The sequence below is a fragment of the Rosa rugosa genome, chromosome 4 (assembly GCF_958449725.1).
Source record: "Rosa rugosa chromosome 4, drRosRugo1.1, whole genome shotgun sequence".
Lineage (NCBI taxonomy): Eukaryota > Viridiplantae > Streptophyta > Magnoliopsida > Rosales > Rosaceae > Rosa > Rosa rugosa.
The window spans coordinates 44166513-44236457 of record NC_084823.1 but is presented as its reverse complement, the minus strand read 5'-3'; the positions used below and the strand labels follow the sequence as shown (position 1 = coordinate 44236457).

Sequence of the window (69945 nt, the reverse complement as noted above, 5' to 3'; positions counted from 1 at the left end):
ACACTCCCGATACGAACAATGACGATCCGCCCCACGAGGCAGCGACCCGCAAGGTCCAGCGCACTCTCGAGTTCCAAAGCTCGAACACCGAGACTCGCTCAGTCATGACCATTGACCCAACCACAACACTAGAAATAGCGATGCGCGACCTCATGGAGACATGTGCACAGGCCGAGGCCGAACGCTCGGCAGCCATGGCGGCTCGCCGAGAGGTCGAAAATATGACAAACCAGAATCGTATTTTCCGAGAAGCACTCCAGCGGCGAGTTGCGAATAACGAGGCATTGGACAGGGCTCGTCAACAGGAGCAGTCCTTACCACCGACCCAGGCATGGGCCTCGCTGGCACATTTGTGCCACCAACCATAACCTCTGGCAGCCCCACGCCAAGCAGCACCAGCACTGGACCACAAGTCATCTACTTGAATCCCCCCTCCTCCCCAACCAACTTGGCACAGCGCCACCACCCCAGCTTGTCCCCGACATAGCGGGAACCTCTGGTGCAAACACCGCAGCAGCCGCCAACGCACCTCCACCTGGCCCCAACACTCGGTTGTTGCTCCAAATGAGTGAAGCCATTGCCTCCTTACGAGCACGGATCCAGAGCGCCGAAAGCAGGACCGGCTGGCAGCCGATCACGGTGGGCTTCCAGGGAAAGATGGGACCATTCACCTCCCGAATACAGGTTGAGAAGCGCCCACCGGAGGCCAAGCCCTTCAAGATTGAGAAATATAATGGCACCCGAGACCCGTACCGTCACTTGGATGTCTTTCAATCCCTCTTACATGGAACCCGATACACGGACACGATGGCATGCCACGCGTTCGAGGAAACCCTGACGGACGAGGCCCTGCGATGGTTTCTTAATCTTCCCCCCAACTCCATCGATAGCTTCCAGGAGCTCGGGGACAAATTCCTCTGCAGATTCATTCTGTGCGGCAGCGGCTATCGCACGACACCTGACTTATTCCGGCTCAAATAGCGGCCAAACGAGCGATTGCAAGACTTCGTCCGCCACTGGCAGAAACAAGCTACGTACACAGTGTTGTTCCCTTGACCCAGCCCTAGCGGCATTGGCATTCAAGCAGGCACTCCAGCCAGGATACTTTCTACTGCAAATCAACACTAATCCCCCTGCGACATATGACGACCTCCTCGACGCTGCTACCGCCTTTGCGCAAGACGAATACGATACATTTGGCCGCGATACCAACACCAATGCGCACCCAGTCACTGTACCTCAAGTGAACCCCATCGGGACGTCAGATAACAGGAACAAAGACACCAATCGAGACAAATCTGCCCAGTAAAATGATAGAACCCCACAAGAGCGGCAAGGTTACAACGATAGGAGGGACAAGCAGTACGGAAAGAGCCCCGAGAAACTGAAATACAATACGTCAGGTAGTCGGTATCGCGATGCACCATATAGCAGCACTCGACACAGGGACAACCACAGATTCGAAGCACCCTGATACGAGATCTACACCACGCTCACCGCTTCGTATGAAGAAATCTGGAACAACCACAAGGACATCATCCCGCACCCACCGAGGCGCAAGCTCGGTTAGACCAAACCGCAAGACAACGGCAAATATTGTACATACCATGAAGAATCCGGCCACCCCACCAATATCTGCTGGGCACTAAAGAACGCTATCGAGCACCTCATTTAAAGCGGCCAACTCATGCAGTATCGCACTCCCGCAACAGGAGCCAATGTCATCGAAGTCTATGGACAGATCCTAACGATACATGGAGGTGCCCCACGCACACCCGAGACTCACCATGCTCAGAAGCGCCAATGCCCTCGGGGCCAGGAGATATTGGGACTCAGCCATGGCTGCCATACCCTACAGGTAGAATGGAACTCGATAGCCTTTAATCGCAGTGAGGACACCATAAACACCATAACGACCCCTTCTTGATCACTATGATCATTGACCACTATCGATGCCATCGGGTCCTGGTCGATAGCGGCGCGGCGGTCAGTGTCATGTTCGGCAGCTGCTACGAAGGCCTCAACCGAGATAAGAGGAAACTGAGTCAAGACCACGAGCCCCTGATCAGCTTTGCAGGAGAAATGACGCAACCCTTGGGATCCGACAACCTGCTGATCACACTCGGAGGAGGCAACACTATTGCCAGGATGACAACACATTTTATCGTTGTCAACTGCCCCTCCTCCTACAACGTCATCCTAGGGCGAGACGCCATCTGGGGACTCCAATGCTTTGTGGCAGGGCACATGCTAATGATGAAGATACCCACCTCGGGCGGCATCCTCACCATCCGAGGCGATCAGGAGTTAGCGAGACAATGCAACTCCCTGACTCTCGCAAGGGGACATGGCAGGCAAGAGGTTCTTCTAACCACCGACATGCCTTCTCCCTCTGACAAGCCCGAAGATCCAAGGGAAGATCCCGAGACCCTAGCCACCCGCGATACTGCAAGCTCCAGCACCTGAGACCAGACACTTTGGAAGATCTGATATCGGTCTCCATATCCGATACACACCCAGTAAGAAAAATCAAGATCGGCTCCAAAACAGATCCACAGTTCCAGGCATAATTACTCGCCTTCCTCAAGACCCGACAAGAGGTGTTTGCATGGTCGTATGCCGAAATGCCCGGGATATCGCCTGACCTGCTGACCCACAAACTCACCATCTCACCGGATGTTCCCCCGATCAGGCAGAAAAGAAGGGCCTTCACTGAAGAAAAGTACAAAGCCATCCAGGCCAAAGTGAAGAAACTCCAAGACATCGGGTTTGTCAGGGAAGTCTCCTACCCGACATGGCTCTCCAATGTTGTGATGGTAAAGAAGCCCAATCGTAAATGGCGCATGTGTGTCGATTACACCAACTTGAACAAGGCTTGCCCAAAGGACAGTTTTCCCCTGCCACGAATCAATCAGCTAGTTGACTCCACTGCCGGCCACAAGCTCCTTAGCTTCATGGACGCCTTCTCGGGTTACAACCAGATCGCCATGGAACCTTCCGATCAAGATAATCAAACAGAACTTGAAAATGAGGCTGGACGATGCCAAGGGTTTATGGGCAGAAAAATTACCCGAAGTCCTGTGGACGATAAGGACGACCCCAACAGAGGCCAACGGCGAGTCCCCTTTCTGCTTATCCTTCGGGACCGAGGCCGTGATCCCTGTCAAGCAGGAGGTTCACAGCGAGAGGGTCGCATGCTTCGACCCACTCACCAATTCGGAAGGATTGAACCTCGACTCTGACCTCTTGGAGGACAGCCGCGAGTGAGCCCATCTCCGCAATGTCAACAACAAACAGCGTATCGCTCGCTGTTTGATGAAGGAGAAAATGCCAACCCCAACAGCGTATCGTCGGGGACTGGGTGATGAAAGAGAAAATGCCAACCCCAACAGGGCTCAAAGCCACCTGGGAAGGGCCATACGAAATCACTGAGGCCATGGGACCCGCAACCTTCTACTTGAGGGGGGCAGACGGCATCACTCTCCCACATCCATGGAATGCCCAGCACCTCCACTACTATCCTAAGTAGAGTGAGGCACCCAGGCTGCGGTCTTCACCCCGCCATTGCCTCTCCCCATGCTTGTAAGCACCGATACTATCTCCTTTTATCTTTTCTTGAATGTATTTTGCAACTGCCCTCGCGCAGTATTGAATGACATGATATTACCAATGAATGAAATGCTCCTACTCGCCATACCCACCAACTGCACTAAACGTGTATCGCCATCCAACCCATAAACGGTCAAACATTCTACTCTTATCATTATCGCCACGGGCCCTATGCTGGCCACAATAACAACCACAAGCAACAGGCAAGGGCACGCTGTACAGCAGTCCCAACTTATTGCCTACGCATTGTCACTAATATAAATGCGATATCGCTCACGGCCGGTTTCGCTGATACAGCACAACACTGTCCCTCGCAAACCCTTGCGTTGCCAATTGCGATCAAATGAATGAACGCTACGCGATCACGCAATTCTCCATGAATGAATGAATGAACGCCACGCGATTCTCCACGAATGAATGAATGAATGCCACGCGATTCTCCATGAATGAATGAATGAACGCTACACGATTCTCCATGAATGAATGAATGAACGCCACGCGATTCTCCACGAATGAATGAATGAACGCCACGCGATTCTCCATGAATGAATGAATGAACGCTACGCGATCATGCGATTCTCCATGAATGAATGAATGAATGCTACGCGATTCTCCATGAATGAATGAATGAACACCACACGATTCTCCATGAATGGATATGTGATACTTCACCATGAAACAAATGAATGATTGATATGCGATACATCGTAACGAATGAATGTCAACGCCACGCGACACATCGCGATTCATGAACACTCCTATCAACTACTGCCATGATATGCGATACGATCCAACAAAAGAAAACGCCGACGAGATGCCACGCCAAACGAAAGCGCTCAATGTCAAAAAGGTTTGCCACTGGCTCTCACCCCAAGTCCCGATATCATACTACACGGCTCCTTGCGCTAAATGCGGCGCCCACACTCGTACTCCGCCTCCATGCAAGACGATACACAATGAAAAGCAAGTACAGAAAGGCAATAGCATTATGAAAGGCGATACATTCCACAGAAAGGAAATTCATTACAAAGGGCTTTGCGGCCAATAGCGATACACCAATTGTTACTCCATACAAATGCGATATACAATGATAGCATGTTACATCTTAACACATACGATCTATTCCCTAGCGCATGAATGCGATACACATACACCTATTCTCGCCACCCCTCAGACCAAGTGATTCTTTGGAATATGAGGAGCCCCGGAAGAAGATCACTGAATTGGATGATTAATAGGTTGCCGAGCTCTGGTGGGAAAGACCGGGGGGGCAGTTCCACGACACCACTCTCTGCCATATCGCCACCCGATCTCCATCATTGTAGCCTGCCGCACCTCCAGTGAACATAGTCCTTGGGTATCTCACTTGGACGCAACCTTAGTTCCTCACGAGTGCAGATTGCTCCGTCCTCCAAAGGGCGATGAAGCCGAGCCCTTGTGAGATTAGGCTATAAAGCCTATAACTCAAGATGAGATTAAGCTATAAAGCCCAGAAATCTGGAAACGCACACCACCCAAAGGAAGAAAAGATTTCAGAAGCAGAAGCACAATGATAAACAAGCAAAACGCCATGTTGCAAAATATGCTCAACATACCTCTTCCCTTCTGCCTATTTATAGTGGAATGCCACCGCCATTAACCGCTCCTAGATAACCAATCGGCTCGCCATCTTAATGACCTGCAATAATGACAAGGCAACCAATCGACAAAGCAATAAATACGTTCAATGCATGAGGGACTATCGCCCAACAATGTCTATTCCCTATAAACTTTTCGTGTCCCAATGCAAAACGGACATTCCAAAAACCAGACCACTCGGTCAGCGTCTCAACAAAATCCAAAGCATTTAAAAAAAAAAGCAATCCTATAGCTAGCACAAAAAACAAAACAATGCAGAAGCTAAGTCTCGTCCTCGGCATTGCGTGCCTGCTCCCCCACTCCATCTAACTCTCCAACATTTTCACCTTGCAACTCGCCCTCGGCACCCAAGCGCGCCTCCCCTCGTTCACCAGTAGCATCCTCTGCCTCGCGATCGCCATCTTGACCCGCGACATGCTCCGATACAGTGGCCTACTCTCGGATCACAACCCCAGCACCTTGACCACCACTCGCGGCACTGGCTTGCGATCTCGCTGCCTTCTTGGCCTGTATATCCCACACCATCTTTTCCTGATCAATCCAACCAGCAGCAATACCATATCGAATCGAGTGCAGGGCCCCATCCGAGAAGGCCTTGTTCATCTTCTCTTGAAAATGGGCTGACCGGAGATAAAGATCCACCGCCTTGTCCGCGCCATCCCGCTTAGCCTTCTGAAGTTTGTTGAAATGTGTCTCGGCAGCGGCGCGCAAACGAATGCAGTCCTCGGCAAAGTTACTAGCCCGAGTCTGTTGCTCAACTAACTCCTTCCTCAGCCGCTCCATCTCTGCCTCCCTCTCGCCTGCCTGGAGCTCAACGACTCGCAAGCGGTCAACCTCCCCTTGTAGAATACCAACTTGTCCTTCCAACTCCACCACGCGATCGGGAAAAGAAACCAAACTCTCCAGAGCGGCACCGCGAAGCTCCAACTCGGCATCGCGCTCCCGGACTTGCCTTTCCAACTCTTGCAGGTGCTCTTCAGCCTCGCCAACCCTGGCCCTAACCTGATCCACAGCCTTCAGGCCATCCTCCGCCCGCTATAGCTTCCCGGTCAGATCCAAGTTGGACTCCCTCAGCGGGGCGACAGCATCCTCGGCCTCTTGACGACGAGCCCCCTCCACTGCCAGTGATCCCTTCGTCAATTGCTTGCCTCATATCCTCACACTCTACTTGGCCTTGGTCCAATGCACTTTGAAGCTCGCGTGCCCGCTCCCTCTCGGCATTCAACTCCCCCTGCAAAGTGGGCTACCAACTCGGCAGAGGCATGATAATTCATGTTCACAGGCTGCATCGCACACCAGTGTCAGCATACCTACGCGAAAGAAATGAGGAACTAATGAACATACAAACTCATAACGATACCTACCCTCATCAGCCTCTCATGAGCCTCCCGATACCCCAGGCGCGGATCTTCAGCATTCGCACGACTTCGATCGCGATGACAATTCCGCAGGTCGGCAACCATATGAAGGATGGCACCATTAGTGACTCCAATCTCGCCCAGGGTGCGTTCAAGACCCCCGGCAACTTCATCGCGCGAACCCCGCGAGGCCCCACTCGTTGATCTCGAGCGCGATACATTCTCAGTCTGAGACCTCTTACCCCCACAAGTATCGACACTAACACCGACTGGGGGACTCCCGAGCTGAAGCTGCGATACAGTCATTTTCTTCGACCTGACCCCGTCAGTGCGGGCGCACGTATTCGATACTCTGGTCTCATCTCCCTCGCCAACCTGGCCATGGGTCCCCGCCTCGGTAACCTGGACATTCCCAATCACACCTTCTCCAGACTCGGGTTGCACCTCAGGAACCTCAACAGTCAGACCTGTCTCACCAACGGCTTGGCTAGTCACCTCCGCCTCCCCACTGTCAACAGTAATAACATCGCCAAAGACAGCATCCACCTCCGCCTCGAGATTACCGATGTCATCGCCAAAGACAGCATCCAACTGTTCCAACACTGCATCTTTCACTAGGCGAGCCCGAGCGCTGGTATTGCTTTGGCGTCGCTCCACTTCTTCCAGCAACTCCTCGACGGAGATCTCCACCTCAACCACTAGCTCCGATGGCTGAGCCACACCACCACGCTCCACCCTTCCTGCTGAGACTCGGGGAGACTATCTCGCTACTTCCCGAATCTCGGGGGACTGGTGCTCGCCAACAAGTATTGGGGGACGCTCGCCCACTTCACCCACCTGTCTTCGCGGCCCCTGCGGATTTTGAGCCGATTCCCGAGCAACCTGAGCCTCATGCCCCTCGGCACCAGCCTCATCCTCGGCTCGCTGGTTGAGATACTCCAGCACAGCATCGAGAAACCTCAGATACATCTCGTCGGGTAACTGCATGTTCATCCGATGATCAGTCACAAGAACTTTGTCAGGAAGATCGACGTCAACCCGCCTTGCAGTCTCCGATTCTCGCAACAACTCCCTAATAATAAAATCTATATCCACCTCCTCGTAGGGCGCATCACTCTTGCTCGAAGCCTCGCTCGGCATGTCCGCTACAAAGCACACAAACAATTTTAGAACATAAACAAGGAACGGGTGAACGTCAAAAGCAATACACAGCCCCTCACCCGGACACCTCCCCAGATTAAACTTCTCATATATCGGGAGCCTACACAGGCGATAGAACCCTCTCGCTCCCCTGGGAAACGCACCCATCACCCTCGCCACACGCTTCTGCTCTAACGTGGTCAGGCCAACCTCCTGCCTCACTACGATACAAAGACACGCTATTAGCACACACCAAAGGCAAAATCCACCAAAAATACAATCACGATACTCACAGATGGGCTGGAAACTGGTCGGAACCCGATGCACCATGTCCGGGTTCTGCCAGCGGCCTCCAACCAGGCAAGGCCTCCCTCGCCAACGAGCATAAATGTTTGACGGAAGATCCTCAATAACTGCACGGCCACGCGCCCTAAAATTAATACACCCGCTATCGCCACCCTTGGACGATTACTGCATCTTGAATAGGGAATTAAACTCGCCGATACTGGGACATAGGATTTGCTGAGCTTCCACAGCAGCAATACCCCCATCAACTGCCTCAGTGCGTTTGGCGATAGCTGCCCTAACAATACATTCAGGCACGACAGCAGATACTGCAGCTCCTCTGGTATCGGGAACGTCAGCCCACACTTGAGCTGATATTCATAAAAGTCAGCCTACCCCATCTCGGGATGACTAAAACACTCGCCATCTCTTAGAGGACGCAGCAGGACGTCACCCGGAATGCCCCAAGTCAACCTCATATCGTTTATCTGCTCCTCGGTCATACTCGGCCCAGGCTGGTCAATGGGCATATCGCCAAGGAGCAATCGCCCACCTGGCGAATGAGCAATCTCCAACACCTCAACCTCTTCCACCTCAGAAACCTCGGGGCTCGCAACATGCCCAACCCTACTTGGGACCCCATGCAAGGATCCCTCACCACCTCGAGAAACACCCTCGCTGCCACCTCGGGAAGTGCCCATCGCACCGCTGCGAGAGACACCTTCACTACTACCCCGGGAAGCACCCACGACCCATCCGCAAGGAGCACCGTCACCACGCCTGCGAGAAGCACCCTCGCCACCGCCACGAGAAGCACCTTCACCACCCCCATGGGACGAACCCTCCCGCCTACCACGACTATGATGCTCCCGCGCCATTCTCTCGGATACCCAAAATCAGTCAACCGTCTCCTACCTATCACCTTCCAGGAACCGCCCTACGAAATTTCAAAATCCAATCTCCCCTGAAGCAGCAAATGAAACTCCTACTAAACCCAGATTTCGCCTCCCCCAGCGGCTAACCAAACCCACAACGACCCAACGCCTACACGCAAACCCTGCCCCTGGTATACGACTCACACTAACCCAAACGCCCTCAAGACAGAAACCCAGGAAAGTCAGAGAGACGGCGTACCTGTTCGCTTCTCCAACAGGAAAACAGGGACAACAACGCCAACAACCAGGAATTCCGACCACCAAACGAAATATTCTAGCTTTTTTCACGCCAAAGACTCCAACTTTGTTCACCTCTTATCTCAATCTCCGACGAAAACAGAGGAACAGTAACCACCACCATACCCCTCCTCTGTCCTTATATAGGGACTCGAGAATACAGGGACCGTTGGACGTGCAAGGACGACGACACCAGATCTCACCACGTGTCCGACATCCCTGAACGTTACAGAAGTCATGCGCCGTCGCCTCGACTCCTTACCACTACGCCATTATTGTTTCGGACTCCAGTACGCCAGGCTTCCCGCACACGAAAAATGAATGACATCACTACACGTGTCACCAGGGCACAGCATATGCGCCAAAAGACGCATGAAACCCTACCACCGATTGGCGATAGCGACACAACGCCAAGTACGATTATGATCTCCTCACCCCAGCCAAGACTCCTCTTAAGTGGGGACTTAGGGGACTGGGGGTAATGGTTGTACGGAAGCCACGTGGCATGAACTCGCCTTGAACTTCCGATACTTGTACCAAAGACAAACTCCCCACTCAAGAGAACTCTTGACCGGGGACTTAGGGGACTTGTTGGTATACACATACCTCCTAGGCACAAATATCGAAAGCACAAGACTCGTATCTTCAATACACAAGCAAGGAAAGCTCCCAGCCGAGGGTTCCGATACCCCTCGGGGAGATATCAGGAACCCCGAGCGTCCCACACCGAAAGAAACGGAACCAAGCTCCCACAAATATGCTACATTAAGGTCATCTCCAACAACCCAAAGAGGTAACTGTTTACTATCACTTTCCATTATCATTATCGTATAATGATACTGACTTAGGCATCGAAGCGTTGAAGGCCGGCACACCCGATCTTCCCTTTGACCTTCGTCTATTTTGCAGCTAAGCGAGACCGATAGCGATAGTAGCAGACTGATACACCCCGTGTTTAGCTGGATCAGACCCTTCCCAAGACAGCTGAAACAGAATGAGCACAAACCTCTTGTTCTAAACAAGATCTTATGGACAGAGGCGTGCAAGAGCACAGTGAGCCTAGTGGAATTAGCATACTCTAATAAGTCGGCACAGTGTGCCTATGCCCCTCAACATCAAAAATGGTTCCTCCAACTTTAATGGTAGCGTCATTTTGGAGGGAGCTTTTATCACTTTAACGACTGTTCGTGAACAACCATTTTGATGCAATAACTCTTGCAGGAGCAGCACCATTTCGGAGGAGTTTTGAGCATGAAACTTGGTTGTTCATGAACAACCACTTTTGTTTCAATGCTTGAGCATTTGAGGCAGCAACAACGTCATTTTGATAGGCATGGAAAGACTCTAATAGTTGTGGTCGTTCATGAACGGCCTATTAGAGTCTTGAAGGGCCATAAGACATACGAGGACTAATTGGAGGAGCATGTATCACAGAAAAGGCATATGTATACCTGCAGCTTTTCTCTTTCTTTCTCTAGTGGCTTTTTCTCTCGTGCATCTCCTCTTCTTTGTATTTCTTTTGTTCTGCTGTGTAGCGCGTTTTCTCCTCCTCTCCTCCCGTTGTAGCTAGAAGGAACACTATATATAGGCATTCAAGATCAGCTGGGATTACATCTTCAACTTTAAATTATTTAAATTTCAAATCCCCAATCTTGAGCAATCGTCTATAGATAACTTCTTATCTCTTTATCATTCCATCGTGGCTAAGTCTTGAGCAGCCACACTTCTCACCTTGCATGCATATATTTGAACTTGGATATTAATTTCAAGATGCAGGCTGGTCATGTTCTAGATAATCCAATCCCCATTTTCAAATATTTGAATGATTCAAACAAGTTTGAATTGCATGGTCAGCAAATATCCCATTTGACATTGGCAAATATGCAAGAAGAATCTTATCCAAGCTAGGGGTCTAATTTTCAACTAACCCGGCAATCTTCTTCTTTTCTTTAGAAGTTTTGTACTTCTGTGGATAAATGCCGAGCCTTGTACATCAAATATCTTGCAAGGGACTATTTTTCAAAAAAAAATTATTAATTTTTTTTTTGTTTCAACAAGATCTCAACCTCAAAGGATACAAATGAGTGAATAATTCACCGATACACTAATGGCATGGCTAGATATAATGCAACAGATGCAATAGTTGGACAATCGATTTGATTAGTTCACCCCCAATACCTCATATCAAAATAGTAACATGATGATGCAGTTGGTGAAATGAAATATCTTAAATATCCTTAGACTATATGTTAATTTAAAATAATTTTTAATATATGAAGGATATTATGGTAAATAACCAAATAGTAAATGAAACTAAAATTCAAAAAAAGAAGGAATCTGCAGATATAACTTCCCAATCCCACTATGCCTAAATATATCTTCTCAATCCCACTATCTCCATATATAACTTCCTACAATCTCCAGATATAATTTCCTACTATTTTTTTCTAAAAAGTAAAACTAAAAATAAAATGTTTCACACATGCATCGCATGTGTCAATTAATAAGACTAGTTATTTATAATAAGAGGTAAGTTCATGTGTTTCAGGCAAGGTTCTAAAAAACACTAGGCGCTAGTCGGGCGGTGACCCGGGGACTAGCGCCTAGGGGCCTAGGCGGGGACTAGGCGGTTTTTATTTTTTTAAATTTTAAATTATTTTTATGACCTATAATAATATAAATAAAAATATTTAAAGTCTAAAAATTAATTATAAATATAAAAATAGTCAAAATATAGAATAAATTAGGGTTTAGGGCCGCCCAGCACCGCCTAGTCTTCCCTAGAACAGCCTAGTCCCCGCCTAGCACCGCCTAGCCCGCCTAGTCCCTGTCTAGCCTGCCTAGGCGGACACCTAGTAGCCCAGAGCCTAAGGGCAACACCTAGGCCAAAATCCGATTGGTTCCTTACCGCCGAGGCCGTTTTTTAGAACATTGGTTTCAAGTGATTCCCATTGTTTCAGTGGTGGAAACGGGATGGTGGTGAGAGCTTCCATCTCCGAGATCCAGTACCTGTCAACAATGAACAGAGGTCAGAGGGAAGACCGGGCTAGCCGGCCTTCGACTCTCCGATGCCTAAGTCAGATACAAGTGGGAATGTAGACTAGGTAGGAGTTAGTGGAGAATGGTAGCTTACCTTGAATGAGTAGAGATAGAGACATGTATTTATAGTGTGGGGATGGGCTTGTCACCCCTTTGTTTCCAATGTGGGACTAGCTGTGGTCCACCCGATACCACAAGTGTATGGTATCGGCATCATGTCTGGGTTTTATTGGCGTTACTTTAAGTGGCTAATGAGCCTTGTGCTTCCGATACTTGTGCCTGAGAAGTATCTATACCAACAAGTCCCCCAAGTCCCCAGTCAAGAGTTCTCTTGGGTGGGGAGTTTGTCTTTGGTAGAAGTATCGGAAGTGAAAAGTGAGTATCCTTGCCACGTGGCTTCCGTACAACCATTAGCCCCAGTCCCCCAAGTCCCCAGCTAAGAGGAGTCTTGAATGGGGTGGTGATTTCATTTTCCAAGTAAAAACGGCGCAAGCATTCATTGGACATTTGGCAATAGTGTCTTCCTTGGGGTAACCAGTCCCCCGAGCCCTAGGTAAGAGGGTCTGGACTAGGGTTTGCTATCATATGGCATCAGGTGTGCTCGATACAAGGTGTACTTGTCAAGAGAACACGTGGCGATATCATGTCGTCTAATGGAGAGACGAGGCATGGCGATATTGTATGATGGAGAGAACACATGGCGATATCATGTCGTGTAATGGAGATATGAGACATGATGATATCATGTAATGGAGATAAAACATGGTAATATAGAATAGAGAGATAAAACATGGTGATACCACGTGTTGGAGAAAGATAACCCATGCCGATATCATATAATGGAGAGAACACATGGTGATATTGTATAATGGAAAGAAGACTTAGCAATATCGTATCGTATAATAGAGATAAAACATGGCGATACCGCGTACTGGAGAAAGATAACCCATGCCGATATCATATAATGGAGAGAACACATGGCGATATCAAATAAAGGAGAGCGTGTCGTAATTATGCCTATGGTGATATTGGATGTTTTCTAGGATAGTGCTAGGCTATGTTACCACAACCATGCTTGTAGTTATTTCATCTTGATCATGTGTTTAGCCATTTCAGCTTGATCGCATTTAGACATTTCACCTTGATCGTATTTCATTTAGCCATTTGATTTTGGTCGCATTTAGGCATTTCACCTTGATTGTATTTCATTTAGCCATTTGATTTTGGTCGCATTTAGGCATTTCACCTTGATCATATTTCATTTAGGCATTTCGCCTTGATCGCATTTAGCCATTTCATTTAGGCATTTCGCCTTGATCACCTTTCATTTCGGAGGTGGTGCCGCGAGTGTGGTGGTGATCTGGTGGTGATGATGCAGATGCGAGCTTCGGCTAAGGGATGGCACCAACTCCTTACCTGGGCTTTCTGGGCCTTGACATTTCATTTGGGCCCCATGTGGGCTTTTGCTATTAGTTTTTTTCTGCTTTATTGTTTTAGTTTATTTGTTGGTTCCAATAAGTCCTCATCAAAGTATGGTTGGCGATAGTGGGGTTTGTCTCGGTCTGCACACTCAGTGTGCCTTGCCTGACCTAGTGAGATGGCTATCTGTCTTAAAATGGGAGCAACCTCCTAGTGGCAGGATGAAACAGAGTGTCGCCGGATTAGATTCCGTGCGGCAACATAGTAGGAAAGCTGCGCTTTTTGTTATGATGTTTCTCCTTAGTAGAGTTATCTTTCTGTTATGTCACCGCTTTGTTAAAGCAAATAGAGTAGTCAATTGTGCACTCTTTGCTAACCGGTGCATGTTAGAATACATTACTTATTGTAATCTGAAGTTAAGGCTCTATGTCCCCCCCCCCCCCCCCCCCTTGTATTCTATGGTTTCATTAATCAAGGCCTAGCCTGAGAGCAGCCGCACCGGCCCTCCTTCAAAAAAAAAGAAAAAAAAAAGATTTTCGGCCAGAAAATCTGGAAGAACCTATTTAAGCAAATGCAACTCATTCAAGTCTAAAGGATCACTACACCAATTTTTCAATCAGACGACAGTTTTTCACTGTCGTCTGAGTATAAGGTTTGCTGTTGTCTATCTCAATGCCGTCTGATATATGAATCAGACAATACCAGAAAACTGTCGTCTGATAAAATTTAGTACAACATCAGTTACTACTCAGTCTGTTGTCTGAATACCACAAAGAACAACAGCGGCTTATATACTTACTGTTGTCTGAATTCTGTGCCAGACAACAGGGGCTTATATGCTTGCTGTTGTCTAAATGTTGTGCCAGACAACAGGGGCTTATATTCTTGCTGTTGTCTGAAGGCTGTGCCAGACAACAGGGGCTTATATGCTTGCTGTTGTCTGAAGGCTTAGTCAGACAATATGTACTTGCAAATCCCATTGTCCATCTATTACTGATACTATAGATTTCTCTAAATAACTATTGTTTGTTGTTTTACTGGACAATGACTTTCTCGTTCTTTTAGTCCTTATAGTATTATAGTTAGATGGCTCATACAACAGTTTTTGTTAGGCATTTTGCGATGATCAATTTTGTTAAACATCATCTCAAACAAATAAGTTCAATATGCTTATTCCATATTTCCATACAACAAAAAATAAACTTGGTTGAAAGTTGGAATAAAGTAGCACAAATCTGGACAGTATAATTTCAGAGATGCCAAAAGACTTGCACCATACAAGATATGGTATACAAGATATGGACTTGTATAAATATAACAATTGTTCCATATATGGGAAGCAGTCAGCTTGCAGGGCCTGCTTTTCCTCTATGACAAGCAGCTTGCTTCCTTGGAAGAAATCATCTGCCAACAACAATAACCAGAATTGTGTTATTCATGGAAACAAGAAAGTTCTACTCTGTTAACTTTTGCAATGAGAAAACTAAAAGAAAGAGTGTAACAGGGAGTGAAACATAAGCTAGATTTGACAAATGAAAGGTGTATCCAGTTATGTTTTTTCTAGTTTATTTGCAATGACAATTCTTCTTGAGCAGAAACCAAAATGAGAATAAAAACCTATCTAAAGGAGAAACTTGCAAGTTACCACTAGAAGTAATTGTGTTCTTACCATTATTTTGTTCGAGGAAATGGCTCCAAGTTTATGTAATGCTTTCTTCAAGTCACGAGTGCCACTGTTGGTGGGCAACTTCTGTTCTCCATCAGTAGCCACCAGAATTGTAAGCTGATCATCAAAATTCAACGAGAGAGAAAAGAATAACATTTCCAAGCCTGTGTGCTGAACCATCCTAGAACTAGCCAACTCAAATCAAAACAATAGAAATGATGCAGACTGATCTGGATCTTACCACTATATATTCTTTGTGGATTGCATTAGGTGACTGGCTTTTTGAGCGCTTTTTGAAGTTGTTCACATTGGCAAGGGTCACTTCGTCAAATTTAGCCGCCTCTTCCAAAGAAAAAAGTTTGAAGCATTCCTCTACATCCTCTATCTCAGATTTTTGTATAACCTACAAACACGTGAGATAATTCATTTCATCAACATTTCTAAGATCTAGTTATATATTCTGTTTTGATCCATACATATCAACGACGGTTTATTCTCAAACTCCAGGAGATGAATTGAACTTACAGATGAATAGCTTGAGATGCAATGATCAAGATTTCGAAGCAAAGCCGTCATTGCCCCTGAAACCAAAGGAGTAAAAATTGCATTAGGAAAGAAAAATAGAAGTAAAAAGAGTAGCTTACTGGCTTAACTTTTTGAGTATGGGACTCCTTATCAGAAACTAATCCTAAAAGCTCCTTGCAAATTGTATTATGTCAATTTTACAAGAAAGAGATCAGTAGAAGTATACTTCAGGGGTTCACATTTTATGGGACTTATCAGTTATCAACAGTGTGCGGTCATCAGATCCATGATATACGTGTCACTACAAATGAATCAATAAGCTGAAACAGGAATAATGTAGACAGGGAGACAAAACCTTCTGGATCTTCCCACAAAGCAATGAACCAGCACACTGCCACCAGATCTTTTAGCTTCCTCAATGTAATCGAAACACTCATCAAAGTGCTGTTTTATGTTCGTACTTGGTCCGTCAGAAACTACCTCAATTTTGAAAAAGCATCATAAAGTAAAAAGAAATTTCAGTTCCAGAAGTCCACCTTTGCTTGAAACAATATCAAACTTATGTTTTACAGGGTTCAGAAACGCTCATAGGTTCAAGGCATTAGATACTTATATGGAGTTCTGAGGGATTGTCATGATGTAAAGGCTGGTGAGAACGGGCCATAATGAAGTGGGAAAAGTACTGCAGAATGTCTTCTCATGTGTGAGAACAGACTATACCAAAGGAGAACTATTTATATTTTATAGGAAAAGATATGATGCAAAAAATTTTAAAAGCTAAAGGATCATCCCAGCTATACAAAACAAATGGTTAGATAACACGAGTAGTAGACTAAGTGCAAGAAATAAGAAACTAGGAGACTAGACTAAAGGAAATTATCTCAAAAACATAGACTCTGGTTTAAAAGCCAAAAGACATTCCCAGGAAAAAAAAAACACGAAAAGAAGATAATTAACTTATTTCACCACAGCACAGAAGAATGTTCCCATCTTTTAAAACCTTATAGACAAAATCATTTGGATATGCAGGAGGCATTGCACTACCCACTGTCAAAATGTGAGTAATGTTCAACCTGTTTAGTTCTTCCTCGTCATTTGCAGCACCAAAAGAACCCAAGAAGAGACCCTACAAATTGAAAAGCAAGAAGAACAAATGATATCCTAGCTGCATAAAACAGTGCAAAAAAAAAAAACAATGCAAAGCGGTAACAATACAAGTACTCTTTGTTGTGAAATTAAAATCTAATAACCTCTTCAATCTGGCAGGGGATATTGTCCTCTTTATAGTATCCCCCATTCATAGCTTGCAACAATTCAGCAGCTTGTTTCCGAAGGTAATCATCTACCTAAGCCATTGCTAGTCACAATAAATTTTCAACTGCTTACTGTCCTGCAAATCATTAACAAACAGAATCAAGTATAGATAAAGTAAAAACCATTTTAGTTGCATTGCATCAGATTCCCACAAAACCATATCCAGTCCCATACTCAAAGTTGGCATTAATCAAAATCCAAAACTTACGTTGGAGTACGCAGCAGATCTGAACTTCTTGATTCCACCGTTGGGTCGAACGTCTTCAATGTTGTATCCGATAGGTGCTTCGTAGAATAAGGATTTACCACTGCTAGACTTTTTACCATCTTTAGACTCCATTAGAACATTCAGTCGTTCCTAACAAAATTCCACACGTACTCAAATCCCTAACAAAATTCCACATTCAATCGTAAACTGAATCCGCTCCCCAAAATTCCACACTCAAATCCCTAACAAGATCAATATAACCCTAATATACACGATTAAACAATAAATACAGATCATATCAAAAATTAACAATTTTAGGGGAAACAAGAACTCACTGGTATGAAATTACAGAACCCAAAATCCATAATCAACAATCCAAGGATTCCAAGGCAAACCCACTATCAGTAGCAATAATTAAGCGAGCGAAGGAAAAAACAACTTGAAAAATAGTACCGTGAAGAGAGTCGAAGCTCTGAGAGGGGAAGAGAAATAGGCGTACCAATCGGAATAAGAAATGCGCGGACAACGAGCCTCACCGAGCTTGGAGACGGCTTTGCGGAGAATAAGGCTGACGAAAGCATGGTCGAGCTGAGATCGAGTGGGACTGTGGGACGAAGACTGCAGATCGGAGCGGAGGAGAAGTCTTTTCTCTCGTCGGCGAGTTCGGTTCCGAAGAGAAGAGATTGAAGCTGATTTAGGTTATCGTCGACTTGCATATATTCAAATCTGGAAAAGACACCGGCTTGGCTTTTGCATAGTTAATCGAAGGCAGGGGGTGAGGGTTTGGGTTTTTTTTTCTCTATTTTTAGTGGAGACTGAGAAGCAAAAAACACAGAAGAAGAGAAGAATGGAGAGTTGATCTGGACTCTACAGAGATAAGTTAGAATTTGGCGTCAGTTTCTAGGAGGGAAATTAGAATTTGGTTAAAAATTTGAGTTAATTAACCAGCGCGCAAGCATATTGAATCCTAAAACTCAGACAACATCAATTTCAGTACATTGTCTGAAAGAGAGCAGCACAATAGACAACTAAAAAACTGTTGTGTGAATCAGAACAATCAAACAACATCTTTCACCAGGCATTGACTTAAAAGCTATCAGACAACAGACACCTAAAATAAAATAAAACAGTTGTGTGACTGAAAATAATCAGACAACAGCAAAAATAAACCATTGTATAAATGAACCTTGGACAATATTACATAATAACTGTTGTCTGAATTGACTTATTCAGACAACATAAAAAAAATCAACCATTGTCTGAAATGCTTTTGCACAAGAGCCAAGAAAAAACCATTGTTGGATTCAAAAACTTAGACGACATAATATTTCTTGCTGTCGTCTGATTATTTCAGACAACAGTTAAAATGTTTGCTGTCGTCTGATATGTGTTGTCTGATTCCGAAATTGGTGTAGTGGATGCTCACATTCAATTAGATAGAGAAGAAGCATACCACCTTCTTGTGTCTACTCTCCCTCCATTGTTTGTTTTTTTTTTTTTTTTTTTTTTTTTACAGTAAATTGACATCATTAGGAATCAATAGCTAAAGGCTAGAGTTTACATACACTTAAATAAGAATTTCGGCCAGAAAATTTGGAAAAACCTATTTAAGCAAATGCAACTCATTTAAGTGTAAAGGATGCTCACATTAAAGCAAGCGAATCAAGCAAGAACATCCTTGCCTCCTAAGAAAAATCATTCATCTATCCCCTACCTATTAAGCACACAATTGTGGTACATATAAGAAAGCTAGAAATATCTCAGAAATCTCGTAGAAGCCCTCCATACCCAAATAGGCTTAAAGACCATATGTACCCAAATAGGCTTAAAGACCATATGTTGACCCAAAATGCTCATTGCTCAAGAATGTCTAACTCTTTGGCTAGGTCCGCCCAAATCATTGAGTAGTAAATGTTCTAAAAGCCCATAACACAAGCCCAAACAACTCAAACCTGAGTTCTGCCCAGAATCCCAAATCCAAGCTAGAGCAGAAGCATGCGTGATCAGTGCCTCCATCATATGCACCTCTACCATCCAGCCTTCAGACAGCCAACCCCTCCCACAGATCATGACCCAATCAAGCGCCGATGTCAGAATCTCCCTACCTCCGAATCCAAATTAGTCCAAGCTGGCTCCCCTTCCAAATTGTTGGTGAGGGGTGGCAAAGTTCTTCGAAAGTAATTTTTCGTTTCTAATAATTTTCTCTCGGCTAAAACCTTCTCCAATATTTTTTTTGTTTGTATCCTTCTATTTATAAATGGATATCTTTACTTGTAAGTCACTATAAAATCAAAACTGAACATTTCACTTTCATAAGCTTCAAATTTCAGTGCGTATAATTTGTAATTTGCGGTTGTTTCAGTAATACTATTTAGGTAATGACTTTTCGATCAGTTATACTTTTGTAAATCGTTCATGTATTGGCCGGATTGGGCTATGCAGGTTGCCTTTCAATTCCTTTTGTGTAACTATCGAATTCGGACTTGTTAGTGACCACTGTACGGAGAAGAAACATACAATACTGGATTGATCAGGCATAGAAATTCTACAATACTGGATTGATCAGGCACAGAAATTCTATGGTAAAAATGAATGTATTTCTTCTCTTGGAGAACAGTACGTACATTAGTAATGGAACCCTAAAATATCCTAAACCAAGAGTGTTTGTTTCCATTTTCAAAAGGGCAATGATATGGGGCCTCAATGAGACCTAAGATTTGTGACCTCAAATCCTAGGTGTCATGCCATGTAAGTAAATAAAAATTTATTTTCAATTCCATATAATACATCTTGCCACATCATACTATTTCAACACCAACTTTACCCTTTTACATTTCCTTTTAGATGTTAGGGGGTGAATCAATTACATTAATGAATTTAATTAGGTGACAAAAAAAATATCAGCTATTAATTATATATTAATTTAAGAGATATGTCTACAAATTCTTTGATCAATATTTTTCTTCATTTAATTAAATTCTTTCCTTTAATTTTCTTCCCAAATGGCAATAATATATTGAATTATGTGTCAAGAAATAGACGTTAACTTTTCTTTTCAAATATTGATTAATTTCATCCAAAAAAAATATAGCACTAGTAAATTGAATTTGGGAAATACTTATGTCTAAATTAAGAGGTAAGAAAAAATTACACGTTAGCAGCCATTATTTAACATCTACAATCTAAATATAAGGGAAAGACAAACAAAAAATAATAAATTCAGATCTAACGTTTAAACCCTAATAAATTCAGATCTAACGTTTAAACCCTAGCTACATAAAGAGAAAACAATGAACAAAAGAATATATACAATCATATGAATATGTATTTTTCACATTATATTTTCAAAATTTGCAGGAACCCAACAAATGTTGAATTCATATACATGTGTTATACAAATCTATTAATCGAATGTACGTGCAAATCTATTGACTGAATTATATGAAATTTTTTCTACTCTCGATTGAAGAAAAAAAAATTGTTGTTTAAATCTAAGCATGAGTGTGATGAAAAAAAAAATGAAAGAAAGCCAATTTTTTTTTTTTTTTTTTAGAAGAAAGCCAAAATAATTTTTGAGGTAGAAAGCCAAAATAAAAGGATAAGATGGTCTTTTCTCAAGAATTACATGGCATGATTTGACAAATAGGTGATGTGTGTAGATGACATAGCATGACACCTAAGATTGAGGCCACAAATCATTTTCCTTTTCTACTATTATGAAGACTCTTTCCATCCGCCAAAGGATTCTTCGGGTATTTTGCTGGGTACCTAATAAACAAGAATGGGCAATAAGTAAGTCAAAAAATACTTAATAAATTATGAACTTCGATTCAAATATATATATATATATATATATATATATATATATATATATATATATATATATATATATAACAGAGAGGATCAGAAGCGGATGTCCTCATAGATGCAAAAGTGCGGACATCCATCCTCAAAACTCGATCAGGCCTCGATGGCAGCGCTGCTGTTGCCAGTGCTGAATCAGGCCTCGATGTCGAGTCTTGTCTCTAGACCCGTCGATGAAGAGTTCGAAGTCGACCTTGATGGTGCTTGAAGTTTCAGGCGAGCTCGCTACGCATACCTTCGGCTCCGATCACCTGAGCCTTCGCCTTGACTGTCACGCCGTCCGGGATGTCCGTAGTGTTCGTCTGGCAACAGCAGCGCATCGAGGCCTCAACATATATATAGAGTATTTACAGTATGTATGATATAGAGTACATGTGGCCGTTTGGTCTAGCATATGAACAATCGACTCGTTACTATGTTAACGTTACGTAGCATTCAACCCATACACAATTAGCAATATATATGGCAATATGGGTTGTGAAGACGCTTAATCCTATATATTGTTGTGCATGATTTCACTACTTTACATGAAATTTATAGCCTCAAGGCCTCAACATTTAAATATCTGCAGAAAATTAACTACTGATCGAAGATGGGAAAGAACAAGCACGTACTGAAGGAGTGAAGCTAAGGCCAACTTTAATCTCTCCGTAGTATTTTTTGTTCCTTAGTACATTGTATTTCATTGGTGGGAGTTTCCCTTCTTGGAATAGTGTTTTTAGTGGAATGCTGCAATCATCATGAAACCAGAATAAGTCAGAATATTGGAGTAACAATAAGAAATTGAAATAATCGAATCAAATATACACATATATCAATTTACCTTAACTCTCCTACAAAATCATCCCTGGTAGCAGTGTCCTTGTCCATGATCGTCATTTTGAGTTCAGTAACACCCTCAGTTACTCGGAAAACAAACTTCTCATTCCATTCTGGGTTAGACCCTTGTGCTGCACAGGCATTTTTTTTTTTTCAATTATCAAATTTAGACCTAGATATACTTAATTTAAATCATTTCTCGCATTGATCGAAAACTCACATGTTGCCACTTTGCTCCTTTTTTCCTGGTTTTTGCACTTGAGGATGACGTAAGGATCCATCTTACCAAAGAACTCTGTGTTTTTTAGACCCTTGGCCTTCATAAGTTGAACGTCTAAGGTTCCTTGAGGCATCTTTACTTTTCAGAGAGAAGCAAAAATCCCAAGAGAAAAAGAGATCGCAACGGAATTTTGGGTTTCCTGACTTCAACTCCTTTTTTCTGTTGGATCTCTTTCCCTTTTGTGAGTTCTGCAAGAAAAATTATGTCTCAAAATGGTTTATATATTAAGCGACCCTAGGGGAAACCAACTTGGATTCTGAACTTTCAGATAATGGTTACAGCTAGGGTTCCGGACATATATAGCTGTTAAAACCAAGTCAAATAAGGACCTGGTGGGTGGATAAGAAGGACACACTTCCCGTGAGTGTAGGCTCAAGTGCTTTACCGTTCAAACCGTTCAAATTATTAGCCTAAAAATGACAAGAAGGTTTTTGACCGTTCATTATTAGGAGGTTTAGATGTAAGTTTTGTATAACAAGAGCGACCCTCTTTGAACTTAACTCGTTTAGTCTTATTTTATTTCTATCGAATCATTAATCATGATAATTGATGTAATAATTAAATATTATACCATCACATAATTCTCTATTTTAATTTATCAATATAGTTATCATAGTTATGTTGAGAAACATATAGCGAAATTTTATAAGGTGGTGATATCACCAGTTAATCAAAGTGGTGAGCAAATTCAATCTCATAATATAACAAATGATACAATTTTGAATACGTATTAAACTTGAGATGCCTATTGATCAGTTTTCTAGTAATATGGAGAATTCCACAAATTGTCACTCAACTATAACTCATTCGACACTTTGGTCACTCATGTTTCAAATATATCACTTTGGTCACTCAAGTATTACACTGTCATTCACAAAAGTCACCCAAGGGGCATTTTTTCTCACAACAAAGTGACTTTTGTGAATGACAGTGTAATACTTGAGTGACCAAAGTGATATATTTGAAACTTGAGTGACCAAAGTGTCGAATGAGTCATAGTTGAGTGATCAAAGTAACTATTCTCCCTTTCTAGTAATATAACATAGAATACGAGTTCTTTGAATCACACGTGCTATCATCTAATGCACGTTTGATTTTTGCTTTAACGCCGAATAGTAGTACTAATCAAATTCATTGTATTCAACTCTTCAAGCAGTGATGTAGGAAATCCATCACTATGCTTAATGATTGCCATCAGCTGATACTAATCAAGTATCCTAACGTTTGGCAGAATTTGACCAAAAAAAAAACGTTTGGCAGAAAGTGGCAAGTAACTTTATGCCTACCGATATTAATTAATTTGAGCCTCACAATGCTTAATGATTGCCATCAGCTGATATGTTCAAAATTTTGCCATCTGATACTTGGAGGGCCCATTTAGGTAGATGACCATGCAGCATGCAAGTATTTGATAAGGTTTGATAAGATGTAAAGAGCTAAGAAATTTACTAATTTATTGATTCCTGACTTATCTTTCTTTTAACAATATTATTTGGCAAACCAGGTCTTGTTAGCTTAGACTGACCACAGCCACTAAGAAATGGACACATGTCCATTTAAACAAATTTATCTGCAGCTCAGGAGATATAACAAGGGATTGATATATTTATTATAATATTTTAGATAGACAGAATGTCTGTCCTTTAGTGACTGTAGTTAACCTAAGCTAATCAGACCTGGTTAGCCAAGTAATATCCTTCTCTTAATTGATCTTTATTACTCAATCTTCAAACGTCGTGGATTGCATTTAGTACCATAAGTTCTTTCATCTGTTCCGAACAATTTTTTTCTGAAACTAGACCACATGCTTGAAAGGTTAAACAAGCAAGCTAGAGATATCTCGTTTAAGATAGTGATTTCGACATGTGTGTAAAAAAAATACATCAACATTGAGGTAGCTAACTGTAAACAGAGACGATCAAAATTTGTAGAATATGCAAGTTTATTTGAAATCATTTTGGTTACAAAGTACACTTCAGTACCACAACATACAACAACAAGAAGACAGTAGAAACACACATTATTGATACAAACAGAAACTCATAGGCCAATATATCAACAAATATTGGGCCGTCAAATTACTCCGTACTCTTGTCAGTTATCATCTCCAAAGGGAAATTACCAGGGTTTCCTCTGGGGCAAAACACAACCCTATAGTTAGTCCCACCAGGGCATGTAAATGTGCTAGTAGGATCATCCTGAGGGTAACTATAAGCATCCGGGCACCTAGTCTTGAAAAATTTTGAGAAATTTGTCGGTCCACAGCTCCCCTGCCCATTTGTGCAGCAATATTCATTGGTCTTAAAAACAGTGCAAGGGTTATTGCACCCACTAGGTACCCTCAACTCTCGAGGACACTGCCCATTGATGTCCGCAGTGCACCGAATTCCCCTACACCGGCCGGTGGTCGGGCTAAAGTCCATTGGAATGTTGAAGCCATCGACTAAGGAAATGTCAATGAAGTCCATGTTGCCGAACTGGTTAAGGGCATATTCTGCCAAGGTGTTGGGAGGGACTCCCCATCCCTTGCACTCCAAGGCCCCACAATCTCCCGTGGCACAACGGCCGCGGCCACTACTATCAAAATTGCAATTGGTACGCCCCCATATGCGAGCCATGGCCGTCCCCGGGGCAACGTTTAGTGTCCAGCTCTGGCCGCGGTCCAGGCGACGGCCTCCACCAGGAGAGGCGGCTGCCCAGACGGTGTAAGGGCACTCATTACGGATTTCGAAAGTGGCTGCATTGGAGGAGATGATGAAAAAGAGGGAACTCACGAAAAAGAAGAAGATGAGGGGCATTTGGAAATTGGCCAAGGACTTCATAGTGGCTACAAGATCAAGCTTAATTCGTGTTTTGGTGAACTACATGCGAGGGGGTTTTTATAGATAAATAAAGTAAAGGCGGCTTTTGTATTGATGTAGATAATTACAAGCGCACATGTTCAGTGAATGGCTAAGGGGAGGCGGCTACACGTGATTGCGCCAACCTTTATATATTGTAATAGATCATAATGTAGAGAGGACAAATCCTTATATATGCTCCTTAAGTCCTTATATTATACATAGCACACCAGCTGTTCCTGTCTTCCTTTGACACGGACCAGCCATCCCTTATCATTAGTCTTCTCAATTTCTGATGCCATATATAGTAAATTATTGTCTCTGCATGTTCATCTCTTTTGCCTTCAGCTTTCTTTTTTTTTGAGAATGGCCTTCAGCTTTCTTTCTTTCTTTCGTTTTCTGTAGAGAAATTCTTAGGTAGGGGCTTCCCCATTACGTGGATATAGGGCAAGCTAATCAGATATCAGAATTTTTTTTCCTTGTTTCGAAACTACCCCTGCTTTTTAAAAGTGCAATACCCAAAAGACCCCTCTGCTGGGGGTTGATTGGTCAGTCTTATATCCACGTGATGCGGGTGTCCCACGTAAGTCTCTCTCTTTTCTCTAACATCTTTATAGATATAACTGTGCTGATTATTGGAAGCATGGTAGTCTAAGAAACCCATACGGAAAATTTTTCCTGATCGATTATCGGATAAGTTAAAGAATAAAATTTTATGAAAAAATACACACATGGGAGACATACAACCATACCCCTCATATGAAAAGGAAAAAAAAAACAGGAAGAGAAGAGAATCAATTGTCCTTTCATAAGGCTACGGGCAATCTGATTAATCACTCTTTTTATATGACACAGAGAAATTCTTATATAGAGCAAACTTACCACGCGACACAAGGGGGAGTGTTCAAGTAAATCCAGAATATGTGTCTGTCACAAACTCTAGGTTACTTGTGCAAGCTGTAATAGGATTTATGTTATGGCACAAACTCTACTGGTGCAAGCTGTAATAGGATTTATGTTAGAGATATTCTCGGAGATATTCGTAGATATCCAATCATTGTACGATTATGTTTCTATGTACAACTCTGATTCTATGCTTGTAATCTTCTATATAAAAGATGTCTCTATTATCAATGAAAGCACAGCAATTTCTCTCCCAATTTCGTTTTCCTTAAACAGTTACAACATTCTCCATTTAGTATTTCTTCTAAAATTTAGTCTCTTCTTGGAATCAAAGAAAAAAAAAACTTATAAGCATGACTTGGATCAGCTCACTGCTCACCCCAAATTTTCATGGATTTTCCACTAGACTGCCCAATCAAAACTCAACAAATTTTAAGTGTGTTATAAAACTATCCTTACCTTCTTAAAATAAATATCCAAAACACCCCATATATGTACAATATGGGACATGTAAAACGTTGAATGCATTCATGACTATGTATACATGTTGAAGACGGAATTTGATTGTAAAGTTGAAAGGAAAAAAACATGAGACAGAGAAAGGGCTGGACTACATCGAGACATGCATACAGTTTATGAAGATCTTGTTAAGCTAGTAATGATCTGGTCAACACCAGAAATTAGGTCTCTACCCCTGCTTTATTATTCTGGATTGGTAAATGAACTATAATCTAAAGCTTATAAATAAAAAAGTTAGGCCACTCTCCACTCTTAACTCTTTAGAAAATCAGACTGGTACCCCTATATATTCGAAAGAGGTATGACATATAAACGTGCTGTATGAAGGAAGTAAGTATAATTATTTTCAAATTAAAATTTCTTTAAAGTTAATTTTTCCCATTCAATTTATAGGATCTCTAGATTTTCCAAAAAGAATTTTGTTTATGTTGTAGAGAAACTGAAATTGAGAGAAATTCGCTGTGTCTTCTCATTGATAATAGGGGCCTCTTTATATAGAGGATTATAATGCATAGAATCTCAATCATACAAGGAAAGTAATCTTACATTGAATAGGAATCTAGATCCTTCTAATTTAACCCTATTACCACTAGGTCAAGTAACCTAGAGTTTGGGCTAAACACAAATTAGGTTTTACTTGAACACTCCCCCTTGTGTTGCCCAAACGCGGTGCTTCTCTCGTTGCCTCATTAAAAACCTTGCCGCGTAACAAAAACCCAGTGGGACAAAAATAACCTCGGTCGAAGGGGAAAAAGAGCACAACACACCATTCACATTTCGAGACCATACATGTAGACATCTCCCCCTGATGTCTGCATCTCCCCCTGATGACTACGGTCATGGGAGTTTGGATAACTTCCGCAAATGATGCTACCAACATGTTTCTCGAAAATGGAATTTAGGCAATGACTTAATGAGCAAGTCTGCCACACTGTCCTCATATCAAACCTAATTCATTTTGATCTTGAGGAGAGTCTGTTGTTGCTGATTATCCTTGGTGTTGTCGCTTTTGATGTAGCCTTGCTTCATTTGTTCAGAACAAGCAGCATTATCCTAAATGCTCGTAGGCTCATCTGTGGTAGACTTCAACCACAATTGTTCGAACGTGCGTAATTATGGATCCAATCCATAACCATTCACGAAACACTTCGTAAAGAGCAATGATCTCTGCATTGTTCGAAGATATAGCGACTAGGGTCTGTTTTGTAGACCTCCAAGATATCACGGTCCTTTACCCATGGTGAACACTTAACCAGTTTGGGAATAACATTTGTGTAGGTCAGAGAGATACCCAACATCAGCAAAACTTTCCAAAACACATGTCGTTTTGGGATGGGGATAATGGACGCAAGCCAGTGTTGGCGGCGTTCCTGGTGTGTGATGGGTCTGAATCCATCATCTCTCTGTAGGGATAAAACATGCCCATATCAATCGTACATCTCAAGTACTGAAAGATATCTTTTTACATCAATCCAATGGCGTCGCGTTGGAGCACAGCTATATCTAGCTAACAAGTTCATGGCAAATGAGATGTCCGGTCTTGTGCATTGAGCTAAATACAATAATGCGCCTATTGTACTTATGTAAGGCACTTCTGCCTCTAGCACATCTTCATCATCATCTTCAGACGAAGAGAATCCTTTTCAGGATCAAGACTACGAACGATCATGGGGGTGCTTGAAGGCTTGACCTTGTCAAAATGCCTAAGCATCTATCAACACGATGCTCAAGTTCCAAACCGAGACATAATCGTGTTCTCCCAAAATCCTTCATCTCAAACTCGGATTTCAAGTGTTCAGCGGTTTCCCTTAACTCTTTAAGGGCTTCTAATGAAGATCATGTCCAACAGAACCGCGATAGAATCCAAAACTTGTTATGGAAACGCACGGGCATATCCCTTCCCAATCAAGTAGTCACTTTAGTGAGCGTTTCAATCTTATTGTAAACGCGCTCCGTGGTCTAGAGCCACTTGACTTGGGTAGATGAAGTTCACCATGAACCTTCATGTATATTCCGTATCTAAATCCATATAGAGATACGTAGTGACCACATTTGTAAGCTGCATGATCAGTTATTCGGAAACTACCAAACTGACAGGGTAGTGGAGTGCAATGACATCCATTACGAGAGAATATGTCTCATCGTAGTCGATTCCAGGGCATTTTGTGAGAAGCCTTGTGCCATAAGGCGAGATTGCCATCTCTTTTTCTCATCACGCTTTCTAACGAAGACCCATTAGACAATAGGTTTTATGTTAGGAGGTGTTGGCATCACTAGCTCAAAAACCTTCCTCTTCGTTAGAGAATTCAACTTAACTTGGATCGCATCTTTCCATTTAGGCCAAATCTCTCTACGTTGGCATTCATTCATCAACGGAGCGTGGTTCGATGTTATCAGACTCAACAAACTCATGCGCAACGAAATGCGCAACTACATCATCAATCATGATGAAGTTTCTATCCCACGTCTCATGTACACTAGTGTAAGTTTCATAGAGCTCTATATTCTCAGGAATAGGTTCTGACGTTGAGGCGTCCCCCAACGATAACCATAACCAGGAAGATACTCATGAGACAAATTTTGAGTGTCGATGATCAAAGGATTGGAGTGTGCCAAAGTATCCTTCGAACCCACGGGCCTCCCACGCATCCTAGCTGGGGCCATGACCTGTAACGCCAAAGTTCCACTCTCTATGGCGTTGGCGCCATGCCTACCTCTGTGTAGGGTGGCGCTACGTCCTCTTGTAGGGACGTCCATCCTTGCAGGCATGTTTGCAGCATATTTGTGTGATCTCGTCACTTTAGTAGGGATCGAGATGAGACATAGTGGGGACAGGCCACAACAATTCATGTCGTTCCTGTTGAACATCTATCTCCCCCTAACGATGGGAAGACTGTCTCATCAAAGTGATATCCGCAAATCTAGCGGTAAGGAGATCCCCTTGCAAGGGCATGAAGTGGCGGACGATTGTTGGAGTCTCAAAGCCAACGTAGTTGCCCATTCGTCTGTGAGGACCCATCATAGAGAGCTGTGGCGGCGTAATTGGCACATAAATGGCTCACTCAAATATGCGTAAGTATGATACTTGTACCCAGTAACTAGCTATAACGCAGAGGTACATTGAGTGGCGGTGGGTCGTAGACGAATTAGCATAGCTGCATGCGATATGACATCACCCCAAGCGGATATAAGGAGATTGGTGCACATTACCAATGTCCAGACTATCATCATAGTAGTTTCCGCGAGACCAATTGGGTGTGTTTATGGGAATATAATGTCCAACATTAGTCCCAATGCAATAACCATCGAAAGTCTTCGATGTAAACTCACTAGCATAGTCAAATCCAATTGATTGAATAAGATGATTAGGGGAGTTAGCCCGTTGTCATATGATGTGTGCTAGGAGTGTTTCATAAGCAGCATTACAAGTGGACAATGGCACAACACGTGACCAGCGTGTTTGCATGTCAACCAACATCATGAGATATTTAAACGTCCGCAAGTTGGGTGAATCAGTCCAGAGAATCCCTACGGATTCTATGTAAGAACATAATGAGTATTGTCATATCCTTTGCATAGGACGGTCTCAGTCCTAATTTCCCTAAGGAACAGGCTTTGTAAAATGAGCGAGAGGCCTTAGAATCAACCAATGAGGATTTTGGTCGGGCCTAAGCGTCTGTAACGCTATTAGAAGCAAAATATGTGACTACATCTCCCATCATGGCGTTGGGGCCATGGAAATAGCATGTATGGCGTCATGGCCACTAGGAGGAACAACCATGGCGTCATGCCCATGGTTAGCGCCACTTATGGCGTCATCACGAGGGACTTGGGCGTCCCTATGGCGTCCCAAGACAGCTGTAGCACCAGATGCTGCGGTGGTTGCTGTCTTATTTAGTCCTGGAATCAATTTTCGATTCTAGCTTCTTCTCACTCTGAAGAATGGATATCCGTGTGAAGTCTTTAATAGACGGATCATCATATCATGACTAGGATGACCTATCCTGTCGTGACAAAGCCAATATGTGTCTAAATCCAAGAGATCTTCTCTCATAACTTTTATTGGATTAATAGCTCGAATAGTGACATAGAGTCCACTAGAGAGACACATAAACATCTCTAAGATGCGCCTTTGTTCGCAATCATTAGATGTATTGCAAAGGAACTTATTTCCGTTCTCTACTTGCGGTTCTGCATGGAATCTGTTGGCTATTCATAGGTACGATTTGCCCTAGGAGCGTAGAGAGTATCCGTGACAGTAATCAAGGGGTCATTTGGCAAGGGGAACTTGGGCTATTCCATGTCCTTGAATTAATCCTTGATGGCCCAGCCATCGTAGTCACAAAGTAACATGCTCATGAATCAAAATGGAGTCATAATGAAAAGAACTCAAAATTTTATTCATAAGCCAACGGAGTACATCATTGTCTCTTAATCATTAGGAGAATCTAATCCAAATGCTAGCTAATGCAAAACAATGGTAGTCGTCTAACTTCTTTCGGTAATTCCAAAATAAATGTGACCAGGTGAGTAGAGAGATGTCGGTGGAGCAAGGCTCGCTTAAGTACCACTAATCTCAAAACCTTCCTAGACATCACATTTACGTTGAGTACGCCTACTTTGAAGAAAGACAAAAGCATTGGCATCTACTACAAAAATGATATGGCAATTGCCTACATCTCTTGGAAAATAAAGACTTAAACAGAATTGGCGATCTATTGATCCCAGCCAGATTTGTAGTCTTGAACCCTTCACTCTAGATCATCTTCTTGATCTTCTTGTTCCACATAGTGAGCTTCTCTTGCTTCACAATATGCTTTGTAGGCGGTGACAATTTCTTCACGAGCTCTACAAATGTGTGCCCAATGATCAGACACTCCACATCGAGAACATATATCTCTTTGCTCAAACTCCATTGATTGAGGCGCTTTGAAAGCGTCATTTAGATGGCTCTTAGTGTTGGTGGCCCCACCAACATGGCCAGAGGCGTTGCCTCCCTCTCTCTTTCCACGTTGACCTCTTCGGTTCGGTGTTCGCCTATATTGGCGGTTACCTTCCTAAGTAGAGCGATTATATGGACCAGAACGTCCAGAAGTATCCATAAGGTTAGGGTTTCGCTCTTGGCGCCTTCTCTTAGGGGCGTGACTATAATTGGATTCCGGAATATGCTCTATTTCCACGGATCTCGAATTATAGTTCTTCACAAGGATGTTGTCATGCTTTTCAGCGACATTCATAGCTCCAATGAGCTCATGAAACCTTGTGATCCGTCCTGCAGTAACATCGATTCGATAGTTCTTAGCAACCATCAATGCAGAGACGAGGAAGGTAGAGAGAGTCTTCTCAATCAACATCGCATCTGTGATCTCTTTACCACAGAATTCCATTAAGGATTTAATGCGAAGTGCTTCCGAGTTATAGTCAAGAACTGACTTGAAATCACAGAAGCAGAGGCTATGCCATCTCACTTCTAGGTCAGGAAGCAAGGAGTCACGGACGTTGCCAAATCTTTCTTCGAGTGAGACCCACAGCCTTCTGGGGTCTTCTTCATTCATACACTCGTACTGGAGCGAATCGTCCATATGACGAGTCATTAGGATGATGGCTTTCGCCTTATTTGCCTCTAAGACTGCTCTATTTGCTTCCAAAGCTTGAGCTTGCTCAACAGTTAGCATGTCCTGGCTAGGCTCGAGAATCATATCCAGGATTCCATCAGCCTTGAGATGCTGGCGGACATCACGAACCCACCTGTGATATCCAGAGCGAGTTGTTCCCAATGGAGCAAAGTCCAATTTGTTCAGGTTACTCATCCTGAAAAGAGAACAAGAAATTAGGGTTAGTTTTGGAGCGAAATAGGCTACCACGAAAACATATAAAATTTCTGAGCGTAATCGCTTCCAAGAAATTAGGAATTTCCGAGTGTAGTCGCTTCCAAGAAATTCAATTCTAAGAGATATTGGATTAGATCGAAACAATGACGTAAGTGGTCGATCATAAATTCTCTAGAAACTCTAAGTTTGGAGATCTCAACAAGCTCTAAGCTTGGAGTGAGCACAAACCCCCACAGTTCGGCTTAATTTGGTCTCCCCTATGATGAAGAAATGGGGGGTAGAAGAAGGGATGTTGGAAGTCCCCGAGAAAAAGAAGAGAAAAGTAATAAAAACTTCAAAAACGGGAACTCTAAGAAAAGTTTACCTTGAAAAATTGCAGGAAAAATGTCGCAGGAAAAGTGACCGGAAAAGTCGCCGGAAAGTGACCGGAAGTAGCCGGAAAAAGGTTGACCGATGGTTGACCGACCTGCTGACGTGGCACCGGTTGCTGACGTGGCAGTCTGGATGTTGACGTGGCAGGCTGACTGGACGCCTGCGTGGATGCTGACGTGGCAGGCTGCTTTTTGGTTATGGGCCTGCTTCTTTGCTTCTGGGCCTGAGTCTATTTCTGGGCTTTGGGCTGCACCTCAGTTTCTGGGCTTGGGGCTGCGTCTGATCTGGGCTGACGTCTGATCTGGGTTGACTTTTCTTCTGGGTTGGTGGTCAGGCGGCGGTTCAGAGCAATGGATCTTCAAGTGACCGGTTCAGGTACTTATAGGCCGGTTCCGGTGATGAGTTTTCCGGTTCCGGGGATCTGGGGTCGAGGAGCTTCTGATGGTGGAGTATCGTTGTCAGAGGCTGAGCAAAAGGCTTTAAGTCGGGCAGGAAAACTTTCGTCACTTCCGGAGGCCGGTTCGGGGTTGTTCCGGCCGGTTCTGAAGGTGGCGCCGCCAGTTCTGGGCTCCTGGGGTTGAGATCTTCAAGTTGGGCGGCGGAGGTATCTGGGATTTGAAGGCTACGAAATTATCGTTTCAGGGTTAGGGCTTCGTGCTGATAACGTGTTGTAGAGAAACTGAAATTGAGAGAAATTCGCTGTGTCTTCTCATTGATAATAGGGGCCTCTTTATATAGAGGATTACAATGCATAGAATCTCAATCATACAAGGAAAGTAATCTTACATTGAATAGGAATCTAGATCCTTCTAATTTAACCCTATTACCACTAGGTCAAGTAACCTAGAGTTTGGGCTAAACACAAATTAGGTTTTACTTGAACAGTTTAACATTTTTCCGATCCAACAAGAAAAAGTAGTTACAGAGGATCAATACTTGAGGGTCAGTAACTTGAGGGTTAGTAAAGTGTTTATTGATGGTTAATAATTAGCGCATGATCGGCTGATATATACACAACTGCATACATATATTACATTTAATACCATGTTTGACCCCTCTGAGTTCTGACATGAAGAAAAAAATTGCTTTTAAATGCTTTGGCCCAACTCTGACGGATTCCATATTTCCATGATAGTCTAGGTTTTTAATATATTTAATTAGTCTTATATATACACACATACTTTATTCATACCACAATTGTTTAGGTACTTCATTAATGTGATTTAGTTCTATATCTATATAAATTTAGGTATATACACTTTTATTTTGTCTCCTCGTTCTCTTTACGCCGTTTTCTCTGGAAGTTTTTTTTTTTTTCCTTCACTCTTTTCCTTCTTCTTCTTAGTGTTATCGTCTTTAAATTTATAAAAGCATTTTTGGAGAAATATCATAAGAGAAAAGCGTGTTTGTTTAGTATTATTATTTAAATTATGACCCTCCTAATTAAGATTTCTGGCTACGCCACTGCTAGCGACCAAACAGCCGCCACCCTCAGCAGGACCACCACCACCACTGCCGCCACAGCCTTTCCCTTCGCCGCCGTCCAGCATAGGAGAAAGATCACCATCATCACCGTCACAGTCGAACTGCAGCCCAGCTGCAATCTTTGCCGCCAAAAGGAAATCCGGTTCACCACCGATCACTTCGTCCTCAGCCACCATAAAAATCAACCAATCCCATGTGATCGGATCTGAACCCAAGCCGGCCTGAAAAATCCAGTCATCACCGATTCCTTGTCCCACATCACCTAACCCAAAATCGGCAGCGAATAGCCCTGCCCTGCCTACCACCGACGAGGTTGAAGGCAATGAAACCCGCGCCATCTCAGCCAAGATGGCTGCCTGCAGCATATCGATCCGATCCATCCAGAAGACAAAACGGATCCAACCATTGATTCAAGGGACGTCGAAGCCAAGCATTGCCGTCACCAAGGAAGGGAGAAGAAAGAGAGACGTCGCCGCCCTTCCAAATCCAAGATGCAGAGCCACAACGTGGATGAGAAACCTCTCTGCCGAGAGTCAGGAATTTTGCGGTGCCGCCGCTCAAGGCCGGTTTCGACCTTAGGGTTTTTCTCGAGAGAGAAGAGAGCGTCATAATTCCATAAATCTTTAATTCTTGCTTCTCATACCCATTTGAAGTACACCAATAGGGAAAACAAAAACAAGAAAAACTTTCCCTAGCGACTTATTTGAGCACAAAAAAACTTAAGCGGGCTAGAAAGTTAGTTTGATTAATACCAACAGATCAATTAAGGAAACATAGTTTGCTTGGATGATTAGTACTAGAACCTTGTGTTACATAATAAGGCACATCATTCGGTGTGCTGATCACAAAGCTATAAGCCCTCAGACTCTTATTGCATCACAAACATATATATCATTATGTATGTCTCCAGACCTCATACTTGCTTCATGGGCAGAACACAACCCTATAGTTTATCCCACCACGACAAGTAAATGTGCTGGTTGCATCATCCTTAGGGTAACTATAAGCATCCGGACAACGATTTTTAAAAAACCTAGAGTAGTTTGTAGGATCACAATTTCCATAATTACGACAATACTGATCAGTTTTGAATAGGGCTGGATTCGGTACTAAACCGATCCATTTTTCCCCAAACCGCTGCCGAACCGACCTTCGTCGGTATGAGGATTTTGAAACCGCTGCCGAACCGACATAGTCGGTATACCGACTGTCGACAAGCCGAATTTTCGGTTGGTCGTTCGGTTTTGATTTGCCGGCGGAGTTTTCATTGAGATTGGAGATGGGATGATCTGATGATGTTGATTTGATGATGGAATATGTTGTAATTAAAAGATCTGATGTTGATCTGTGTTGATTTGATGGGGATTGGGGAGGAAGAAAAAAGAAAAAAAGATGAGAAGAAGAAGATGAAGCAGAATTGCAGAACCAAACGCAGACGAAGAAGAAGAAAGGTCGAAGACCAGAAGAGAGAGAGAAGATTATAATCTAGCACTTAAAAAGAGTATAAATATAAAGTTTGTAGGAATTGTATCGGGGGTAGCTCGTGCTCCAGTGGTGGGGAGTTGAGCTGTTGGGAATGAGGTTGGGGGTTCGAACCTCACCTCTTACAAGGTTTTATATATTTTGTATAATTATTCGGTATCAGCTAAAAAGAGTATAAATATAAAGTTTGAAGATTTTATATTGAGGACAGCTTCTGCTCCAGTGGTGGGGAGTTGAGCTGTTGGGAATGAGGTTGGAGGTTCGAACCTCACCTCTTCCGAGGTTTTTTAGGGTTTAGGACGGTATGCAATATCTCATACCGTAGCCGAGCCGAAGGGAGCCAAACGGTACGGCTCAGCTGAGCCGAAAGTCGGCAGGTCGAGTTTTCGGCCCAAAACGGGTCGGGCCGGTTCGAAATCCGGTTGATTCGGTTGCTTCGGCCCAAATTTCCAGCCCTAGTTTTGAACACAGTGCATGGGTTGTTACACCCTCTGGGAGCCCTCAACTGAGCGGGGCACTGTCCGTTTATATCCGCTGTGCATTTGATACCCCTAGTGCAACCGTTAGAGATGGGAATAAAGTCCATTGGGACATTGAACCCATCAACCAGAGAGATATCAAAAAAATCCAACTTGTTTTATTGGTTCAATGGATATTCGGCAAGGGTGTTTGGGGGTTGACCATAGCCTTGACATTGGAGGAGACCGCCACAGTCACTAGTCTGGCATCTTCCACGTCCGGCTCCAATATTTGAATAGTGTATATGACACAAAGAAATTCTTACATAGAGCAAACGTACCACGTGGCAGTGGGGCTGCCCAATCAAAACTCAAAAAATTTTAAGTGTGTGTTGAACCTGTCATTACTTTATTAAAATGAATATCTAAAACACCCCATTGCATGTACAATATGGGACATGTACACGGTTAAATGCATTAATGAATGTATACTATTAAAGAGTAAAGAATGAGTTTGGTTGCAAATTTGAGATAAAGTTGAAAGGGGAAAAAATGACAGAGAAGGGGTGGACTACATCGAGACATTTACTATATACCAAAGATGAGTTCACTGTTCATTAACTTACTGTTCATGAACAGTAAGTGACGGTTATACCCTCCTTTTCCTGTCGACTGTTCACTCGGTTACTGTTTATATGACAGTAAATTGGCTGTTTTGCCCTCCTTTGATATTTTATTTTGGTTCTGCTGTGCGTCGATCTAATCTTCTACAGTCGGCTATTGCTGTGTAAATGATTTTAGCTTCTTCTCCAGTTCTCCACTCACCAATCCGCAAAAGAACAACAACCCAAAAGCAAAAACAAACAGAGAGAAATACAGAAAGAGAAACCTGAAGCCCTCCTTTTTGGACATCACGATTTTCTTCATTATCAAAGGTATTGGCTTGATTTCTTCAAAATCAGTGTATAGCACTCTTGAAGAGTAACGCCATGTTGGGTATCTTCTATTTTATGGGTTCTTTCATTTATCACTCTGAAGATAATAATCTACGATTTAAGAGTTGGAATTTAAATGGGTTTGGCTGCATTTGCAGTATTTTGAAGGCTATTGATCTTGAAGAAGACCTTGATTCTGAGCCTATTTGCCTTTTAATTTCTGAGCTGTTAGTTCTTTCTGCTTTTCACGGAAGACCCTAGACCCTATTTCTTGACTTCATTTCTGCTTCTGAATTTCTGATTAATATCAATTCCAACCAGAGAAATAAGTATTGTCGGTCTCAATTCTGACGGAGGAAGAAGCAGCTCTAAGCGACTCAGGGTACGTAGGAGTAGAAGACAGACTGTGACTGTAAGTGGGCTCTGAACCATCTTCGTTTATTTCATTCCAGTAATTTTTGGGTATTTATTGCTGTTATAATGCATTCAAACTGTGATTCTTTGTTCCCTTTTGCCCAAATTTACTTATTCTCTCTTTGAAAATGCGTTGATCTCAAATTGGGTTTCTGTGGCTTGCACTTTTTCATTGATATTGATGTAAAGGTTTGTAATTTCTTGCAGAAAGTCACAGACCCATGTTTAGTTTTTGACTGTGAATATTAACTGATGGCCGATTGTGATCACGGAGTAATTTCTTTTGTGGTAAACACTCTGTATTTGGCTATTGATTTATGTAGAATTGAAATAGAGAAAGACCTGCATCTTTTTGTTTACCAGATAGAAAGACAGATATTAACTGATAGCACTTCAAGCTCAACTGTATAGTTTTTGACTTTGCAAACATAGTGCAGAAATATGAAAATCTGAAGAATATATATCGATCAATGAGAGTAAAGCTATGTTGTCAGAGAAAATGCTTTCCATTTTTTTGTAACAAATACATGGAAACTTAGTACATCACTGATCAAATATATTACTTGACGTCAAAAATCTTTCTCCACCAAATTATAAATACTAAATACTCTATATGCTCACTAATCAAAAAAGGAACATGTAACTGCATCATGATGTTGAGCATGCAATTGATAAAGCATCAGCTAGAGAATCTATGTTTCCACACATGGATCGATAATCCTAAATTGAGAAACTAGACTGATTGCTTTGGGATAGAACCTCTTACTTCAACAAATATTTAGTATTTACTGAATGAAGTAACAGAGGAGAAGGATTAGATTGTTGGATTTTTATCTGGTTGATAAAGATTAATTTTTGATGTGTGCTTCTTCCTCCACACATATTATTATGTAACTTATCCTTGGAATTATGTTATTTGATGTATTTTCTCACACAATAATGTTAACGTTAGTGATCCGTGGGATCTCTAGTTAGCTATAAATAAAGAGAGAGAGAGAGAGAGAGAGAGAGATTGACACAAGATGTATAGTGGTTCACCTCCCGCCTTAGCGAGAGACTACGTCCACTTGAAAGCTATACTAGTGTGTCGAGCCTTGCGGCCTAACAAGATTACAAAGTATGTAATGGGATGAATTTCTAAGTGGGAGGAGCAATCCTTATATAGGTGAAGGATTGCTCTCCCTTTACATTGTTTCCGATGTGGGAGCCAAAACCAACTATTCTAGTCTTTTTAACATGCAGAAAGCTATGTTATGGAGGCATGTTGGCAAGGGCGGAAACGTGGCTTCCCGGTGGCGGATTTGTGACTTCTGGATTCCGCCGTGTAGCCTGAACATAGGGCTATATGATGGATGTCTTGGTTGGGCCTCGCCATGTCTCGTTGATGTCCCAAAATGGGTGTTACTTATGCTTGGTGAGATAGCAAATACTCCATATTATTGGAGGTATGTACAAGTCCCCGAAGTCCCCGAGTAAGAGTAGCTTCTTGGTTGGGGAGTTCAAATCATGAAGTCATCAAGCATAAGTAACCGGGCGGTACGGAGCCCCTACAAGTCCCCGAAATCCGTAAGCAAGAAGGGACTCGTTAACCTGCACAACAAAGACAAGAGGACAGGCATATGTAGAATGCTCGTTGCATTGGGCAACAAATGTGAGTGGCATCGATATGCGTTGGCATATATAAACGTATGAGGTGCGTGATACATGTTGATGTATACACGCGAATGGCGCCGAGTACGATCGATTATGACGTACAAACTCGAGAGCGCGTATGGCCGTGTGAGCATATGGATTGCATATGATAAATGTAAGTGGTATGAGCGCTGCGAAGGTAAGCGTTTGGTTGGTTGTCGCTCGTATTAATGGAACGCGAAAAGAATTCAATTTGTCGCAAGCGACAAATGGTAGAAAAATTCCATGTTCCATTAACGTGTGGTGTGTCGAGTAGACATGAATGTGAAGATTGGGAATGCCGGGAAGGCGTGAGCGGGAAGCTCGAGGATTGCCGGGAAGGCATGAGCGGGAAGCTCAAGGGGGATGAGCGGAAGCTCAATGGGATGCCGGAAAGGCATGAGCGGAAGCTCAATGGGGTGCCGGGAAGGCATGAGCGGAAGCTCAATGGGGTGGGCCCCTGCTAGGCCCGCTAGAGAGTCCCCGACTCCCCAGCCATGACGGACCTCCGGATGGTCGGTAATTTGTTCGTTGAGGGGGAGCTGCACGGAGCAGAGGGTGTTGGGTAGCGATCCCAATCTTTAGTACCCAAGCGTCGGGGTTAACTGCCGAATCAATGGCTGCCGTAGGCTGTGTTAACTAGTCCCTTGCTGCAATGCCGCGTAGCGGTCAGTGCTATTATGAGGCGTTGCCTTACCGCGTGGCGGTTTGGTCGTAGACCGTAGACTCGTAAAGTATGTATCTACATGAAAAAATGACAAAACACACAGAGCAAGCATGTACGATGTAGTAAAGGTGTTAATAACACGCCGTAGGCATGCGTAAGGGTTATAGAGATATGTATAGTCATGGCATCGGCGGTAGCTCAAATTGCAAGAGCGGAAAAGATAAGACATTGTTACTTATCTTATGCTGATGTGGAGGCTAGCGGAGTGTGGCCAAGCATGATGGTCCATTGCGCCGGCGAAGTGCCTTAGTAGAAGCCTCGTTAATTGATGCGGTACTAAGTGACGGCGTCCCCTTAACATAAGGTAAATGATTAGCATTCCTTCCATATGATTAAATTGATGAAATATGTGCCATAGATATGTAATGTACACATGTTTTAGAATGTCACAGTAGTGATCATAGAGATATTGTTGCGTCGTATATATGCATGGCATCAATTGACATGTAAAGTCTAGAATTTCATGCGCATGTGCAGATGCAAGTTTGATTGAGTTGATCATTTGGAAAGGGAAATGACCCAATATGAAGAAAGGTACAATATAATTGTACAATTATAGCAGCACATTGTGTGTACTAGTAATACATGCAGGATAGAATAATAAGTGGAAATGGCAGTGACGTGCATGTGGGGAGCCAACTGATGATGGCAGAAATCATGCTAGTTAGCTACGTATTTGGACAGTAGAAACTTAGTGAAATAAGTTTTAAATTAGGCCCATGTGCATCACAGCCAGCTAAGCTAGTTGTACGGTGTCTATCATATAATGCGCATGTGTCAAACAATCAAGTGTGTATTTGACTAGTGTTGAGCGGCACAAGCGAAGCCAGTCGAAGAGCACATATAAGAAACAAACCGTATAGAGAAAAGAACTTATCTTTCCAGAACTCAGAGGTTGAGCGCGGGTAGTGTTAACTGTGATCGAACAGCGAAGATGGGCGTTCAAGCGTGCAGAGAGCGGTGAAGCTCGGAAGCCGAAGCTTGTTGTGCCGTTTAATGGAAGTTAGCGGCGCCGTTTAATGGCAGCTAGCTGGCGGAAGCCATGGCAGCTAGGCCGGCCGGGAATGGCCGAAGTCGCCGCTGGTTTGTGGCTGAGTGGAGCTTTGGTGAAGCTCGGAGTAGCGGTAAACTCGGCAGAGATATGCTCGGCGGAGGAGGGTAGCGGTGCACAGTGTGGCGGAACTTGCAGTGGGTGGAGAGCGCAACAGTGAGCTAGCGGAGACATGCCGGAAGAGTTCGGCGGAGGCTCTAGATGGTTAGCGGAGGCCTTGGACGGAGATGGGCGGAGATGGTATTTGTGTCCGGCGGAAGCTGGAGTTCGGCGGAAGCCGGAGTTTGGTGGCGAACACTTCCGGCGGAGGACTGGGTCAGCGGAGGATCTGGGCAATGGCTGGCTGCCGTACACAGCGGCAGTTTTGAGTCGGCGGTGGTGATAGGCTGCCCAGCGATGGGGCCTAGCGGAGGCAGCTCAGCGGTAGTGCTCGGAGGCCAGCGGTGGAGGTTGACGGTACCTTAGTCGGCTGGAGAAGAGCTTTGGCCAGCGGTGGACGGTCTGGCGGTGTGCAGTCCGGAGGAAAAGAAGTGCAGGGCGGGGGTTGAAGCCCGCTGGAGGCCTGGAGCTTGCCCGGACGTGAAGCTCAGCGGAGGTTTGTCGTAGCGGGGCGGAGCTGTGTTTGTAGCGGACCAAAGTCGAAGTCCGGCGGAGCGAGGTTTTGAGCTTGGGACGGTTCTGCCAGCGGCCCAGCGGAGGAGCGCTTCCTCGCAGCGAGCTGGGTGCAGCGGAGAGCTGAGGTGGTGCCTGACGTTGCCAGGCGCTGGGGTAGACTGGCGGAGGTGTTGCAGCGGAGCGTGCGGAGCTGCAGGTCTAGCGGAGCAGTGGGCTGCAGCAGGGCGGAGCGGAGCTGTGCCTGCGGTGCCGGGGCTGCAGCAGGGCGGAGCGGAGCTGTGCCTGCGTTGCAGCGGAGAAGAAGCTGTTGGCGCGCATGCAAATTTGAAACTGGACATGGGTGCCCAGAGAGTTTTTCTGGGCGTCCAGAGTAAATCCAGGAAATTTTTTTTTTTTTTTTTTTTTTTTCTTTTCAGCCAGCGTTGAATTTTCTCCTTCAGCGTTGACTTTCATGGGTTGGGCGTTGACCAACCTTGACTGGCGTTGACCCACCATTGACCACCCCATATGCTGGTGTTTCTGCAAGTTTTGACCACTCTATGGGCGTTGACCACGTGTTGACCAGCCATGTTGGGCGTTGACCGGATGCTGACGAGCCAAAGCTCGTGGTAGGTGATGAAGCCTTTGTGTGCCGACTTCCCACAGACGGCGCCAATGTTAACGTTAGTGATCCGTGGGATCTCTAGTTAGCTATAAATAAAGAGAGAGAGAGAGAGAGAGATTGACACAAGATGTATAGTGGTTCACCTCCTGCCTTAGCGAGAGACTACGTCCACTTGAAAGCTATACTAGTGTGTCGAGCCTTGCGGCCTAACAAGATTACAAAGTATGTAATGGGATGAATTTCTAAGTGGGAGGAGCAATCCTTATATAGGTGAAGGATTGCTCTCCCTTTACATTGTTTCTGATGTGGGAGCCAAAACCAACTATTCTAGTCTTTTTAACATGCAGAAAGCTATGTTATGGAGGCATGTTGGCAAGGGCGGAAACGTGGCTTCCCGGTGGCGGATTTGTGACTTCCGGATACCGCCGCGTAGCCTGAACATAGGGCTATACGATGGATGTCTTGGTTGGGCCTCGCCATGTCTCGTTGATGTCCCAAAATGGGTGTTACTTATGCTTGGTGAGATAGCAAATACTCCATATTATTGGAGGTATGTACAAATAATGTTCTGCTTATCTTTAGGCTGTGGTGCAGACCAGATTTGAGGTGGATCGAACAAGCTGCTCACTATCTGATATTCAAGTGTCAAGGAAAGTAAGCATGTCTAAAATTTCACAGGATACCATCTTCCGTTAGTATAGATATAACTAGAAGAGATTAGATTCTGCTGTAGGCCGTTACTGAGGAAACAAGTCTGCATTAAAATTGAATATAAAAACTAATGATAGTGAAAGTGCCTAAACCAAACTGTATTGAGTCTTAATACCAAATCAAATGAATCTCTAATTCTCTCTATCTACCAAAAAAGTAAATAAATCAAATCAGCGTCTGCAGCTGGGATTTGTTTTATAGATAAGATGTTTGGTGGTCTGGGAATTAAAGGGACAACACAAGACAAGACAAATTTATTTTGATTATTGTTAGCAGCCATTTGTCTCAGTGCTATTTGTTTGCTACATTCTACTGAACAATCTGATGTTCTTGAGTTGAAAATCTAATTAGGCTGTAATCATAAGCCATGTTTTTATATTTTGCAATGCTATTTTATCTGCTACATTCTACTGAACAATCTGATGTTCTTGAGTTGATTAATTTAGTTTATTCCTTTCGAGCTTCATTCTTTTCTCAGTGTATATACTCATTCACTGCTCTCTTTTTTTGTCCTGTTTTTCATTTATGATAAGATTTTTTTCTATCTACATATATTCACTTATCACCCTTTTTTCTCTTTTCATTCTGTTTTGTGTTTATGTTTTTTTTTTTTTCACTCATACATATTATAGGGTAGTAATGTACTGAAAGATATATTGTAGCTATTGAATGAACTGTCATTACATGGCTCCTTTTTATAGCTTGGGTTATAGAGTATTCACTTATTTACTGGTTTTCTCAATTGAAGCTCTCTCAATACTTTGCATGTTTTTGTACAATGTACAGTAATGAGAAACTTTAATTCAGGAACGAATTTGAGACTTAGGATTTAGGGTCATTATACAGGAACTGAAACTCTGAGCCTAACTTTTCTATTTTTAGATATCATGCAATCTATTTAGGGTCCAATCACTATTACATTGGTTTCTTTTACAGTCCGCAGATTATTAAACTCTGGAAATCATTTTTTCCTTTCTATTTAGTTTTTGTTGTCAATTTAGTTATATCTCTGCATTTACCTTTATGGTTTGTGTGTGAATTTCATTGTTGTTTTCTTTGGCTTTTTCAGATCTGACCTTCAAATAAAAAAGCTTCTGTTTTTTGCTGCTGTTGATTTGTTTTCAGCTTCTTTTTTTTTTTTTTTTTCCTTTTTGGTCATGGCCTTTGTTCAACTTCTCTATAGTCAGATTCTTATTTACACTAAATGCATAACGTTTTACCTGTTTTTTCCTCCGACTTTGGGTAAATGATGTTCCATGAAATATGGTTAAAGTGAGTATCTGTCTCCTCTTTTGCATATTTCAGGATTGAGAAAAGGTCGTTTTTATGTTTGAATGGCTGGAGTTGTATCATTCAGATAATGTAACTGCAAAGACTTATGTCCTTGGTGAGTGATGCAAAGGCTGTAAAATCCCTTACAGCAGCAATAATGTATAGCCACACCCTATAAAAGTAATTACTGAACTTCGCATAGTAATACGTTGGATTGTTTAGGAACATCATTTACTGAACTTCGCATAGTAATGTATAGCCAGCTCTGTGTATAAGTATCATATGATTTTGTGAATTACAATTTGTGTTTGTTTAACAAATTCACCAAGCTGTTTCAGTTATAAAGAGTTGCATATTTATCCATTTGGTCATGTTATTCCTTTTGAGTCCTGTGAAATACACTTCTTGCTAAATCATTTGCTAATTAGTTGACATTTTGTTTGGTTATGCCATGTAGACGAATAATGAAATGAAAGTGGCTGAATTGGAAGCTAAACTTGGTATTGAGATAAGCAAAATTGAAGCCCTTATTTACTGGCAAGTCATCCAAGCTACTAACATTTTGGCGACCAAATTTGATTTGCTCAGCGTGATTTCTTCCCATGTCGCAGAAAAGAAAAAGGGATTATGTTTTAAATATTTTAGAGCATGGCACCAATGACTTATGAAAAAAGGAACTATTAATATGTAAAAGGTTTTTAGTTACCATTTATATTTGTTCCAAGAGTGATTGTCAATAAGAATACACAATATTCTTATAATCCCACTGGTCTGTCTGATAATGTCAATGCATTACTATAAAACCCGCCGCAACGCGCGGGCTGCTATTTCTAGTGCATACAATTTATGAAGATCTTGTTAAGCTAGTAATGATCTGGTCAACACCAGAAATTAGGTCACTAGCCCTACTTTTATTATTCTGATTGGTAAATGAACTATAATTTAAAGCTTATAAATAAAAAAGTTAGGCCACTCTCCACTCTTAACTCTTTAGAAAATCATACTGACCAAAAAAAAACTCTTTAGAAAATCATACTGGTACCCCTATATATTCCAAAGAGGTCTGACATATAAACGTGCCGTATGAAGGAAGTAACTATAGTTCTTTCCAAATTAAAATTTCTTTAAGGTTAATTTTTCCCAATCAATTTATAGAATCTCTAGATTTTCTAATAAGAATTTTGTTTAACATTTTTCCGATAACAACAAAAAGTAGTTGTCGAGGATCAATACCTGAGGAGTCAGTACAGTGTTTATCGATGGTCAATAATTATTTTATTAAATTTTATTGAGGGATCAACAAAAAAACTGAAAGAAATTTCTCATACTTCCCATCTTTTTTTTTTTAGGATTTCTATTGGGACCTCCAAATTTACTCATTTGACCTCTATATCTTTTGAATTAATGAATTACATATATATCCTCTTGTAAAATGACAATTATAGACAATTAATTATAATCAACTAGACTTCGTTCAAGGTTTGGTTGGAGGATGAGCTTTGGGTGGGAGATGGTGATTTAGTTTTTTTTTTTTTTTTTTTTTTTTTTTTTTGTGTTCCGGGTTTTTTTTTTTTATTTATTAATTTTGGTAACCTTTCATTTTTATTTTTGAATAACCTTTCATTTTTTATAAGGGTTAGAAATATGTCTAACCATTTGATTTATGACTGCTTGATCAATTTATGTGTTATGACCGTTTGATTTATGATTTAAAGTTCTAGAAATTTATATTGAGCATTTTTTAGGTTTGCATGCAAAAAAGAGAAAAATAAAAGGAATGGAGGTGTAGTTAGCGAATTAGATGTATAATGAGTATATTTTATTTTTTTGTATGTGAATAATATAACTAAGGTTATTTGAGGAATTCAAAATGAGGTTTAGTGAGCAAATATTTGTATTTAAAAGCACAAAAGAGGTGTAAAGAGTATGAGAGGTCAAATTTTGCTCTCAATAGAAATTTTTTTTTTTTTTTTTTGAGAATAGCATACTACCCATCTTAAGTACACCAATAAGGAAACAAAAACAAGAAAAACTGCCCTACTTATTCGAGCACAAAAAACTTAAGCGGGCTAGAAAGTTAGTGTAATTAATACCAACAGATCAATTAAGGAAATATAGTTTGCTTGGATGATTAGTACTAAAACCTTGTGTTACATAATAAGGCACATTATTCCGTGTGCTGATCACAGAGCTATAAGCCCTCAGACTCTTATTGCATTACAAACATATCATTACGTATGCCTCCAAACCTCATACTTGCTTCATGGGCAGAACACAACCGTATAGTTTGTGCCACCATGGCAAGTAAATGTACTCGTTGCATCATCCTTAGGGTAACTATAAGCATCCTGGCAACGACTTTTAAAAAACCTAGAGTAGTCTGTAGGACCACAGTTTCCAGAATTACAACAATACTGATCAGTTTTGAACACAGTGCATGGGTTGTTACACCCTCCGGGAGCCCTCAACTGAGCGGGGCACTGTCCGTTTATATCCGCCGTGCATTTGATACCCCTAGTGCAACCGTTAGAGGTGGGACTAAAGTCCATTGGGACCACTACTAGAAATTTGGCCAAAGGCTACCGATTACTAGCCACTGTTGCCAAGTGGTGCTTGATTGAAATAGTGTTCCACCGTTTCATTATTCAGTGACAAACTTTTACAATGCCTCTGATGATCACTGGGAACGGCCTGAAGTTAGAAGGCATTTTGCTATTATATTATATTTTTTCTTGGTCTTATTATATTAAATTATAAATAGTACTCGTGCATTGTACTCGCCCTTGACAACCTAGATATTTAAATGTATTTGATGGCTCAACGGCCATACTTTTTTCTTTGGTACAAGTTACGTGCCATACTTTGACAGACCAGTACACACTGCGAGACAGTAACTTAATAAAAATTAAATAAAAAATAGAAATATAGAAGATGTTTTCATTCGCCGAACAACACAAAAAATAAAAATATTTCGATCCCTAAAATCACTCGCGAGTCCCCAACCCCCTCTCTCTCTCTCATTCCAAATCGTTCTTCTCTCCTCCATTCTCATCACCACAGCAATCTCCACCATCGCGTTGCCGTGACCGCCGCGGTCATTTGCCACGTCATCACCATACTCGATTTGGCTCTCACTGGACCAGCCTCTCAACTATGCGCTAATCTACATCACCAATAATCCATCGCCGTTTTGGAGTATGGAAGATGATATAGAAGAGTTCTCTTCTCCCGAAGATACTAATTTCTTTGTCTTTTTCTCTTAATATTTTGGATTTTTGCTTATTGATGTTTTGAGTGGAGATGAGATTTTGGGATTTCTTGTGAAAAAAAGTTGATTTTTCATCTTTTTTGATGAAATTGTGAGAAAAAAAAAATGAGGGAAGTGAAGTGGTGTTGATTAGTCTCTGTTTATGATGTGAAGATCGAACATAATTTGGAGGAGGAAGTGAATTTTTCTCTTTTTGTTTTATTTACAAATTTGAAGAAAAAGCCAGCAGTAACCAATAAGATCAACAATCTAGCATTTGTTGAGATTTGCGGATGTAATTTAATGGGTGTTTTGATGAAGGAGACTGACTTTGATAATTTGGGGGTTGCGGTAATGCACAAGGTAAAAACTTTGGGTTTCATTCTGTTACAATGCCTTTTAAAGGCTAGCAGTATGACAAGAAACTATGTATGGTAAATAAATGGTTTAAAGGAATTGGGTTAAACCTTAGGGTTCAATCATTGTAAAATTTATGCGCATAAGCAAGCAGGTTTAACGGTTGATTAATCATTGGCAGAGTTAGTTACAATTTGTTTCTCCCCATATATGGTTTCGCCTTTTGATTTTGGTTGCTTTGTTCTTGGTGCAGCCATTGTTCAGGTCGCTATGCAATCTGCAATGCAAGAAGTTATGAGTCTTTTGGTAGACAGGTCCAATTTTGGGGATACTTTTAGTCCCAATCTCATTTAGTTGCAGTTGACTGATTGTTCAGATTGTAAGCTTCTTTTTTTGCTTCTCTGTATGTGGTCTGTACTTGAGCAAGATAAGAGTCTGTGAACACCATAAATTATATGTTTATTTCAAAGTTTGCCAAATTTGTAGCAGATGTGCATCGGTCAACACAATATCAAACATCCTGTTGTAGTCCTAAAGTCCCATTGCATGGAAGTGGAGTTTTAACTTCTCAATCATCCTACCATATCATTGGAAGAAAAAAGAATCATATTTCAGATGTTCCAGCTTCTGTGGTCTGTACTTGGTCGTCATTGGTATACAGTCCCTGGTGGAAGGAAGGTATGTTAAAAGTTTAAAACTTAACATTTTGCTGGTTTTGTCAGTAACTCTGCATAGATCTAATATTAGTAGCAATTAGGGAGTCAGCTTTTTCTTAGGTTGATGTTAATACATATGGACAGTTTAGAAGGCTATAAAAGTTGATCATGGATTGTTATTAATTTCTGCCATTATAGTTACGATCAAAAAGTATAATGTCTGTTAAATCCAGCTATTGTTCGAATTTCTGCTTACAAAAGAAACAGGAGTTTATAAGCGTTTATTTACATACATTAATATTTTTGTGTGCGTTTATTTATATTAGTTCTAATGCTCTGGTGTTTGCCATCAGGTTTATGTTGGTAAAACTGGGCAGGAATTGACAGGTCAAGCAGCCCACAGACTATGCTCAAAGGTATTTGTGAAATCAATAGTTTGTCCATATTTTCATTATCTTTATGAGTGTATGACTGTATGTGGCTTACACATTGTTACTTTGTAACAGGAAAGTTGAAACAGCCTGTGAAGGCCAGAAAAAGGAAAGCCAAAAAATAAAAATAGATGAATTTCATGCCATGACGGGCATTAGTTGTAATTGGAACTGGTATATGGGTATAGGAAATACAGATTGGAGCCTATTAATTTTTTTTTTTTTTTTTACAAAATAAATGAACATTGACACCGTCTTAATTGTGACTGCATGATAAAAAAAATTAATATAATATAATGTTAGACACCAATCAAATACACCGAAGAGAAAAGGAAATGGTGTGAACTGCCACTGTAAAAGCTGACACAGCAGTATTCGGCAGGTATACTATATTCAAATGTTAAAGCAAAATATGATGAGAAAGATCCACCGATGTTGAAATGGTGTTCTATGCAACAATGGAAACTGCTCCATAGGGGACTGACATGTGATTAGTGGCTGCATAGTGGCTATTGAAGATATCAGTAGCCTTTGTCAACAATGAGCACAGAAATTTGATGGTGTCCTATAGCTAAAATTCTAGTAGTGGACATTGAACCCATCAACCAAAGAGATATCAAAGAAATCCAAGTTGTTGTATTGATTCAGTGCATATTCGGCGAGGGTGTTTGGGGGTTGACCATAGCCTTGACATTGGAGGAGACCGCCACAGTCACCAGTCTGGCATCTTCCACGTCCTGCTCCATCGAAGTTGCAATTTGTTCGGGCCCAAATGCGAGCCCCTTTAGTTCCGGCGTTTACATTTAGTATCCATGTTTGGCCATTGCCGAGTTGTCTACCGCCGCCCGGCACAGCAGCAGCCCAAACAGTGAAGGGACAGTTGTTTCGGATATTGAATGTAGCTGCATTAACGGTTGATGCAGCAAAGTAGAGGGAACTCATCCATAGGATGTACAGAACAGGAGGGAGGTTTTTGAGAAGGCTCATGATTTTGGTGGCTTATAAGCAATTTTATTGCTATGGTTAAGTGTGGTTGTGTATCTTTTGAAGAGGTTCATGAGGTTATATAGAGCTGGGGATCTCACCAAATGACATCATTTTCCATCCCAAAATGACATCAGGTTCATGGAAATTGGAGGACCATTTCTTTTTCTGTACGTTTTTCCACAAGAACAAGCTAGGTGGCAAATCGAGATTGTAATTCAATGGTACGTACGATCGAGCAGTGAGCCTTATGGACCTCACAATGGCATGCAGGGGATCATGTAGTGTAGTAGAGGCCAATAACTTTAGCTAGCTAGTTGAAGAAACGTCCAAAGAGAAGGATATTCTGGGCATTTTTCATCCATCTTCTTTGTTTCAACAAGTAAGAGCAAGCTAGGTAGGAGACTAGCAGGGACTATAAGCAGTGAGCCTCATCCACCATAATGGCATAGGGGACCTAGAACAGTATAGGCCAATAACTGAACGTAGCTAGTCGAAGAAAAGAATATTTTGGGATTCTGGCATTATTCTACCCATCGACACTGTTGCTCACTACTTTCTTTTTTTTATGACAAAATAAAATTACAACGAAAAAGAAAAACTACGCAAAACACCATCTCCCAGCTGATCCAACTAGAACATTAGGTACACCGAAAGGGATAAAGAGAAAAAACTAAATTCTATAATTATGGAGATTATATGCTAACGAGGCTAGATGATCGGCTACAAAATTAGCTTCTTTGTATACATGTCGAAAGATAATGTTTTGAAACTTCACAGCCAAATCTTTAATATCTCGGACTAATATCTTCAAAGTCCAAGGAATCGTAACCCTTTCAGATATGCAATCTATGAGTAACTTGGAGTCACCTTCCACTATAATTCGATTGAAACCTTGAAGATAAGCTGTATGAAGACCTTCTCTTAATGCAGTAGCTTCGGCAGTCAATGTACCTGTAGAACCAGATCGGTAATTCCAGCGATCCCATATTTACCCAGCATCAGGTCTGGTGTTCTTCAAGAATCAAGACTTCCTCGTCGACGGGATCTCTGAAGAAACTTATATGCTATTATCCCGACATCTTTGCAAAAGCTTCTATGTTTTCTTATCTTTGAATAATAGCATTTGAGTTCTGAAGAAGATAATGACACGGACCAAAACCTGGACTGCAAAATTGCATCTCCTGAACAAATGATCAATCGAGGTAGAGGACTGCAAAACCTGGACTGTTGCCTACTACTTGACCGTAACGAAGTCCTACAGTTATTAATCGAGGTGGAGGACGGTGGCAGAAGGTCTCTTTTTTCTTTTTTGTTTGTTATTATTTTAAATAAATATCGATGAATATGAAAGCACTTAACAGAAATATCAAACGACTTTAACTCTGTGTGGCAAGGCCTCCTGACAGAATTGGCACAAGATTAAAGGGAACAGGTTAGGCCTCATCATATGGCCCTTGGGCCCTAGGCCCGCCCGCCCCGTAGGGCCGAAGCCCGGCCCGGCCCTTCCATTAGGGCGGGTCGGCCCGACCCTTTTTTATTTAGGGTAGGGTATGGGTCACACAAATAAAGCCCGGCCCTACCCTACGGCCCGGCCCTAAAAGCCCGGCCCTAACCCGGCCCTAAAATTTATATTTTATTTTTGTTATTTTCTATTACATGTGTTATATGTATAAAACTATGGAAGTGTAGAAAATTATTTCAATTTGCCATATTAGGAAATGAGTCTTTTAAATTGAGCCATATTTTGAGAAGAAAAAAATAATTTTTTTTTAAGAATTAACCGTTAATTCGGCAAAAACGCCACCGTTTTAATATAATCTTATGGGTATTTTAATATTTACCAATAATTACTGTTAACTAATTAATTGTAATAATTACAAAGCTATTATTTCAAATTGGAAAATATATTCATGTAATACCAATTTTGAAATAAATCAAGTAATCAACATAACTAAAAATAATCAATTGGTCGAGTTGAAACCATTTTACCAATGTAATGTTAACTTCTTAATGAGTAATGGGGGACGAAATGGAATTTTTTAAAATACACCGCTGGATGTTATTTGCATATGAATATATGTTAGTGGTAGAAATTTCAGCAATTTCCGCCTTCGTTTGGACCTCGATCTACCCGGTCAACTCAATACCCTAAATAGAACATAAAACAAATATGCTCTTAACCGGTCCTTGGCAATTCACTTTTTTCGATCTTTCAGCTCCCACACTCTCATGGGTAGGGGGTCTACTTATGGATGTCAAAATTCCGCAACGTTTGTCCGCGCATGGTGCCGCTCCCCTTAGGGAAGTTTGCTTGTGCAAAGCGTTGACCGCTCCGTTAGGTGCCTTATTCACGGCGGATCGGCCTAATTTCTTTACACAATACCTATCACTATTGTATAAACATATAAGAATTTTCCGATTGATCGATTTTCATTTCAAAATTTTTGGATCGCACATAATCCTTATATGCCTATTAATGTAGTATAACTAGTTTATTAGGCTTGTTACCCTCCATGAGCAAAATGGGGGACGAAATGGAATTTTTTAAAATGAACCGCTGGATGTTGTTTTCATATGAATATATGTTAGTGGTAGAAATTTCAACAATTTCCACATTCGGTTGGACCTCGATCTACCCTGTCAACTCAATACCCTAAATAGAACATAAAACAAATATGCTCTTAACCGGTCCTTGGCAATTCACTTTTTTCGATCTTTCAGATCCCACACTCTCATGGGTAGGGGGTCTACTTATGGATGTCAAAATTCCGCAACATTTGTCCGCGCATGGTGCCGCTCCCCTTAGGGAAGTTTGCTTGTGCAAAGCGTTGACCGCTCCGTTAGGTGCCTTATTCACGGCGGATTGGCCTAATTTCTTTACACAATACCTATCACTATTGTATAAACATATGAGAATTTTCCGATTGATCGATTTTCATTTCAAAATTTTTGGATCGCACATAATCCTTATATGTCTTGTAATGTAGTATAACTAGTTTATTAGGCTTGTTACCCTCCATGAGCAAAATAGGGGACGAAATGGAATTTTTTAAAATGAACCGCTGGATGTTGTTTGCATATGAATATATGTTAGTGGTAGAAATTTCAACAATTTCCGCATTCGGTTGGACCTCGATCTACCCGGTCAACTCAATACCCTAAATAGAACATAAAACAAATATGCTCTTAACCGGTCCTTGGAAATTCACTTTTTTCGATCTTTCAGCTCCCACACTCTCATGAGTAGGGGGTCTACTTACGGATGTCAAAATTCCGCAACGTTTGTCCGCGCATGGTGCCGCTCCCCTTAGGGAAGTTTGCTTGTGCAAAGCGTTGACCGCTACGTTGGGCGCCTTATTCATGGCAGATCGGCCTAATTTTTTTACACAATACCTATCAATGTTGTATAAACATATGAGAATTTTCAGATTGGTCGATTTCCATTTCAAAATTTTTGGATCGCACATAATCCTTATATGCCTATTAATGTAGTATCACTCGTTTATTAGGCTTGTTATCCTCCATGAGCAAAATGGGGGACGAAATGGAATTTTTTAAAATGCACCGTTGGATGTCGTCCGTATATGAATATATGGTAGTGGTAAAAATTTCAGTGACTTCCACCTTCGGTGTGTGTATTAAATATGTTCAATAAAAAACAATGAGTCTTTTATTACCAATATATACCATTAAGCCATATTTTGAGAAGAAAAAAATAATGTTTTTTTTTTTGTTAAACAAAATAAGGCCCTTTTTTGGCCCATTTCGGCCCTATTTGAGGGCCGGCCCGACCCGGCCCTTTCGGCCCTAACGGATCGGGCTTTTTGAGCGGGTAAGGGTTAACATATTTAAGCCCTGGCCCGACCCTAAGCCCTAAAATTTAGGGTAGGGCCGGCCCTAGCCCGGCCCATGATGACCCCTAGAACAGGTGATGCCCTCCTGCCCTCACTTATCAACGTCATAATGGCACAGGGGACCTAGAACAGTAAAGGTACAGGGGACCTAGAACAATAAAGGTCAATAACGTACTGTAGCTAGTAAAAAAAATGGATATACTTCGGGATTCTGGTATTATTCCAGCTGCCGACGCTATTGCTCGCTTACGTCCATAAAGAAGTCTTACCCTCATTAATTCTTTATGTGCCCTCTCCGCCAGGGGCGGATCCAGGGGGTGGCGAGGTTTGGCAGCTGCCCAACCTCGATTCTTTTACCAAGCCATGGAAGCTTTTGTGCTTTGAAGGTTTTACAGAAAATTTTTTATGAAAGAGAGGTAAGAGGTTGAAGATGACGAGATATTGCTCTTGATTCCTTGTCTCCTTCTTTAATTGAACTTATCAAAACGACACAGTATTGATAGTGGCATATTAGCATATACCTCATATTTTCTTTCTTTAAATTTTATTTGAGAGAAGATGTTTATCTTTTATTCTTTTTTTTATTTAAAAGCTTAAGAGTTTCTATAGAGCACAAACTCTACTACACGCCTCTCTTATCAACAGTACGCCTCCTCTAATCATTTCATGAAATATTTTTCTTTTTTGAAATTCAATTTAAAGTTGTATTAATTCTAGTTTCACTATTCTATTTTCAGTTTTAGTGTTTAGCTCCTTCATATTTATACTTGTTGGTGTTAAGAGTATATTAGGGTATTTTGGTAACTTTGGTAGTAGAACAGCTGATATATAAGTCCATGTAAAACTGTAATTTGTAACAAAAACTCAGTAACAATGTAGTCCTCTCATTTTTCACGTTTTCTCCCTCTCTCCCTTTCTCTCATCTTCTTCTTCCTTCGTCTCTGATTCATAGCTCAGCTTTCATGGTATCAGGAGCTCAGGTTGATCGGTGACCTAGATGTTCTTGCTTCCTCTATCTTTTGCTTCCGTGTTCTCAATTTCATTCAATTTTGATTTTCCCCAATTCCAAACCCTAACCCCCAAATTCAGTTTCTCCCTCTGCCATGGATCCTTGCTCCAAGCTTGAGCTTTTCACCGTCGTTGTTCTGTTCCGGAATCCGAAACTCATCGATATCAAGCTTCCATGGCCTTGTTCGGTGCGACGTCGTTTTTCGATTCGAGTGCGGACAAGCGATTCCCTCTGGCAGTCTCCACCAGAATTGGAGTGCGGATTCACGTCCATGGTTTGATACAATTACAGAGAGGTTGGTAATCTCTTTCCGATTCACTAATCTCTACACGTTGTTCATCTGCTCTCTGCAATTCTTGTTGCTCCGCTTCACTATACATACTGCTGATGTGCTAGTCTATTATGGGATCTTCCCTAAGTCGTTTCTGTTCATCCGTCTACTTTGCACGTTGTTATGTTGAAGTATATTGATAGAATATTTGAAGAAGAATTGAATTTTGAATTAGATGGAGAAGAATTGATTGGTTTTTGAAGTAGAAGAATTAGTTGTAAATATTTTGAAAGAAGAAGTGAGTGAAATTTGCAGAAGAAGAATTGGTTGAATTTTGAAGAAGTAGATGATTAGTTGTATATAGTTTGAAGAACAATTGAATGAATTTTTGAAGAAGAAGAGTTGAGTTGAATTTTGAAGTATTGATTGAATTTTGAAGAAGTAGATGATTAGTTGTATATAGTTTGAAGAACAATTGAATGAATTTTTGAAGAAGTATTAAGTGAATGTTACAGAACAAGAATTAGTAGAATATTGAAGTTTGTTTTCTTTTTGGATGGATGGTTCTGACTTGACAAGTGGGATAGTAGAAGATGTTAGCTGATTATTTTTGGATTGTGAGAATGGCTCTAGTGTGAAGGAAGTGCTCTCATTGGACCAGAGGGTCTCAGGTTCATTAGTGAAGTGGAGTTATGGAGGTGGAGCAGATGACAAGATTTTATCCACTGAGAAACAATGGAGCTAATGAAAACATGGTGGTGAAAATGAAATTGTTACTAGCAGAACTTTTGTTGGCCGTGGCTTGAAGGAAGGCCTTGTGAACAATATCAAGGAAAAAGATATAATTTCTGACTCTGGAAGGCTTATGAGTACAAGTGGCTCATCATCTTTCTTTTGTCATCTCGTTAAGGGGATATGGTCTTGGCTCTGGAATTTCTCTTTTGATTAGGGTGAAGTTGGTTTTCTAATTGGTTCCTGAGTCTTCAAGATTTCATTCAAGCAAGTAGTAGCTCTGAAGCTGATGTCACTCCAAGATTAGTATTTTCTGATCAAAAGAGGCATGCTATGTTCTGAGTATTTACTGCCCTTGATTTTGGAGTTAATTACCCGTCCTTGTTCTGAAGAAGAGGCACCAGTTCCATCATTTGGTTATGGGGTTTTACTTTTCACATTTGCTCCAACCATATGCTTGTACCCAAGCATATGGTTGAGGGGGGATGTTAAGAGTATATTAGGGTATTTTGGTAACTTTGGTAGTAGAACAGCTGATATATAAGTCCATGTAAAACTGTAATTTGTAACAAAAACTCAGTAACAATGTAGTCCTCTCATTTTTCACGTTTTCTCCCTCTCTCCCTTTCTCTCATCTTCTTCTTCCTTCGTCTCTGATTCATAGCTCAGCTTTCAGTTGGGTTCTAAATCTCAATTTCAAAAAGAAGAAGAAAAAACAAGAACAAACATGTTTGAGATAATTTAATTGACATCAGTTAAAAGTTAAGAATTTTTTGCTTCAAAAAAGAAAAATGATCTTACTACTTAATAGTCTTGCCCTATGTGAGAAATTTTTCTGGATCCGCCACTGCTCTCCGCAACTTCCTTCTCATCTTAGACGCTTCATGAATGCGGTCAAAATGAAGTTATATAATCAAGAAAGTTACGCTGGTCTTAAGAAAAGGGAAAAAAATTGTACATAGTTTTTTTTTTAAGCAATGTAAATAAACTCTATTTACATAGCTTATTTTGTTAATACACACCCCCCTTTTTTTAATTTTTAAATTCAATTTCATATTTGAATTAAAAAAAATAAAAGGAAAACTTTGAACGGGAAAAAGTTTGTAAGATTTGTGAAAAGACGAGAGAATGGGTTGGTGCCAAAGGTTGTGGACATAATTAATGATAGAACTTGACTTTGATAGGCATTTAAATGGCATTGGCCCTAGTATGAAGCGTGACTAATTTTTTTTTTTTTTTTTGAGAAAGAAGCGAGACTAATTGATCGTGTGATTAAGCCTTCTGACAATCACTTTTATTCAAAAAAAAAAAAAAAAGCCTTCTGACAATCACTGCAAGTGGATATAATGACTGGTTCTTCTCACTACTTTTCAATACCGGGCGTCTGCTTCTGGTTTAAAGCCACAGCACAGCAGAAGTCAATAGTAAATTTTATTTATTTCTTTTTTCTTCCTCTAAAACCATGATGGTAAGGGAGAGTATAAGGAAAAGTTGGACATGTGAATTAAGTGGATAAGGATGTTTGAATATAATTTCTTCTAAGAAAATCAGCCCTACACAAACTTAAAATAGTTTAACCACTACAGGTGGTCGAGTTGGTAAGAGCCTCCAGGTGTGGAACCCCCATATCCGGGTTCGAATCCCGCCGACGCTTATTGGAGTTAAATCCCAATATATTCTTGGTGGCCAGGGGGGAGAAAGCGTTTTGACAAGATCCCCCGAGCACGGATTAGTCTCTGGGCCTAGGAAGCCTTTGAGGACACCGTGTGATTGAACAATAAAAAAAAAAAAAAAAAAAAAATTTAAAATAGTTTTTATTTTCACCACATAATGTGAACATTTATTAAGTTATTCAAAAATCTTTGCAAATAATAAAAGCAAATTATAAATCATTTGATCATCTAATTGTAATGGATAGATATAATATCTTCGGTAAATAAGTAAAATTCATTAATATTATAACTCGATAGTTATTTAAACTTTAAAGAGACGATATTAACATGCGATATTAACGTGCAGTGTGTCTGAAAGTTGGAATTTCATTTTGTAAACTTGATTAGTACATAAGTTAGCTAGTAATTGCATTGACTTAAATTGAGGGCTTCCAGCCACTGTACGCCTAGTAGTAGTTTTTGGAACTTTGGTGGCTGGGTAATAGAGGTTACCACTAAATCCTTTAGCCAAGGGATTTTGAGTTCAAAATCCTATAATCACAACCTCTAGATATGGTAATTACATAGTTAGAGAAAGAGAAGTGACTAGTGATGATGGAAGAGATGGTGGAGATGGGTCTCCTAAGTCATAGTGTGGTGGTAATTGTGGTTGTCTCCAGGTCCGGTCTTGAGAATTCAGAGACCTAGTGCAAAAATTTGACTAAGGCCTTATGTTCATTGCATAATGACTTATAAAAAAAAAAAATGAATGAGTACAATAAAATAAAGGTTATGACAAGATCATTCAATAATATAAAAATTATTCTCAAACAGCTAATTAAAATAACGAATAAAGTTTCAAATAATGTTAAATACGGAATGTTTCAAAAAATAGGGACACGGAAAGTTAAAAAAGAAAAAGGAAGAAAAAAGAAGATTAACAAAGAAAAAGAGAAAAGGAAAAAAAAATGGCAAATTACATATAAGTTATTGACAAAGATGACGATGTATGAATTTTACTAAATCTTACAAATAAAGACAATTTGCTCTCTACTTGCCCACATGTGAGTGACATGTCATGAGTTAATTTATTTTTTCATCTTTAACTACTTCTTTTGACTTCTAATCCCTAAGACCTGCTCACCTAAGAGACAGTTTTTAAGGGACTGTGAGGGACAAGTGAATCTGACGGCTGAAAATAAATGCACGGTTTTAAGTTGTTATAATTTATGCTTTTATATTTAATACATGTGGTTGAGATGCATTTGTCCCTCACAGTCCCTTAAAACTGTCCCTTAGTTGAGCAAAACTGTCCCTTAGTTGAGCAAATCTGTTTAATCCTTTTATAAAGACTAAATCTTACAAATAAGGACAATCTGTCATCCACTTACCACATGTCATGAGTTAATTTACTTTTTTACCCTTAACTACTTCTTTTGACTTATAATCCCTTTATGTTACTTTTTTTTTCCTGAGAATAATCCATTTATGTTACTTCTAAAAAAAAAAAAAATCTCTTCCTTTTACACGTTGCTAAGAGAGAGAATTTCAGAGCTATTCGTCAAACTTCTTTTTCTTCTTTATTGCTAAACGTGTCTTTGGTTCAATAGCAGCTTCATTTGCAATAACAGTAGCAGGAGCAATTAGATCTGTCAATTCATGAATGAAATTGAAGCCTCCGGTTGAATCTCGGATTACTAAAATTTCTTTTTGTATCACCAACTCACTCACATACCGTCAAAACAACCACCAAAATTCTGCAACTCGAGAAGAAAAGAATATTTTGACCAAAAAAAAGAAGAAGAAAAGAATATTAAAAGATACATTAATTAGGAACCATCAAAGACTATTTCAGACAAAAGTAGCAGTTCATATAACTATACCAATACTGACACCAAAAGCGAAGTTGTTCAATCTCCGGTTTGTTCTTTTCAACAGTTTTGTAGCACTCATAGGCTGGATACGCATAGCCAAGGATCATCCTACAAATGTTTCAATATGGGGCATTAAATATCTGAAGATAATCACACGTACGTTTCAAGCAATTGGATGGGGAGGGTCATTTGATGACATACACAAGTCCTCGGGTAAGAAATGATCCTATCATCTTGTATACCTAACAATAGAGAAAGAAAATAAGTTAATTAGCCACCGAGTCAAATCAACAATCTGGAAAAGTACACAATACAAAAGAACAAAACAGCTCACATCCATACCAAGAAACTGCACATTTTTATTCTTACAATCATATAAAACTTAATCCACACTCCTAAAAAATTAGTAGCAGAGACACAAAATTTTCAGTTTAATACATATGGAAATGAACTCAATACAAGCATCTTAACAACCAAATACACCGAAAATTGTATACATTACCTCAAGAAATGCCTTCAATACCCACAAAAACGCCAGCACTAGCACCCCATTAACAGACAACCCCCCCTACATCAACAATTCAGCTATAAAAATCCGAGCTTTTCCGAAACCGAAAATTCTGATTAACAAACCATAATCTGATGCAACACACAAATATATATAATTGAATGTTTACCAACTTGGTGGGGATTGCAACGGGGAGAACCGATCGGACTGCCCTCCTGGCTCGCTTGGACACCTTCGAAAATACATTCTGAACAAACCTCACTAACAGATCCAAACTCCTATCTTCTTCATCATCGTCGTCTTCATCGTCGTCCTCAAAACCATAGGGCCGGTCAATCTTGGATTTTATGGAGCGGCTCCAATTGCGAGGATCGTCGACGAAGCTATCGGCGCCGCCCTGTGAAATTGGAGACACAAAGAGTTAGCGAACTATCAGATTGAGTGACTGAGAGGGAAACAGAGATAGAGAATACCGGAGGGTAATTAGGGTTTCGTCGAGTGGCTTGGCCCCGTCGCTGGGGTTTTGGGGTTTGTGTTTTGGCTTTGGCTTCGTCGCTCGGTTTGGGTTTTCTGTTTTGTGGGTACTAGATATTGGGTCAATAGCAATGCCCGTAAATTGTGATGAAACTCGAGTATTTTGGTCATTTTCTATTAAAATTGGGAGTCAGGCTTGCATCATTTGGCTTTTGGGCATGAGTTCATGTCCTTATTTGTATAAATCTTTTTAAAAGTGACTTTTCTGTGTTTACATTTTTTGTCATGTGCTACTATGTAATTTTCTATAAAAAAAAAATCAGCAAATAGCTAATCAAGATAACGAATAAAGTTTCAAATAATGTTAAACACAGAAAGTTTAAAAACTAGAGTTTTTTTTTTTTTTTTTGGCAAGAGATTAAAAACTAGAGTTGGAGACTCGAACTCATGGCAAGGAAATGAAAAACCGCGCGCGACTTTGCACGCCTACCAACTGGACTACACAAGCTCTTGTTTATGTGTAGGGAACTAAATTTATTATATTCACTTATACCTATATATATGTATTCGAAACTCGAAGTCGGAAGCCTCCGATTTTTAGAGGCTATGTGCGGCGGCACTACCTGCACTCCCTCAGGGCCGCCCCTGGTTGTCTCTTCTTTCTTGGTCCTCAAACTACTGAATGTTGTAGTGATGATAAAACCTAAGGTAGTTAGTTATAGTTTGTAGTGTTGAGGTGGCGGTTGTGGAATTGATGGGGTGTGGAGTTATGGTGCTGGGAAATGGTGGAGATGAAGTTTTATGTTTAGAATTAAGGGAGGTTGAGTTGTATATATAGTAACGATGGAGCTAAAATTGAAGAGAAAAGGGGTGAGTGGTGACGAATTAATCAAGATCTGCTATGTTAGGAAATAAAGGGAGAGAAAATCTCTTGCATCATGTCCCCGAAAATGTGGGGATTGAGAAATATGATTTCAAATTGTGGGGAACTCCCACCACCATGCTTCTCCTTAGCTAGTCTAAGAGCCGGGTCTTCCATGAGTGGCAGCTCGATCGGCGGAAAAATCAATTTGCATTTTTCCGTCAAAATTTCATGTCTTTCTTCTACTAACTTTGATTCTTGCCTCAAATAGATTGTTTTTTTTCTTTCTTTTTCTTAGAGAGTTCTAATAGAAAAGGAAATGATTGAATTAAATATAAGTGAAATATAATGAAATACAAGTTATATTTTAACATTTTAGGACACAGTTGCGAAGGAGATTGTTACTTGACAGCAGCCACGTGAAGAAACAAAAAGATTGAAAGTGTAAATCTGATCACAAAGCCCTGAAGTTGAATGGTTATTATTATTTATTACTACTCACTCAATAAGCTGTGAGTTACATAATGCACACCATTACTTGTGCTCCCAAGCACTCAAACTTCAATTTATTCAATCCCAAACATCTTGTTCTTAACTATAGCGAAGATCTATGGGCAGAACACAACCTTGTAGTTAGTCCCACCAGGGCAAGTAAAAGTGCTGGTTGCATCATCCTTAGGGTAACTGTAAGCATCCGGGCAACGCTCCTTGAAAAACCTAGAGAAATCCGTGGGACCGCAGCTCCCAGAATTGCAGCAGTACTCATCAGTCTTGAACACAGTACAGGGATTGTTACAGCCACCTGGAGCTTTCAGCTCATTAGGACACTGCCCGTTGATATCTGCTGTACACTGGATCCCACGCTCGCAAGGAGAAGTGGGACTAAAGTCCATGGCGACATTAAACCCATCGACGAGGGAGATGTCGATGAAATCCAAGTTGTTGAACTGGTTAAGCCCAAATTCGGCTAGGGTGTTTGGGGGTTGACCGTAGGCTTGGCATTCGAGGAGGCCGCCACAGTCACCGGTCTGACAGCTGCCATGTCCGGATGCATCAAAGTTGCATCCAGTTCGTGCCCAAACGCGGCCTCCTGTAGTGCCCGCGTTCACGTCTAGGGGCCAAGATTCTCCCCCGTTAAGCTGCCTGCCGCCGCCTGGCACCGCGGCGGCCCAGACAGTGAAGGGGCAGTTGTTTCGGATATCGAATCTGGCTGCATTGATGGTTGATGGAGCAAAGCAAAGGGTGGTGATCCATAGGATGGACAAAACTGAGAGACTTTTGTGGAATCTCATTTTGTGAAAATATTGGTTTGTCGATGTGTGGTTGTGTTTTGAATTCTGAGCTTTGATGAGTTTATATAGGGCAGCAAAGTAAGCTATTGAGCCTAACAATACAAGACTCAAGTATGCATGACAAATTTGACAGGTACGTGTTCCCGATCGCTAAATGACATTTCTTTCTTGACTTGACTCCTGAACAACGTTCATTTGGTCATTAATTTCCACAATGAAAAAATAAGATTAGACGTTTCCATGAAATTAGTACGTGGAACTTGGTATACTGGAAGGACTTCGTTCTCTATCCAGGACTAAGTCGATTAATACCGAACATATGTGGTACTAATCTTTTCAGAAAAGTTAGATATAAACAGAGAAGATGTATGTAATCACGCAAAAATTTGTGGGTTACTTAATTGAGTAATTGGAAAATGAATATCGTCCAGTCCACGTTGAAGAAAAGTCTCAATGAAATTGTCAGCATAACCTGCGGTTTCTGTCTATGGCATCTCATGGGTAACGGGATATTTTCGTTTATATATGTACAACTTTCCACTGGCTTATTGATAATTAATTCTATCATATAAATCTCAAAACCTATAGCGCAGTTTCTACCTAGCTCACATTGAATGCAAAGTTGTAAATGATATAAGATCTTGGACCTCTTTACGTAGTGTTAATCGGTTTTGAATTGGATACAGACATCCCTGGATGGCATTAGAGTTTTGACTTTGAGGTATTAATCCAATCATACCTCGACGGGCCTTGTATGACAGAAGTGTACGTGTATGCTGCATGACTTAATTTCGATGCGCTGTTTGCACGTGCGACCCTAGGCCTCTCCACGTATTGTCTGAATTTGTACAAATTTTAGTCTTCAAGTAGTAATTCATTAAGAAAAATGCAATATATATCGGTTTTGCAACCCATAATCGGAGGCCAATTATGCTTCTTAACCTCTGATTCAATTGACTCCTAGTTTGTCTTGCATATGTTTTGGTTTTGTCTTTTAAATTTTCCTTTGGATTCATGTTCCCGTTGATGTTCTCTCTTTTCATTCACATGCATCATAAAAAAAATGATGAAGAGAAATACTAGATGAACCTTTTTGCATCCTACCTAGCCCGGAGTGAGACATATATATACAGGTCCTGGTACTAGATGAACCTTTTTGCATCCTTGAACAGATGGAGAATTCTGGAATACGCAGGCTGCAATTCTGGAGGGGCAGCCATGACAATTCCACTCACCGTTATTAATCTGGGTAAAACTCATCGCGCTCGTTGGCGCATCGGCCACCACAACCCAATTTTTTCATCTCCTCCCTCCTTCTCGTCGTTGGTCTATCCACAAACCACAAACCATTTTCTCTCCAGAGCCATACCGTTCGTCCTTCTCCTCGTTGACCTATCAGCAATCACAAAGCATTTTCTACAACCTTTTGAAAACTGATGAAAGGGATTAGGACCCGTGTCCGCAAAGATTTTGATCTGTTTGTCATCGATTTGTTGAACCAGATTTGTTGTTGTTTTCGATCAGTAGTTATCACCGGATTCAGTATGCCATCGAAGGAAAGATCCGTCGAGATCCACCGCACCGACACCTCCAAAATATCCTTGTAAGTTCAAAATTCTTCTTAACCGTTCAATTGATCGCATTGGTATTTAACGCATGAAGACTATCGTGCTCTCTTTAATTGGTTTTGGATGGATTGAAGTTAATGTGTTTGCAGTTAGTTTGTTTAAGTGATTTTGTTAGTATTTGGTTCCTTAAACTGCACCTGAAATGCTCTATTTGATTGATTTTGTGTGAATTCGAGATTGATTTTGTGTGAATTCGAGTTAATGTGTTTGCAATTATTGATTGCATTAGTAATTGATTGATGAATTTGCTGCTGAAATGGTAAGGACGCAGGCGCTGTTGCTACACTCGATTTGGAATTTCGATTTTTTTTTTCTTTCCTTTCTTTTTATGGCAATTTGAACGGAGAAAAAGCTAAGTTTTTTTTTTTTTTTAATCAAAAAATTTCACTAATTAAATAACGGATTACATCAAGGAGTATATAGTGGCCTCATTAAACCCACCACAAACCGAATGGGAAGAGTACCACACTCCAACTAAAACTCAAGTACGAGACTTCATCAAAAAAAAAAAAAAGCAAGTTTATTTACTCGAAACTGTTACTATGGTGCAGGCGGCTAGGAACATCGACCGAGAAGCAGTGGGCTGGATGTCTCGTGTCACCGCTTTGCGGGATTGGCATGTTTATCCAGTGTGGGAGCCAAGGCTCCTGCTGTTCCTGCTTTGAGGCCTGATGGAGTGGACCTTTTATCTCCAAGTGTTTTAGAAGCTGCTGTGAGAACCAAGTTCTTGTGTCATTTGCAAGCATGGTGTTGATGGGGTCAAGTTCAAGAAGCTCTGAGACTCATTCACTCTAATCCAACTAACAAGGTCATAATCGCAACAGCCTAATTAGAAAAAGATGTCTCCGAACAATTCGTTCAAGCTTATAGACGACTAGAAGTTACCCCTCACTACGTGTTATAGTCTGCTGTAAAATGTTTGAACCTCTAGATAAAATGCTTCCAAGATGCTAGTGATAAGAAAGTACGAAAACATGTTATATGTAATGAAGACCAATAGAGTTATGCATCAAGTATAGAAAACATAGCGACTCTGTTATCTAATTACAGTTGAACCAACTCTACTAGGACTGATTGGTGGGATGGTCACCATATTCCACAGCACATATCAAGTGCCAGCTCCCATAAAGCTATCCAGCAAAGTTAATTTTCTAAACAGTATCGTTACACTAAGAAAAGTAGAACTGAGGCACGCCGAATATGTCAGTAGAGCCTTCAACGTCCTAAAATAAGGGAGTAGGGCAAGCCATTTTCTGATAACATTTCGGATTCGTTACCCCTTACATCACTCCAGCCAATTTCTTACTGAAAATTATGGTGGTCTTATTGGTATAGGTATAGGAAAGCTCTCATACATCAATATAGATATAACATCCGACATGTTTGGCCGGTGTTCTGCATCTTCTTCAACCTCATAGCAGAGCAACATGGATGCATCTTAACAAATTGATCATTTAACACATGAATCACTTGGTGTTGGATCCATCAATTCCAAACCTGCACCTTCTTGCCATAACTGTCGCCATGCCTGATTCAAGAGTGTATTTATTTAGGATACTAGAATACCACCCTCACAAAATAAAAAATAAAATAATGGGTTATTATCACAAATGGTACCTGAACTATACCTCAATCTTATCGATGGTACCTGAACTTCAATTTTGATCACAACCAGTACCCGAACTTTTCAATTTCATTTTAAATGGTACCTAAGGCCACCTTCGGTCACTATTCCGGCCAAAAAAGCCAAATCTAAAAAAAAAAAAAAAAAACAAGTTCAAGGCAAGTCTATTACCAAAAAATCATCACTATATATGATTGCAACCCTTGAAATCATCAAAAATCATCACTATGATTGCCTCCCATGCCTTTTTTAGTCGGAATAGTGACCGGAGGTGGCTCTAGGTACCATTTAAAATGAAATCGAAAAGTTCGGGTACTGGTTGTGATCAAAATTGAAGTTCAGGTACCATCGATAAGATTGAGGTATAGTTCAGGTACCATTTGTGATAATAACCCTAAAATAAATATCATTGTAACTGAGAATTGCAATGCATAAAAGCTGTTGATTTCAAGCATCAACCCTCCAAAACTTAAGACATTAGATATTCCGGAATGGGAAAAAAAATATAAATAGTACCCAACCTAAGGCCCACTCCGAATTCTATACCCAAGTTTCCAAAACTATCACAATGGTACCCTAAATACCTCGCCCAACCCAACATATATACCTGCCGTCCATGATGGCGTTAACCCGTATGCCACGTGGCTTATTTTGATGGGTATTTGTGTCATTTACTTACCCATCCCTGAATCTTGAGTCCCTTTGCACTCTTCCTCTCTCTATCTCTGTCTGTCTCTCCCCCCCCCCCCCCCCCCCCCCCCCCCAATTTGTTGTATATAGTGGGTGATAGATAAGAAAACTTATATGAGTGTGTATGGTGTAAAAAGGTAGGCTGAAAGAGGCCGGAGACGGTAGCGAGGTCACCGGAAAAGAAGAAGGCAGTTGCGCGGTTTTTTTTCTTTTTCTTTTTTTCTGGGCTTAATATCTGGTTTTCCCAATTCTTCTCCTTGTTTCTTCTTAGTTGGTGCAAAGAATTTGGATTAATCTTTTGGAATTTGGATTAGACATCTAATTTGGAATTTGGATAAGATGGATTGGTAGTTTTTGCAGCTTCAATGAATCCCAACAAAAAAAAGTCAAATTCAATGAATCCCTGTTCAAAGCTCATAAGTTTTAATTAATCTAGTCCTTGACCACCAAAATTTATTTCTTTCTTCTTATGCCTAGTTGATCAATTAATCAAGATAAAATTTTCAATAGAATTATGAATGGATCTGTGGGGATACCTATCTTTTTCTTCTGGTGTTGTAAAGAGATTTTGATGATGACGGTGGCAGTGGCGGTGGCGGTGGTTATGGCTGAGAGGAAGGCTTTTGGTTTCAGAAGGGATAGAGAAGATGAAGAGAAATGGATTTCTTTTGGCAAAGGAGAAAATGGATTAGAAAGCCAAAAACAATGGCTTTATTTTTCTGGCCGTAGGATTTTAGAGTGAGTGAAAATGAAGGGCTGATATTCCTTTTTAAGTAAATACTTAACTAATAAAAAATCCAGTTAAAGAAAAACACTAATAAAAAATAAAAACTAAGGTTAAGGCACGAAATGACCAAAATATCCCTGAAATTATGCCACCTAGCATAACAATTAACACCGTTATAGACGGTGTGTATGAATGTTGGGCCGCGCTGAATACCTGGGTACCATTGTGATAGTCTCGGAAACTTGGGTATAGAAATTCGGAGTGGGCCTTAGATTGGGTACTATTTGTATATTTTTCCCTTCCGGAATAGATTCCCTGCATAGCAGACTGATCGGGAGGCATGTAACCACTGTACCAAGTGAAAAAGAACCTACCTTTAGTGCACACATACATAAATGCATGACTAGCAACCAAAAGTGAAAGAAACGATAGGAATGTATTGCTTATAAATAACTTTATGTGTCCCAACAATCCGTCTAGTACTTCCTTCAATTAACTTCATTAAGCATGAAACTCCTTGCTGTACCAAAATCAGAAATTTTGGTTCATATTTTCATTTAGTAGTATGTTACTAGATTTGAGATCTCTATGAATGACTTCCAATAATATTGGAATGCTTCTCCCAATCTAGTAGCATGCATCTGGTTGAATCTGGCCAATATATACCGAGTTTGTGCAAAAAGAAAAGGCTATGTTTCACAACTAAAAATCAAATGAAACAAGTGACAGTCTAATAGTAACATCCTCTCTTCACTATGAATGCAAAATCTACGCGAATATTAACATCTCTCTTCACCATGAATGCAAAATCTGAAAAGCTGAAATTCAGATATGAGTATCAATTCATTCTTAAACCCCACTTCTCCTCGTCGACACTCCACTCATACAAACCCAAATAATGGGATTGATTAGCAGGGATCACTTCAACCCAATATCTCACATCTAAAAAACCTTGGAATTGAACTTTGTAAAAGGACTTACCAGCCAAGTATATGAGATGGGATGAGATGATTTCTGCACATTCGCTATCCCACCATAGTTTTGGAAGATCTTACACTGTCTTCATCGCCTTCATCCTCTTCAACGCAGAAAGCACATCCAGAGGTGGGTTGATGAACTGGAGCTTCTTCTTCATCTCATTTGGTCAATGAGAACCTGAGATGAGAAAAGTCAAGAGACGTAGTGGCTGGCTATGCGACTCTCTATGTTGTAGTTTTGTGAGAATAGACCTCAAAATCCCTCGGAAGTTTTACCTTAACGGCCATCCGTTTTAGTGTTTTACTCCCACATCCGTCTACGCGAAATTACAAAATACCCCTACTTTGACCGATTTGTGTGGCTCCCCTCGCACCACGTCGACAATTGTCAGAGGCTGTACGTAACTTACAGCCTGCGCATTCCAGCCTCCTCCTACTTAGGCTCTGTTTGGTTTGTGGAAAGGAAATGAATCATTTTCCTTTCCATTGGGAAAGTGGATCCTAGGGTGGGTTGGGGGGAATCATTTTCCACCTCTTTTTCCTTTCCATTGGGAAGCATTTTCCCTTCCATTGTCACTCCTAAACACAGGACATTCCTTTCCCAATGCCCAAAATCTGTGAATCAAACACAGCCTTAAGGGGGCCAACGATCTATGAAAAGGTCTCAGTCAGTCACAGAGGCTTACATGAGAAACAGACAAACTTTCCAGCAAGATTCAGCTAATTAGTGGAATTGACTAGAGTACTGTAGATCCATTCTCATCTGGCTGGTGTTCCTTGAAGAAAGCTCACATTAGGGATTAGGAGGTATGCATATATATCACATTGCTGATGATAGTAGGGGATATGCTTGTATTCTCTTGGACCAACTTTTGCAATCACAAGAAAAAGAATGAATTATTGTTTAAATCAGAAAAGCCATATAAGTATATATCCACATTCCAATATTTTCTGCACTCTCCCTGATCATCTGATGATTTGGAGAACAAAACTCAGGGCCAGCAAGATTTCTGGACCATTAATAATTTCATATCCAGTTCTGGAATAAAGGAAGATTCTTTTATACGATCTACTATATACGAGAGTTACACGGTCATGATAGCTCGGGCTGATTAAGATCAGTATGTGATAGGAGCAGTTGAGGATCTTGTTTCCTTCAATTCACAGGGTTCCTTCAAGATTGAATCGATTAATTAATGGCCAGCTAGCTTGTTTGCTCAACAGTTGTTCTCATCTACCCGACCATTTGATTGAGATTACTGCGACCTAAGAGTATCGTGGTTCTCAAAGCTGAAGCTTGAATTAAACTCACAATTAAAGTATTATTTACTTGATAATATGATCAAGTGATGAATTATGCAACTAATAACATAGATATTTATTCTTTAATATGTAAGATAGAGGCCGGTGAGAACAGGGCCGGTCTTGAGAATTCAGAGACCTAGTGCAAAAATTTGATCGATGCCTTATGTTCATTGCATAATGACTTATAAAAAAAAAATGAGTATAATAAAATAAGGGGGGTGAAATTTGCACACCCTAATTTGCAAATCACACACCCTTTCATTTTTTTTTAATAATATTTCATCCCAAAACATCTGGCTTATACCCTCGACAGACTCTCTCCCTCTCCCCCCATTCCCCCCTCGACAGATTCTCTCCCTCCCCCCCCCCCCCCATTGCACCCCCTCCTCCCCCAATTCCTCAGCCCTAATCCTCCTAAAATACCGGGCATATGTTCCCGGTGGGCAGAACATTCGATCTCAGAGACGATTTCACGGCGGAAGAGCTCTGACCCGAGTAAATTAACGGGTGGGCGGAGCCGGAATTGGATCTCGTATGACCCGGTTTGGAGCTATTCTGGGTA

At 41.2% G+C, this 69945-nt stretch overlaps 7 protein-coding genes, 3 long non-coding RNA genes and 1 pseudogene across 27 annotated transcripts in view; 3 read left to right on the top strand and 8 right to left on the bottom strand.

The window, feature by feature from the left end:
• The window catches only part of LOC133744880 (protein HOTHEAD-like), a 15132-nt gene extending 14715 nt beyond the window's left edge, over positions 1–417 (bottom strand). The window contains exon 1 of the mRNA XM_062172907.1: positions 231–417. Coding sequence (XP_062028891.1) covers positions 231–417 — 187 coding nt within the window. The remainder of the gene's footprint in view (positions 1–230) is intronic.
• A 14390-nt stretch (positions 418–14807) lies between these two features.
• Positions 14808–18352, bottom strand: LOC133745173 (uncharacterized). Of its 12 annotated transcripts, none has more exons than XM_062173172.1 (9): positions 17709–18347; positions 17374–17552; positions 17102–17241; positions 16925–16977; positions 16207–16295; positions 15852–15907; positions 15568–15729; positions 15330–15443; positions 14808–15064 (listed from the first exon to the last, which is right to left on the bottom strand). In XM_062173172.1, exons 3-9 carry the CDS (start codon positions 17150–17152, stop codon positions 15029–15031), a joined length of 561 nt encoding a protein of 186 aa, XP_062029156.1. In that variant the 5' UTR covers positions 17153–17241; positions 17374–17552; positions 17709–18347; the 3' UTR covers positions 14808–15028. The 12 variants fall into 12 exon arrangements, with proteins under 12 accessions (XP_062029156.1, XP_062029157.1, XP_062029160.1 ...); XM_062173173.1 differs by having other exon boundaries at positions 17374–17523; XM_062173176.1 differs by having other exon boundaries at positions 17827–18347.
• A 2326-nt stretch (positions 18353–20678) lies between these two features.
• On the bottom strand, positions 20679–22541 carry LOC133706798 (elicitor-responsive protein 3-like). 2 transcript variants are annotated; one of them, XM_062132348.1, is made up of 5 exons: positions 22277–22541; positions 22061–22187; positions 21852–21966; positions 21431–21539; positions 20679–21141 (listed from the first exon to the last, which is right to left on the bottom strand). In XM_062132348.1, the coding sequence occupies exons 1-4, from the start codon at positions 22407–22409 to the stop codon at positions 21450–21452; spliced, it is 465 nt and encodes a 154-aa protein (XP_061988332.1). In that variant the 5' UTR covers positions 22410–22541; the 3' UTR covers positions 20679–21141; positions 21431–21449. The 2 variants fall into 2 exon arrangements, with proteins under 2 accessions (XP_061988332.1, XP_061988333.1); XM_062132349.1 differs by lacking the exon at positions 21431–21539 and having other exon boundaries at positions 22277–22538.
• Positions 22542–24260: 1719 nt separating this feature from the next.
• LOC133745172 (thaumatin-like protein 1) lies at positions 24261–25210 on the bottom strand. The gene has a single exon (XM_062173171.1). The coding sequence runs from the start codon at positions 25156–25158 to the stop codon at positions 24415–24417; it is 744 nt and encodes a 247-aa protein (XP_062029155.1). The 5' UTR covers positions 25159–25210; the 3' UTR covers positions 24261–24414.
• A 9854-nt stretch (positions 25211–35064) lies between these two features.
• LOC133744879 (thaumatin-like protein) lies at positions 35065–36631 on the bottom strand (annotated as a pseudogene).
• Positions 36632–36970: 339 nt separating this feature from the next.
• On the top strand, positions 36971–45055 carry LOC133706914 (uncharacterized). Of its 3 annotated transcripts, none has more exons than XR_009844797.1 (4): positions 36971–37161; positions 37320–37573; positions 37783–37863; positions 42826–45055. It is a non-coding gene; the product is annotated as an uncharacterized LOC133706914 (long non-coding RNA). The 3 variants fall into 3 exon arrangements; XR_009844796.1 differs by lacking the exon at positions 36971–37161 and having other exon boundaries at positions 37222–37573; positions 42826–44406; positions 44684–45055; XR_009844795.1 differs by lacking the exon at positions 36971–37161 and having other exon boundaries at positions 37222–37573.
• Positions 45056–46330: 1275 nt separating this feature from the next.
• Positions 46331–49968, bottom strand: LOC133741995 (thaumatin-like protein). Its single transcript, XM_062169694.1, has 2 exons — positions 49509–49968; positions 46331–46805 (listed from the first exon to the last, which is right to left on the bottom strand). Exons 1-2 carry the CDS (start codon positions 49902–49904, stop codon positions 46488–46490), a joined length of 714 nt encoding a protein of 237 aa, XP_062025678.1. The 5' UTR covers positions 49905–49968; the 3' UTR covers positions 46331–46487.
• Positions 46956–49457, top strand: LOC133741996 (uncharacterized). 4 transcript variants are annotated; one of them, XR_009862308.1, is made up of 4 exons: positions 46956–47836; positions 48084–48508; positions 48840–48902; positions 48993–49457. It is a non-coding gene; the product is annotated as an uncharacterized LOC133741996 (long non-coding RNA). The 4 variants fall into 4 exon arrangements; XR_009862310.1 differs by having other exon boundaries at positions 46968–48209; positions 48317–48508; XR_009862309.1 differs by having other exon boundaries at positions 46972–48209; positions 48320–48508.
• Positions 49969–59762: 9794 nt separating the features above from the next.
• LOC133744878 (protein SHORT HYPOCOTYL IN WHITE LIGHT 1-like) lies at positions 59763–60565 on the bottom strand. Its single transcript, XM_062172906.1, has 4 exons — positions 60554–60565; positions 60278–60388; positions 59974–60201; positions 59763–59864 (listed from the first exon to the last, which is right to left on the bottom strand). Exons 1-4 carry the CDS (start codon positions 60563–60565, stop codon positions 59763–59765), a joined length of 453 nt encoding a protein of 150 aa, XP_062028890.1.
• A 1040-nt stretch (positions 60566–61605) lies between these two features.
• Positions 61606–62488, bottom strand: LOC133707001 (protein P21-like). The gene has a single exon (XM_062132547.1). The coding sequence runs from the start codon at positions 62430–62432 to the stop codon at positions 61749–61751; it is 684 nt and encodes a 227-aa protein (XP_061988531.1). The 5' UTR covers positions 62433–62488; the 3' UTR covers positions 61606–61748.
• Positions 62489–63335: 847 nt separating this feature from the next.
• LOC133707002 (uncharacterized) lies at positions 63336–65073 on the top strand. Its single transcript, XR_009844862.1, has 2 exons — positions 63336–64035; positions 64612–65073. It is a non-coding gene; the product is annotated as an uncharacterized LOC133707002 (long non-coding RNA).
• Positions 65074–69945: the final 4872 nt, after the last annotated feature.

Bases quoted from the DNA above. Each gene is read 5' to 3' on its own strand.
- LOC133745173 (XM_062173172.1), bottom strand. From the start codon at position 17,152: ATGAATGGGGGATACTATAAAGAGGACAATATCCCCTGCCAGATTGAA. The intron at 16,978-17,101 runs GTTATTAGATTT...TTCAATTTGTAG, and splicing joins TCCCCTGCCAGATTGAAGAG to GGTCTCTTCTTGGGTTCTTT. The intron at 15,908-16,206 runs GTTTTGTCTCCC...CTTTGGTTTCAG, and splicing joins TTTGTGGGAAGATCCAGAAG to GGGCAATGACGGCTTTGCTT.
- LOC133745172 (XM_062173171.1), bottom strand. From the start codon at position 25,158: ATGAAGTCCTTGGCCAATTTCCAAATGCCCCTCATCTTCTTCTTTTTC.
- LOC133744878 (XM_062172906.1), bottom strand. The intron at 60,202-60,277 runs GTATTCTCTATC...CCAATTTCACAG, and splicing joins GAAACCCTAATTACCCTCCG to GGCGGCGCCGATAGCTTCGT. The intron at 59,865-59,973 runs GTAAACATTCAA...TTGTTGATGTAG, and splicing joins TTGCAATCCCCACCAAGTTG to GGGGGGTTGTCTGTTAATGG.
- LOC133741995 (XM_062169694.1), bottom strand. From the start codon at position 49,904: ATGAGCCTTCTCAAAAACCTCCCTCCTGTTCTGTACATCCTATGGATG. The intron at 46,806-49,508 runs GTCCACTACTAG...AGTAATCGGTAG, and splicing joins CTTTGGTTGATGGGTTCAAT to CCTTTGGCCAAATTTCTAGT.
- LOC133706798 (XM_062132348.1), bottom strand. From the start codon at position 22,409: ATGCCTCAAGGAACCTTAGACGTTCAACTTATGAAGGCCAAGGGTCTA. The intron at 22,188-22,276 runs GTGAGTTTTCGA...ATGCCTGTGCAG, and splicing joins AAGGAGCAAAGTGGCAACAT to CACAAGGGTCTAACCCAGAA. The intron at 21,967-22,060 runs GTAAATTGATAT...TGATGATTGCAG, and splicing joins GATTTTGTAGGAGAGTTAAG to CATTCCACTAAAAACACTAT.
- LOC133707001 (XM_062132547.1), bottom strand. From the start codon at position 62,432: ATGAGATTCCACAAAAGTCTCTCAGTTTTGTCCATCCTATGGATCACC.